We start from the raw sequence: 72089 nt of genomic DNA on the forward strand, positions 1-72089 counted from the left end.
TAACCAAGTGATGGTTAAACAGTTACAACAATACAAAATAACATTTACTACACCTTGGGGAACCTATGTCTATATAAGAATGTCTTTCGGCTTAACGAATGCAGGAGCAACATTTCAAAGAGCTATGGATGTTGCATTTTTTGATATCATAAATGTATTCTTCTTAGTAGATCAGGATTATCTAATAGCTTATTTCAAGAAGAAAAGTGATCACTATGGTCACCTCAAAAAAAAAATTGACAGAGTTGTTGAGTATGGGATATCCCTAACCCCAAAAAATGTGCTTTTGGGGTAACTGAAGGTAAGTTGTTGGGTCACATCATTTCAAAAGATAGTGTGAGAATTGATCCACAGAGGGTGATAGCGATAGACAAAGTCCCTCAGCCCAGAATAGTGAAAGGTATCCAATCTTTCTTTGGGCAGATAAATTTTTTAAGAAGTGTTGTCACTAATTTTGCTTAAATTAGTAGACCTATATCCAAAATGTTAAAGAAAGGTGCAAAAATAGAATGGAACAACGAGCCAATCAAGGCATTCAAGGAGATTAAATAGGCTATTAAAAATGCACCTATTCTTAAAACACCTGATTATGGCAAACCTATGCAGATATTTTCATTTGCATCTTTTCATACTGTTGTTGTTGTATTGTTGCAGAAGAATTTAGAAGGTTTTGAATAGCATATAGCATTTTTTAGTAAGTCTTTGCAAGCTGCAGAACTGAAGTATGATTTAAATGAAAAGCAATCTTATGCACTAGTGAAGTTTGTTAAATCTTTTAGGAGTTAGTTGATGGGAGCAACAATGGTTCCATATGTGCCTAGTGCTGCAATTAAAGATATTTTCACACAACAAGAAGTGTCTGGAAGAAGATGTTGATGGATAAATAGGATCCAAGAATTCAACATTGATATCCAAAAGTTAGTGAGAAGATTAGGATTGGCAAAGTTAATGGCTTAGAGTAATTTGGATGCCAATCAAATAAATATTGTGGAAGAAGAGCATAGGTCTTGTATCTATGATATGGATGATTGCAAATGGTATGATGATATCATATATTATTTGTAGAAAAAATGTCCGAAAGACATGGTTGATAATAAAAGGACATTAAAATTACATGCTATTAAATATGCCATTGTAAATGACAAACTCTGGTGGAGGAATAGTGATGGTGTCATGTTAAAATGTGTGGACCAGGATCAAGCTTAGAAGTTGTTTTAATTAAGTAAAAATAGGTATTTGAAAGGTACCTGAACCTTTTACAAGCCAGGAGAACAAAAAAGCATAAAAAAGTGCCTGATCACTTCAAAAAGTCAAAATGAACCCACCAGATGGGCCAAGCTTAAAACATCATTACATAATTACATAAAACTTAGAACAGACAGCAATAGGAAAGCAAAAGACAACAAAGAGACAGAACCAAGGACAACAACTGGAACTAAATACTATTCAGGATCTCCTCAGCGTGAACAACCATTTGTTTCATGTTGTTTACCAAGGTCTTCATATCCTCCAGATCACGACCTTTGATGTCAACCTTATTCTTTGTGTTGGCTCTGGTCCTCCTTTCATGACCCTTCTTATTCACCTGCTCTTTATCATCTTCCTTCTCTACATTATTCTCATACCTGTTGATAAATATGTTCATGTTGTCCACTAAAGATTTAAGAATTTAGAAATTTTGATCAGTAATCTACTTGACATTGTGCTCCAGCTTGTCAATTCTACTGCCAAAATCTTTTAGTTTGTTGTCCATTTCCTTTCTATCTCCCATCTCATTGACCTTTTTCTCCATGGCTAAGATTTTTCCAACCATACATTCAATAACTTGCGCATTATGCAGAATGACCACTAACTCTTTAACATGCTCCGCCAAGGGCTTGTCACCAACTATAATTCTTGCCATGGCCTGTGTATCTATTTTCAAGCTATTAATATCCTTCACCAGAGTAGTGATGGTCTCACAGAAGGCCTTAATTGATCTTTGTCACCACTATCAATTTGACCCCCTTTTTCTTTGTTATGCAGTCCAGTGGTATTCACGGTCTCCACTATTTCCAAATTATTCTTAACTAGGTTACCCTCCCCTTCTTTGTCCTGACTATCAATCCTCTTATTATCATCATCCTCCTCCTCAGACTCAACTAGAACATAATTGAGATCAAACTTGCTACCCTTTTTAGTGTTCTTTTTCTGAGCCTTCTTTCCAGAGGCTTTCCCTTTCCTCTTTTTAATAGGTTTTTCCTCAAGGGAATCAGTTTCAGAGTCTAACATTTTAGATTCCACAATAATCCTCCTCTTCTTAGCCCTAATCCTCCCTTTTTTGCTAGTTTCTTCTGACTCTCCCTCGGTCTCATAATCAAAGTTGAAACCACTATTCTTACTTTTCGTAGTCTCATCTCTGGCATTTTTGCCTTTAATAGGCTTTTCAATGCACTTCCCCTTTAGCATTTTGTAAACCAGGACCATGAGCCCCTGGTGGAGGGCATGATCACCTTTAGGGTCCTTCTGGATCTCTTTTATAGTATGATCCATTGAATAGGCTAGGTAATAGGGAAGGCTAACCTTTTCACCATGATGGAAATGGTTAAGAAGGACGAAGTGATGCCCATAAGCCCTGGTAAACCTACCGTCTAAGGTAATATATTCAATAGAAGCAAATAAGACAAACCTCCATGGCCTGCAAATTCTCTTCAGGGAGTGGTAGGAGTTGTCAATTTTGATCATCTTTCTTCTCTCACCATCCATAACAAGAAACTTGTCTGCAACCTTATCTGATTTCACTTTGTCCCTGTAAAATTTCATACCCTCAGTAGTCATCCCTGTGGCCTCAGCGATAACCTCTTCATCTACATTCATCATATGTGATCCAATCAAAACTTTTCCATTTTTCCAGTTCTTCATGAAGTAGCTGGTAATTGTGGGGTCCTTCCCATTTAGTCATTCCATGAAAACATTGAGCCCCCCCTGCTGAAGGATACTCCAGACTTCTTCGTTCTTTCTCCATTCAGCGCATGAGGCAGGTTCAAATCTCTTCTTATTTCCTCCCATTTTTCCAGCACCTTCCTTGCAATGCCTTCTCTCATTTTGATAACTTTTCCTCTGGTTTCTGTGGTTATTCTGTAAGAGCACCCATAATCTGCGCCAAATAATGATGATATGACACCTATTTAATAGCTCATTATCTTCAAACAAGCCTTGCATCGAAAAAGGCAGAAAGGTCATTAGAAATAATGATTAAAAGTACCACATTGCCTTGTATAGCTTTGGTCTTGAATGAGTAAGGATTTCATTTCACTTGCAATCTCCTTTTCACCATAATTAGTGATGATGTTTTCTGATTGGCAAGCCAGGTTGGCTGCCCAATCAGCACGAGTTGGCCTCCCTATAAACATGTGTAAAAACACACATTTCAAACTCTTCGCTGATTTTCCTTGTTGCTTTAATAGCATTACTAATCGACCATGACAGTGGGAATTTCATATTTAAACAATTGATAATGTTTAAGGAGTCCCCTTCACACCAAACTTTAGTGCATTTGGCTTCTTTGGCAAGGATAATCCCATGATAAGCCACCATGGCTTCGGCAACATGGTTGGTCTATTTTCCTATAGGAATACATTTTATGATTTTACATATTCCCCATTCATCTCTTAGGACCACTCCACATCCTGCAACCCCCAGGTTTCCCTTAGAGGCCCCATCAAAATTGATTTTCATCCATCCCCTAGGTGGGCTGGTCCATATCACTCCCTCTCTAGGGTTACTCTAGATACTCTCTTGAGCTTTTAATCTCCATTTTTTATAGACAAATTGATCCTCCTTAGTGTTAGGATTATCAATACCACCTATAATATTCATATTTTCCACTATGCTTCTTATTTTTTCAAACACAATGTTAGCCTTAGTGTACTTTTCTCTAAAAATCCTGTCATTTCTCTGTTTCCATATACCCCAGCACATGTGTGGTAAAGCAATTCTCCATAGCAAGGTAGTAGTTCTATTTTTTGAAGGATGATGCCATGACTTGAAAATCTCCTGAATCGAGTTGGGGAAGCTCCAACTGATATTGAATTGATCCAAACAACTTCCCCAAACATCAGCTGAGAAGAGGCAATGAAAGAGCATATGATTTATTGTCTCCTCATTTTGCTTACAGAGTGTACAGAAACTTGGTATACTGATACCTCTTTTTCTTATATTCTCTATTGTTAGAATTTTGTCTTGGAGGGCTATCCAAAAGAAAATGTTGATCTTGGGGGTAAGGCCTTTCATCCATGCTTTAGCCCAACAAGGACTTTCCATGTTGTTGTACTGCTGATGATAAAGAGATGCCACAATAAAAGTACCACTAGCAGTGAGTTTCCAAATTAACTGGTCTTCTTCTTCAATCCTCACCATTGAGTTCATGACTTTGTTCAAACTACCCAAAGACTGATCCACTTCACATAAGTCTTTCCACTATCCATCTTTCCAATAATCCTCCACCTTGGTTCCAACTCTTTCCTTGCATTGGTTCTAATATCTGTTCCACTCAAGGTTTTCATTTAAAGGGGTCTCCATAAGCCAAGGATCCTCCTAGAACTGAATAAGATTCCCTTTCCCCAACTTCCATTTGTACCTTTGATAATTAAGTCTCTAGTCCTAGAGATATTTTTCCAAATATTGGATCCAATTGGGATAATCTCCGCTTTGAGGAAACTTTGAAGATTTGGACATTGGCTTTTATATTTGTTTTCCCATATTTTTTTCCACTCTCCTTGATTTCTATATCCTCTCCAAATCTTCTTAGCCATAAGGTATTCATTTATGTCTCTTATTCTTCTAAGGCCCAGACCGCCTTTATTCCTAGGCTTACAGACCTTCTCCCAAGCAATTATGTTCATTCTCTTCTTCTCCTCGACCCCTATCCATAAAAAGGATCTCTGTATTTTTTCAATGGCCTCAACATACTTAGTAGGAATCCTGAACAGACTGATGGCATAGAGAGGGATACTTTGAAGAGTGGTTTTTAGCATTTGAACCTTACTTGCTTGACTAAGTAGAGCTCCCTTCCATCTAGATAGTTTTTTATGGAATTTATCCACCAAGGCTCCCCAAAAGGTATCCGGAGGATCCTAACCTAAAGGGAGCCCCAAATAGGAGGCAGGCAAGCTACCAATTTGGCCACCCAGAATGTTACTAATTTTAATCCTCCTTCTCTCTGGGGTGTTGATAAAATAAACAAAGCTTTTAGACTAGTTTATAAACTGACCAGTAGCCTCTCCATAGATATCCAAAGCTTTTTTTAGTCTTCTAGCGTCCTTCACAGTGGCTTTTCCCATTATTATAGAATCATCAACAAACTGCTGATGAGAGCATATTTGATCTGCCGAAGAAAGTTTCAAACCACAAAACTCCCTTTTCTCAACCATCTTTCCAATACATCTCCCCAAACATTCCGCCATGATGATAAAGATCACTAGAGATAGGGGGTCCCCTTGCCTGAGACCTCTTGAGGCTTTAAAGAAAGGAGAGGGGGAGCCATTCATTAGCACAAAGAAATTGGCCAAAGAAACAAGTTGCCTGATAAGTCAAACACTCCTAGGATTAAAACCAAAGGCTGAAAGAACATCCATCATAAAATCCCAATCCACTCTATCATAGGCTTTAGAAAGGTCAAGCTTCAGAAAAAAACCTTCATTTTTAGAAAAGGATAGAGAATGGATATTTTCATGAACAAAGATGATAGAGTCCAAAATTTGCCTCCTTGGGACAAAACCACTTTGCTGAGGTAAAATAATGGAAGAAAGCAAGTTGATAATTCTAGAGGTAAGGACCTTAGAGATAATCTTGTACAGAGAGTTGCATAAGCTTATAGGTCTGGAAAGATCCATTGAATCAACCCCCATCTTTTTGGGTATAAGAGCTATAAAAGTACCATTAACTTCTCTCAAAAGTTTTCTAGCACCAAAAAACTCTTTCACAGCTCTTGTAACATCATCTCCAATAATATGCCAGTACATTTGGAAGAAGAACATGGGAAAGCCATCCAGACCTAGGGCTTTGCTGCCCTCAAAGGACTTAGCAACTGTCAGAATTTCATCATGGGAGGGATTGGCAGTTAAACGGTCATTGTGATCTTCCCCCAAAGTGGTAGGTATACTGTCAAGAAGCTCCCTTTGGGCCTATTTATTTAGATTCTGATCCTTAGCACGTAGATTAGAGAAAAAATCCATTGCATTCTTGCTCATGGAATCATCATCTTCAACACATCTGCCATTCACTTTAATCTATACAATTCTATTTATAGCCTTATGTCTAAGTGTGGACATATGGAAGTATTTAGTGTTCCTATCCCCCTCCTTTAACCAGACATTTCTCGATCTTTGTTTCCAGTAGGTTTCCTCTTTAGCTATTATTTCATGATATCTCATTAGAATAGCATCTTCAGTATTGTTAGACATATAGGTATAACCATTGTGTTGTATCTCATCCTGGATCTCCTTGAGCTCTAAGAGGGTTGATGCTTTTGAGGTAAAGATGTTCCCAAAGCAGTCCTTATTCCACTTATTGACATTATCTTTAACATTCTTCAGCTTTTTGACCACTTTATACATGACATTGCCTTCAATACTGACCTGCCACTAGTCCTTAATCTTACTTTCTAGATCTGGGTGTCTAGTCCACATTTTTTCAAATCTATAAGGGAAATGTCTCCTATTTTTTACTTCAGTCATTAGGGTTATAGGGTAATGATCTGATCCTGCCCTTATATGAGATGATAAAGAACATTCATGAAGATTAAACCAGTCTAAGGAAAGTAGAGCTCTATCTAGTCTGACCTGAATCAAATTCTCACCACTTCTTGGATTAGTCCAGGTGTATTTGACTCCTTGCAACTCCAGATCATGAATGGCATTATTGTTTATAAAGTCCATTAGGTCCAATCTGCTATCCAGATTAGCATGACTCCCTCCCTTTTTCTCATTTTCCTTCAAGGGAGTGTTGAAATCTCCCATAATTATCCAACTATCCTCAGCAAATCTTCTTCTCAGCCTAGTGAGATATCTCCACATCTCGCTATGGCCAGTCTTAGTGTTAGGAGCATAAAAATTTGTTAGGACCCATGTAGTGCAATTCTTAATGTTCTTAAATCTAATACATGCTAGGTTGTTGTCCTGAATTAACACCTCTCCTTCTATATTGTTTTTGTTCCAGAATGTAACAATTCCTCCCGAGGCACCTTCTAAACTACCTCTGTTGACTCCTCCATTTTTGAAAATATTCAAACTTTCAACTTTATCTTTCACCATCTTAGTTTCTTGAATCAAAAAAATGTCAGGGTTTTTGTCTCTAATCATATTTCTAACTAAATTATGTTTATGAGGACTATTAAGTCCCCTAATATTCCAGGAGATGATTTTTATGGATTTTTAGAAATACTTGCCTCAAAGATGGTTATTTGGGTACCATCTGCTAAATTCCTACTTGTTTCCAATGTTCTTTTTTTGGCATTTGAGTGCCTTCTTGGAGAAGTGTGTTGCGCTCCCACATCACCAAGCCTGCTTCTGGTGTTTCTAGTCAGTGTACTATTTACTGGGTTATTGTTACTCTTTTTCTTTTGCTTGTTCTTTCTTTTATCCTCTACAACTTCTTCGTCCCCCTGCTTTGATTCATTCTTCCCTAGTGCCTTTTTTATGTCTTCTTCATCTCCCCATTTTTGGATCTTGTTCCTCTGAATTAGCTAGCTTTCCCTTTACTAGGGTGGTTAATGAGATTTCCGATAGCCCTTGGCCCAAAATGGTATTAGGTTGGGCTTCTTGAAACCAGCCTATTTCTTTATCTTGATCTTGAGATTTTGAAACAAGGTTGAAGTTATCTCCTTCCTCTTTATTATCTATGGGATGTTTATCTATTTTCTCTACCTTTGTCTTGTCCTCTTTTTGATCCTCTTGCTGAGTGTTGTCTTTTTTGTTGTGTTCAACACCCTGTTCCAACATCTGAATCTTTGGTTCATTAGCCACTTCACTGGTGATTTCTTCCTCCACCCTTACTATCTGGGACTGCTTCTCTTGATTAGGGTCATTGGAATCCTAAACTTTTAGTGGCTTGTCCACTTTTTTCCAAACCTTAGTTTGGGTATGGGGTTTATCCTCTTTAGATGGACATTTTTTAGCCCGGTGTTCGACTTTTTTACAATGATAACAGGCGAAGGGGATTGTTTCATAAACAATGTTCTGCTTCCACTTCCCCAATTTTGATTCTATCTCTATTTCCTCTGGAAAGTTCATGTCAGGTCCTACTCCAACACAAATCCTTGCATAGATCAGCCTTCTTCTAGAAGCCATGATCTGATCAATGACGATTATCTCCCCAAAGGTGTTGGCAATTCCTGCAAAAATGTCTTCCTCCCAAAATTCCAATGGGAGCCCAGGGAGTTTGACCCACACTGGGACTTGGGCCAAAAAATTATTTCCTTTCACTACATTAGGGTACCACTTCTGGATGTACATGATGTATTTGCCTATTGCCCAAGACCCACTACATAGAATGTTTCTTTTATCCTCATCACAAGAGAAGGTGAAGGATAGACAACCTTTGTTCATTGCTATCGCATCTACCTAACCTTTTAGGTTCCACTTTCTTTTTACAAATCCACAAACTATTTCTATGTTAGGTCTAGATCCAAAGAAATAACCAATCAAAGTGTTTTCCATTCTAGCGATGTTTTGATCAATGATTTGGTCAGGAACAATGATAGCAAACTTGCCCTGAGACACATTTGAGGAGTTTTTAACAGGAGGCAATGAAGACTTACCTTTGGGCTTGACCCCAAACAATGAGGACCACTTACGTGTCTATCCATTGGGTCCCCCTTTAGGGTCCATTGACAAAAGAACCTTTTCCAGATGATCTTTACCTTCCACCGTGTTCTCTAAAACACAAGTCGTTTGCTGCCCTTGGGCTCCTTCCGAGTTGCCGTCTTCTATTTTTGAAGTTTGAACTTGCCCTTTCCCACTCTCTAGTGCTAACTGCTCTTCACGTGGTGTTGATCCTCCCCCTGGGTCCCCCAAGTTCATGGGATCATTGGGGTCCTTACCATCTGAACCTTCTCCTTCTGTAGGAATCTTTGAATCATCTGCCACATGCTGTCCTGATGCCGATCCAGAATTCCTACTTGAATTTGAATCCTGGAACCGCCCACCTTCCATCTCTCTCATGTTCTTACTGCTGATTTCTAAGAACCATGCCCTAAAATGATTTTTAAGCTCAGAAGTTGTTTTTTGAATTGCATAGTGGAGTTTGTTGAGGACATTATATGGCTAAAAGAACTGCACACAAAGTATTAAAAGTTGGGTTTTGGTGGCCAACAATTTTCAAAGATGCACATCAACTAGTCAAGAAATGTGACCCATGCCAAAGATTTTCAGGAAAATTAAAATTTTCAAGAAATCTACCATTAAGACCTGTAAATGTGCAAGCTCCATTTAAGCAATGGGGTATAGATTTTATTGGAGAAATAGCATGCAAATCTAGTAGTGGTCATTCTTGTATTTTAGTGGCCACTGACTATTTCACTAAGTGGGTTGAAGCCATACCCACTAAAAAAGCAACAAGTAAGGTGTTAATTGATTTCCTTACAGATAATATATTGACTAGATTTGGATGTCCAGAGAGGATAGTCTCTAATAATGCAATGAGTTTTAGGTCAGAAGAATATGAAGACTTCTGCAACAAATATGGTATCCATATTTCTTATTCATCACCTTACCACCCACAAGGAAATGGGCAAGCTGAATCCAGCAACAAAATTTTGATGAAGATTATTAAACGAATCCTAGAAAAGAATAAAAAGGCTTGGGATTCAAAGCTAAGACTAGTTGTTTGGGCAGACAAGGTAACAATCAAGAAAAGCAATTGGATGTGTACCTTTCATTTGGTGTATAGTATGAGTGTAAGGTTACCCCAAAATAATCTGATGGAGATGTATAAGTTTATCCAAACTTATAACAATGATATAGATGATGATATGCAATTGAGAATTGAGGCTTTAATGGAATTAGACAAAGCTAGAAGAGAAGCCAGTCCTAGAAATACAAAGTTACAAATGCAAGTTAAAAACCTGTATGTTAAAAGAACTACTGCAAGGATTTTTCAGGTTAATGATTTGGTTCTGATGTGGAACACCAGAATAGCAGACAAGGGAAAACATGGTAAGTTTGATGCAATTTGGCTGGGCCCATATCTGATTCAAAGCAAATGGGGAGAAGATTCTTATATTCTCCAGGATATACATGGTGGTACTCTTGAATTGCCTATTCATGGACAATTCTTGAAGCTCTACTTTTCTTGAAAGTAGTTATTTTCCATGAGCGTTAGTTAGGTTTTGTATATATTAGTGTAGTTTATTTTTAGTTGAAGCTACCCTGTCTAGGTAATTTATTTTTGGTCTACTCTGTAATTGGTTTGCTTCACCCAAAGATCCTGGTTTCTTGTCTCATTCCTGTGAAATGAACATCCCCAACTAGAGCAACTAATAGGACCTAAAATTATATTTTGCCCTCTGTCAACTTATTAGGGTTTAGGGTTTTAGGGGTTATGTCTTTTCTTGATTAAATATTGGTATGAAAGAAAGTCTTCGGTCCTTTTTATATCCAGTCCTTACCATTTTCTCACTTAAGGTCGAGGGTATCACTTTCATTTGCGGGGACATTTCATTTCCTAAGTTTTAAGTGGTGGTTAACCGGTTTATAAAATATGATATTCCTAAGTCATTCACATAGAATTTCCTATGACCAGTTTTCCTTTTAAATATTTGTGCCCATGCTTGTATTTTCCTAAGTCCAAAGAGTCCTAAATACTCTAACTATTTGCTAAAGATAGGATGTTTCCAATGGCTAGCGCTTCCCCATGATCAAAGATACAAGGATTTTAATGACCGCAACATCGCAAGATTATGCCGCGTGTTATTGGGGGAAACCGGCAGGGTTGGCAGTGTAACTAGTTGAAAGCATTATGTTACTAGTTTGTAGGTGATAAAGGTTGTTCTACTAAGAGTCCCATAAATTTTCACGTGCTCAGAATGAATGGAGATGTTTTATCCTGAGGTAAAAGGTTCTCAACTTTTAAATCCTCGAAGAGTTAATGGGCAGTGTGCAAAGCGGTAAAGTTTGAACAGATTTGATGGCTCTCATGTTCCCATGATGGAAGCTGCAAGGAGGTTACAAGCCACGACATCACGATATGAAGACCTACTATGGGGCCACTACTGGAGTTTGATTGAAAGATGATGTGGTGCTAATTAGTCATGATTTTGTGGGTCTATTGATACAGATGGAAAGTCAAGTGTTGAGTCAAGAAGAGATGATCGTTAGATTTTCCAACTTGAAAGATGATCAATGACCAGGTTTAAAACATTTTAAATATGAAGTTATGAGTTGTTGTTTCGTTTGCATGGATATTAATGGTGGATGAGACATTTGCGTTCATTTCTAGGGAATAATTAAAAGACTCTTGAAAAGTTTTCTTCATTCGCAAAAGATTTCATAGCAATCCTTGAGGTTTTCCTACTGGGGAAGGAGGTTGAAATGACTTTGCGACACGAGATTGTCATCTCTAGCAAAAATCAAATCATGGTGGATATTTTTGAACCTGTATAACAAAATGAGGATAACTTTCATCATGAGTTTTGAAGAAGGCAGCTGCATATTTTCATCTTGTGTAAGAAAGTTCAAGGATGATTGTTTTGTATAACAAAATGCAGTTATGTATAGTCATTCTAAGATGGTAGGTGTCTCCTCTGGCCTAAAGCTTGTTTGTTCCCTTCAGAGATATGAGACGGGGTTTAGATTTTTGGTCCCTTGAGTGTTCCGAATTTCTGTTTCCAAATAGCAAAGTCTACATGAAACAAAAAGTTGTACAAGGTTATTTTACAGAGCAAAAATTAGAAAGAGTCTTATGTATGGATTGTATTCTTATAGAGACAGTAGAATTATTAAATAAATATATAATTCAAACCCACTTCTCTCAAGTGTATTGTTCTATCATGTTTTGAATGCATATTATCAAGGATTTTATCATTCATTGCACTATTGTGGTGTTTTTTATTCATGCTTTGGTCTAAGGGGTCAATTAAATGCTTGAATAAAATTGCATAGTGATAGGGATCTTTACAGGGATTTTGATAAGTAGTTTTGGGTAGGGATTACAAATACAATGTATTGCAAGGCAATATTATCTCAGGTTATATGTTGTTACATAAATTCTATCTGAAGTACAGTTTAATGTAGTAGGAATTCATGTACCCAATGGAATAAGGAACTGATCATAGTTAAGTGAATGCTTGGGTATTTATTTACTATTCGGAATCACCACTGATTTGCTATAACTTGTTGAGTATTAGAATATTTTCATTTTACATGAATGTTGCTGTGTGTATTAATCATCTCATTCTCCAAGTTGGTTGAGGATCACTGAGGAATTTTCCATTCCTGAGGATTCTCCCTTATTGTTGAGTCTTTATATCATATTATCTTCTTTGTTTCATGCATATTTATGAGTGTGGCAATAATCACAAATAAGCATGGGGATCACCCTCCCTAGTTCTGCAGAGCCTAAAGTGCAGAAGGATCTCATATCCTTGTTATTGTTGGTCCAAGTCTGAAGAATATCCTAAAAATGGTCATCTAAACCATGGGCCCCTAATCTCGACAACATCACCAATGTCCTAACCAAAGGCAATTAAATCAACCTTGAGCATATTATTAATTCTTTAATCATCAATTATCACATGGCAAATCTATTACTCAATATTAATTAAATATTCATTTAATTAATTGAATCATTTCCAAGAATATCATTTTGATCAATTATCCTATTTTAATTTATTAAATATCCTTGCATATTTAATTAATTAATAAATTTTCCATTTAATCATGCAAAATGAATTAATTTATTACAAAAGAGGAATTAATTACAAAACAAGAGTTAAATTGAAATTAAAATAAAAGAATTGGATTGAAAGAGAAATCAAACTTGAGATATTATTTCTTTTTCTAAATTTAGAACTTGAAATCAGAAAAGCAATTAAATTGAATTATTGAATTATTCTCTAAAATTGGAACTCAAAGCTTTTCAGAAAAAGAAGTTCAGTTGCATTGAAAAGACTCTTTTCTTGAATAAATAAAAGAATTATCTATTTTTATCACAAATGCATGGAATTAATTTATTATTATTTCCAATGCAACTTGGACTTCTAATTTGAATGCATTTCAATTAAACTATAATTGGAATCTATCTCAATGTTAACTAAACCTGATTTCTCAATTATTTTCAATTAATTCTAAATTGAGCTTTTCTCTTGGTAATTCTCTATAAATTCAATCTTCAGCTCTCATTCCAATTTACCCCAGAGATTTTTGAGAACACGCTTGGAGATTATTATCATGCTAATTTCGCTCTGGAGTCATTGAAAATTATTGTGCCTTTTTAGATTATTTGCATCCATTTTACTCATCCATTTTACATCCATTATTGCTTGAATTATTCATCCATCTTGCATCCATATAGTTAATATCATATATATTAAATCCTTCCTCTTGGTGTAGTCTAGTCACTGGTATTGCTTATAACAATCTGAGAGCAATCTTATACTCACATCTTTTAAAAGGCAATTAGTCGCTTTGTTATGGTTTATTACTTATTGATTATTGATTACAAACCATGCATATAATGACTTAATCGAAGTGTTGTACTTGTAGCTTATAGACTACTTTTTCACACACACATCTCTGGCGCCCACCGTGGGGCCGAAGACTACATTTTTTGGCCTCCAAGACTGATTGCTTTTTTATTTTTTTTTATTTTCCAGATTTCAGATTTTTTTTTTTTTTGTCTGTACATCTTGTACGACAATTCCCACAGGCTGAAACGACAAACTACAGGTGTCGTACGAACTAGAATCCTCTCTTGTACAAGCTAGGACCCTCTATCGTATGAGTTTTTATACTGTCGTACGACTTTGTATTTTTTGGTAAAAAATTAAAAAAAGAGGCAAATTTTCATGATTTTTTTATTATTCTGATGACTGACCTTGACTATTTATCTGTCTATCTCATAATTTTTCACAGCCTAATTAGTTTTTGCAGAATGCTGTCAGAGAATATGCTTGTCGCACAAAGACAATATGACTACTGATTCGTTGTCTTTGCAGGTTGCCTAAGGAGAATCTACTAAACATCGTGTATCCTTTAAATTCATTTTTTAGGAACCTAACTTGCTATCTGGTTAAAGAACAAATCTATCTTTTGTGTTTTTAGAAGATTTTGAGAGGTAGGAGAGTTTTCTCTTGTCTTTTTCTAGACAATCAGAAATCCAGACCCTTGAGGCTTTTTCTTTGTTTGAGATTTGTACATATTTAGCAGGTCTACCCTCCCGAGGGATTGAAAAACTCTTAAAAAAATTACGGTCGGTGTCAGAGGAATGACCTAAGTGGGAATGGCTAGATGCCAAGTACTCCAACCCACTATAAAATAAACGTGATTTGATGAAAATCAAGTCAACGGTAGTGCTCAGGAATATCTCTCCTCCGTACCTTCGGGTATATTAAACCTTGGTTTTCAAGGCTGGGAGACCTCTTAATTGATTTTATACCTCAATGCGCCGAACGGATCCCTGACTAGTTCCAATTAAAATTAGAAGCTACCTGGTTCATCTCTGAAAGGGGGATAATCTTTGTGCAAGAGAGATAGTAACTCTCCCAAGATACTTGTCATTTCATGCCCCCATTAGTGTTTGGAGTCAGATAATACAGCATTGAGAATCCATTGCATGAGACTCAACGGCCATATTCTGATTAGCTATTGGGTGTGTACTTGAGTCTACAAGAAAAGGTTTTCTTTCCTCACCAAATTCGTTAGGGTTTGCATGTTGTGATTGGAGTCACTATACATACTACTTGTTTTCTGTGTTTTCATCCCTAAAAAAAAATTGAAATACCAAAATTGGAGAAGACAAGAAACAACTTAGTGATTTGAAACTTTGTCTATGTCCGAAACTAGTCCATCGTAAGTTGAAACTTTGTCTGTGTCAGAAACTAGTCCATCCTAAGTTGAAACTCTGTCTGTGTCAAAAACTTGTCCATCTTAAGTTGAAACTTTGTCCGTGTAAGAAACTAATCCATCTTAAGTCAAAACTCTATCCATGTCAGAAACTTGTCCATCTTAAGTCAAAATTCTGTATTCTAGTCCAAAATCAGTCCATCTCAGAATTGGTCATACTCAGTTTTCATACTCAGCAATTGAAAAAACTCAGAATTTCTAGGCTCTATCTTGTGAACAGTCGTACGAGTCTGATAATTTATCGTGCAACACTTGATCTTGTGTCGTATGAGTCTTTTTATTTGTCATCCTATACCTAATCATGTGTCATACAAGTCATTTTAATCTATCATCTGGTTCCTGTATCCTGTGTCTTATGAAACAGAACTGCTCTGAGTCTTTTGTAGTCCTGCACATACCCATCTGTCATATGGTACGAGACAACAACTCATAGGAAACAAAACTTTTGTTGTCCTATAACTGCTAAATTATCATCCAGTTCAAAAAATCCTATCGTACGAGTCTCTGGTTTTGTCAAAATAGAACAGTCAAATTTGCCTAAAAATAGCTTACAATGAACATTATACTGGTTATCAATTTTCCTAAGCATAAACAGATCAAGACAGTTTACCTCTGCCATTTGCATTGCACTATTTGGTTGATCATCTTTCAGCTAGTTCAATCAACTACCTATCAAATTTTAGTCACTTAGATAACATCTTATATAGGATAGATCATTCCTAAAACTAGACTAAATCTTACACTATGCTTAGAATCAACTTAGATAAACATCTTATATAGGATAGATCATTCTTGAAACTAGACTGAATCTCAGATGTTTCTCCCAAACAATACATTAATCGAACAACTTGCTCTAAAACTGATCTTGACCTCTGCATCACAAATAACATTAGGTCACACTAATCCATAAAAATGTCTACACAAACCGGGAGTTCTCATAAGAAATAAGCCAAAGCCAAAGGAATACCCTTTTCATACACCGACAATCTATTTTACGAAAAGGATCCACTCACTGACATACCGTTGTCATCAAGTGAACCAATTTTTGATGAGCCTAAATCTCCCATTATATATGAGATGGAACACAATGACGGAAACAAGGATGATAATAATATTCCTGAAAATGATAATGATTCCTCATCATCAAGTGAGGCTAACGAAGACACTGAACCTCCAGAAAAAGAAATCCTTGACTATCAAAAGGACAAAGACTTTAGAAAAATGATGAAAGCTATCATGACCCGAGAGAAGGAAGACTATTTCTTAGAACTAGCAAAACAAGGTGCTAAAATTCCTATTGGATATGATGTTCAGACACTCGTTACTAAAAAGAAAGAATCACCTATACTCATGGTACACAAACAATTACTAGCCTTACGAATGGAGGTCACTGAACTGAAGAATAAGGACAAGTCCCCAAAACAATATTCTTTGGAAAAAATATGTCCCTTTCCATTTGACAAGAATCGATACATGCCTCCATTTCCCTCATGAGTGGAGATCCCAAAATTTGATAAGTATGATGGTACCTCAGATCCCCAAGATCATGTCAAAGAGTTTTGTGCTGCCTATATGGAGTTCGTGCACGATCAAATGTACCTCATGCTCCTTTTCTTGAGGAGTTTAGGGGGTCAAGCAATGGAATGGTTCTCAATTCTACCCAAAGGAATAAAAATGTTTGAAGAACTAATCCAACTATTTTTACAACAGTACTCATACAAAATTTGACATCTTGTGACTATGATCAAGCTTTGCAATACTAAACAAAAAACAGGAGAGCCTCTTCTTACTTTTCTCCAACCCTGGAGAAAGATGTTTTCTAGGTATTCTTGACCTATCCTAGACTTTGAGAAAATGGATATATTTGTCAATAACTTGATCCCCGAGATGAAATATAGTATACAAATGCAAGTACGCCCATCATTTAACAAAATGGTAGATAATGTCATTCGAATGGAAGATGTGCTCATAAACAAGGGGGATATCACACCTTGGAAAGAAACACAACCAAGGTCTATCTCTAAAGAGAAGAACAAGTATTGGAAGTTTGGAAAAGACAACAACAAGAATGTTGTTAATGATGGAGTAGTAGACACTGTCAAAGCTAACTCAAAGCCCACAATATTCAACTTGGCTAGTGGTAAACAAGCACTTAAAGCTGCTGAGGCTACAGTAGAAAATCCGCCAAAGAAAACAAAGGAATGGTTCAAAGAAAAGCCTTGGCTTTCCAAACCTAAGCGTGATTTACTCTCGAAGAATCATATGAATCTGCTTTCAAAACTCTACTGGAAAACAACTTGATAACACTACTAGATAACTCCAGACCATATGATCCAAAAGTTAAACCAAGATGGTGGAGAGAAAATGAATATTGTGACTTCCATTGGAATAAACGTCATAACATAAACAATTGCATGAAAATAAAACATGAGATTCAAGATCTCATAGACGCTGGTAAAGTTGTTGTTGGCAATAATCCAACTAATGCAGATCATAAAGCATTTAAAGACCCTTTGCCTATTTACGAACAAGGTGATTCTTCAAAGACCAAAGGAGGTGCCAAGGTAGATTATACTTATGCCAGTCAAGACAACGTTATCAACATGATTGAGCCTTCCCACTCAGAATATTGCAATGTGATTATAGTCCAAGATAAACCAAATGAATCACGCTATGCAAGAGCTCTCACCTATTCTCAAAAGAAAGTCACCCTCCAAGGATCTAGTTCTTCCGACTTGGCTCAAGCAACATCAAACCCATCAACCTTGCCAAACAAACAAAAAGAATCAACCTTGGACAAATTTAAAAGGCTAACTTCATCATCATCTTCTAGATATAGTGTCATTGAACAGTTGAAAAGGACAAATGCTCAAATCTCAATCTTTGAATTGTTAAAACTCTCATCTGCTCACAAAGAGATCCTAGACAAAGCATTGCTCACCACCAACATTCCAAAAGATTTAGACATTGATCAGTTTCAGTCTATGGTGGGTCATCTGACTTCACCTCACTATCTGACCTTCTCTGAAGAAGATGATAACTCACTAAATCATCCACATAACTAGCCATTGCATATTGAAGCCATGATCCACAAACACAGAGTCAAACATGTTTTTATAGATGGAGGCGTGGGGTTGAATATATGTACTTACAGTCTGCTTACACAACTAGGATTCTCTGAAAATGTCATTGATCCTGGCAAGAAAATAATAATAAAAGCCTATGATGAAGAAGAAAGGACTTCTAAAGGTCTAGTGTCATTACCTATCAGAGTTAGACCATTAGAGAGAGATGTCCTTTTCTAGGTTCTTGATATTCCATTGTCATATAATATATTACTGGGCAGGGCATGGATTCATGAAATGAAGGTAGTACCATCAACATACCATCAATGCTTAAATTTTCCTTATAATTGTTAGGATTCCCATAGATACTAAGAGGGGGGGGGGGGGTGAATCAGTATCTAACCGGTTATAAAATTTTCTTAACTTAAAACATGCAAATCATATCAATATTGTACACCGGTAAAAAAGAAATGATGCAATAAACAAAGATAACAGCAACCACATGAAAAACACACCATAACACAGTAGTTTAATGAGGAAACCCGGTGTGGGAAAAACCTTGGTGGGATCTGTGACCCACAATATTCACTTACTGGCCAATAAGAGAATATTACTTCTACAAGAGGGGCCTGCACATGCAGGAAGGCCAAGTGCCTAGAGCTCACTGCTCAATTACAAAATGGGAAGTCTCATTGACTTAAAAAATGGATTATATAAATCCAATGTCTTGTACTACTTCAAAATAGCATCTACTATGCCAGATCTAGTACCGATTTATAGCTCTACTTCATACATAAACCCTTAACCTATAATTCGCATAATAGGTCTGCTTTATTTCGCCTATATATTTTCTTTTATCCCTTACAAAATGTTCTACAATGATCTCTTATATATATGAGTCATTTTACAACTTGCCAAATCGACTTACAATGATTTTACAATAATGAACAAAATAATTTACAAATAAAATTCCTGTCGGCCTATGTGCCAGTATGCTTCCTTTCACTGCCAGTGTCGGTGTTCTGTGTGCCGGTGTAGAGTCTGATCTTGCTAGTGCCGGTGGATTGCCTTGTTAGTTTCATAGGATTGTAAGGTTTCCATCAATGACAAAACCTTCAATCACCTACAATGTCTCATTGGAGTGTGCATTTGCCAACAATCTCCCCCTTTGGCATTGATGGCAACACTCATGAGAAAAATCCAAAAACTATCATCCAAAAAGAATCTACCAGTATTGTCTTACCAAAAATGTGTACCAAAAGAATGTGTACTTCCCCTGAGTTGATGATTCATTTTACTGATTATTTTTCTCATTCCACTACTCTCCCTTTGGCATCAATGACAAAGGTTGTCAAAGTGTCAATTGAGTGTAGTTTCTAGCTTCATCCTTGTAACCGGTTGGTTACAATCTGAAAAAGATCTACCAAAACTAGATTCAAGCTCTCAATGAACTTTCTACTATCTTTTATTGCGGCCTCTGTCCTCTGAACTATATCGGTGAGGTGTTGCATTTGCTCTACCCATGTTTTTTGTCCTTGAATCAAGGCATCAGATATTTCTTTTCTTAAGGAGGTGAGATAGTCCAATTTTGGACTAAGTCTCCATTTAAGATCTTTAGCCTTTCCTTTTATTCTTTCTCTATCTCTTTCCAACTTTAATATTTCTTCCTCAAAACCTGTTATCTTCTGCTAAAAAACTGATAATGAATCAGATGAATTAATGAAATTGTCAGCTAGTTGATTTATTTCTTCTTGTATCTTGCTAATTTTCTTGTCTATATCAACTGTCAAAAAGTTAGTTTTACATGTATCCCTGTACAAAGTTTTGAATTCCTTCAATGTGCTACATAGTTTTGGTAGAAGTGTGTCAAGTTTCCTTGTACACTTCTTTATTTCTTCCTCAAAGAATTTGTGTTTTTCTTTCTCTAATCTCTCCTTGAATGCTTCGTCTTTTATTTGTTCAACTGTCACAGTATTTTCAGTAATATACTTAGACAAAGTGTCAAGTTGACTCAAAGAATCTTTATTATCTACATTACATTTTGGTGCTATCATTTTCAAAATTGGAATGGTGTCATCTATTGCCTTGTATGCTTATGAGCTACAATCAGTTATCTTCTTAATGGAATCCAGAAGAACTTCTGCTACATTATTTGATGAGCCAACAATCTGTATTCCATCAGTGGGAGCAGTTTCCTTGCTTGTGATGACCTCTGGTAGGTCAGTTTGTGTTTCCATTTCTTTAAGCAAAGGTTTGTCTTACTCAGTTGTTGCTGGTGGCACTGACTTTGTGTGAATCTGTTGTTGTGATGGAGCCTTTTGCTCTGTGTGAGCCTATTTCTCAGTGTTGTCATATGTCAGTTTGCCTTCTATACCATCAGTTACCGGTTGTTCATTTGCCATATCTATTTTCCCAGTTGTATCCTTTTCTACCATAATATTGACCTTTTGTGTGTCAATGTCCACTGTATATAACACCTCAGAATTGGGATTGGTGTCCTCTTGTGGTATGTCCATACTTTCACTATTCGGTTGATTATTAGTAGTCACTATCGATGGAGTATTCAGAGGTGATGGGGATAAGTTGTCTTTTACTTTTATGCTAGGTGGTCCATCAACCTTGCCTTTTCCCTTATCCTTATCCTTCTGATATACTTTGATTTGTTTGGGTTTTCTATATTCTTCCTGTTTTTCCTTCTCTACAAGTAATATGTCCCATGCATTGGCAGTTTCTTCTACTACTTCATTTACTCTACCAACCATAAGTGCTACATGCTGGTGTGTAGTCGAAAATACTGACCGGTTAGCCTCTGAGATCATATCATCTATCTCTTTTGGTGAGTTGACAGGATAAACAAGTAATTTTTCAATTTTAATTTTCTTATCAAGCTCTACAACAGCTTGCCTTCTAGCTTCAAGTCTTTTAAATAGTTCTGTCGGTAATTCATCTACAACTTGCATTAGAAATTTCTTGTAAATGTCCAAGTGTAGAATTACACTATTTTCAACTTTCTCCTTGTCGTCAACTAATAATGAATCATATAATTTATTGATGTTTTTTAGGTGTCCATCCTCTGTTATTTCATCTAGTAGTTTGTGAATTGGAGCAATGTTTTGTTGGGTCTTCTTCTTGGGTGTTAACTTCTTCTTCTTTGGAGTTATCTTCTTAGTCGGGGGCCTTACTGCCTGTTGTTTCTATCTGGTTCTTCTAGGAGAAGGTGTAGATACTGGTGAAGGTTCTCTTTTCCTCACAACTCTTTTAAATTCAGCTGGCATATCACTTTCTGAAGAAGTTGCTACCGGTGAAAGGTGAGTTTCTGGCTGTTGTGCTTCTAACTCATCTTCAATGATACCAATTTGTTTAAGTAAATCTTCTTTGATAGCCTTTTCTTGTCTAGATCCTCTTCTTACTATTGCTTCTACCTTCTTTACCCTTTTCTTAGATTGAATTTGATTCTCAATAGTCTCAGCACTGCCTAATACCTCTTCTTCAGGTTCCTTGGGTGCTTTCAGAAGGGCTTTTGCATATGTTTCAATTATGTGGTCATCGGTTTCATAACCCATTTCAATAACCCAAATGGTTCTTGGGACAACTACCTCCATCCAAATCTCATCCTTCTAAATAACAAAGCATATTTCATCCTTATACTTATTTACAATTGCTTGTGAAATTCTGACTCTAGTATTCATCCGGGCCTTCAATGCCTGAAAGTACTCATTTATATTCTTTTCTCTATTTTCACCCATGTTATTTAGTAGATTAGATAATTGTTTGCCTACTGGTATATCAAAACCAAGATTCTTATTACCAATACTGGGCACCTATTTTGTTATGTGTAGCATTAAGCAGACAAGTAGGTTTCTAAATCTAAATGTCCCCTTTTTGTCTTTCTTAATTTTTCCAAGATTATCAATAAGCTTATCTTTCAACCATTCACACACATCTATTTTTGCATTATCCTTGATCATATCATAGGCACTCTTTATGCATAGGCTAGAGACTGAGTTTAACCTATTTGCATGTGTGGTTTTATAGCCTAAAATCATGCTAATGAATCTGACATTGATGTCGGTTACATCATTCACTCTTAAAGATCTCTTGTCAGATGTTGCACCTATTAGGTTCATCACTAGGTTATTTGAGACCTTCTTTGTCTTATCAAGTCTATTACTGGTGGAGGGTAACCCTGTCACAACCTTTACTGCCTCTTTAGTAATTTTATGAACTGATTCTAACCAGAAGAATTCACCATGTACCCTACTTAGAACTATCCTTATAACATCCTTAGGAAAATCCGGAATACTGAGAATTTTGGTGAATCCTAGGGTTTCAACTATTTTGTGTTCAAGTTTCACATTACAGAATCATCACAAATTACAGTCTTATACATTCTCTTGATTTCCTCATCACCTAATTCTTCTATGTGATAATGAATGTACATTCTAGGATCTTCTACAAAAACTACTCCTTTGGGGATTTGAGAAAATGCACCATTATCATCCTTCTTAGAAATTTCAAGAACTAACTAAAATACGGGTCTAGGGCATTTAATCACTTCGACTATAGTAGGATTTGCTATGAATTCAGGAACAGATGAAGAAGCCATGATTATAAATACCTTTATCTACCTTAGGAAAAGTTGCTTGTTGAATTGCTTTGCTTCTTTGCTCGAAATGTCTTTTCTCAAGAATTTTCGCACTCTTTGATTGTTTGAATGCTTGGTGAAATGAAAATGGAGTCAAAACACTGATTTATAATGTTATTTTTTCCAACCACCACATTTAATGCTTGCTGGTTAAGTAATGACTTAACTTGTCTGCTGATATAGAAGTAATTTCAACTTCTCACCATCAACCGAGGGAATAATAGCATGTTTCACATTTGATTGCCAAAATCTCAAATGATTTTTCTTCAATTAGATGAAGAGTATCCTATTGGTGGAGTGTTACTCTCTTCTGCCAGTGGAGTGTTACTCTATTCTACCGGTGGAGGAGTATTCCTATCAACACTTAGTTCTAATTTCTTGATCCACTATTTTGAGAATTCCTGGCTAACTTCTTCAACTTTTTCTTTACCTTTCAAACTAGGACATTTGTTATTTACTAGTGAGGACTTGCTTCTACAAAATTTTGCAATATGTCCAATCTTGTTACAAGCATACCAAGTCACATTATTTTTCTGAATAGCTTTTCCATATCGTATGCTAGTTTGTGTTCTGCATTGATTAGATAAGTGTCCAAATCTTCCACAAACATAACATCTCATAATCATTCTGAAATTTTTTGAATTGTGACCAACTTTGTTGCATTTTGAACATTGACCGGTGGGTGTATTGGTATTCTGATAATTTCTAGATCTACATTGATTTTCTCTATGATCATACTTGTTATAGTTAAAGCATTTGCCATTAAATTTATAAGTAGTAGGTTGCCTTACCGGTTTGCCATGTTCCTGTATGTTTGCAGTACCAGAGCTTTCACCAGCTTCAAAGCCAAGACCATTAGTGTCACCATTAGGTTTCTAATTCTTCAACAAGTTACCAAGTTCTTCTAAGCTTTTCTTGAATTTTTCTTTATGTTGATTTGCAACAGCCACTTCTCCTTCCAAGATACCTTTTTGTCTCATGAGTTCATTTGAGTCATTCTGTGCATGCATCAGATCTGTCTTCAACATATCATTTTCATAACTAAGTCTTATGTTTTCATTTGTAGCATCATTCAGTCTTCTTGTCAACTCTTCTTCATTCTTCTTTCTATCTTCAATTTCTTTACAAAATCTCATAGTCATATCCTGCATCTCATTCTTTGTTGTCATGTTTTCTTGTTTCAGCTTATTCATCAGATCACTAAGAGTTTCCTTTTCATCATTCTCATTTTACATCTTTTCACAAAGTTCTCTTCTCTTGTTTCTTGAAATGGTAAGTTTTTCTTGAAGTGTTTGAATAATATCCTGTGCAGCTTTTAGATCATCTTCAAGTTTGATATTTTTCAATTTTTCTGCATCATATTCTGAGAGAACTGCTTCTAATTGCTTCATCAAGTTTTCCATCTCTACCGGTGTCAAGATCTTCCTCAAGCTATTAGGCTTCTGAAAATAGAGGACCAAGCTCTGATACCAATTGTTAGGATTCCCATAGATACTAAGAGGGGGGGTGAATGAGTATCTAACTGGTTATAATATTTTCTTAACTTAAAAAATGCAAAGCATATCAATACTGTATACCGATAAACAAGAAATGATGCAATAAACATAGATAACTTTAACCACATGAAAAACACACCATAACACAGTAGTTTAATGAGGAAACCCAGTGTGTGAAAAACCTTGGTGGGATTTGTGACCCATCATATTCACTTACTGGCTAATAAGAGAATATTACTACTACAAGAGGGGCTTGCACATGCAGGAAGACCAAGTGCCTAGAGCTCATTGCTCAATTACAAAATGGGAAGTCTCACTAACTTACAAAATGGATTATATAAATCCAATGTCTTGTACTGCTTCAAAATAGCATCTACTATGCTAGATCCAATACCGGTTTATAGCTCTACTTCATACATAAACCCTTAACCTATAATTCGCATAATAGGTCTACCTTATTTTGCCTATATATTTTCTTTTATCCCTTACAAAATGTTCTACAATGATCTCTTATATATATGAGTCATTTTACAACTTGCCAAGTCGGCTTACAATGATTTTACAATAATTAACAAAATAATTTACAAACAAAATTCTTGTCGGCCTCTGTTCCGGTATGCTTCCTTTCACTACCGGTGCCGATGGTCTGTGTGTCAGTGTAAAGTCTGATCTTGCTAATGTCGGTGGATTGCCTTGCTGGTGTCATAGGATTGTAAGGTTCCCATCAATGACAAAACCTTCAATCACCTACAATGTCTCATTGGAGTGTGCATTTGCCAACAATAACAGAGTTGAAGTCAGTATTCTTGCTGATACAAATGTCGTCTGTAATGCATTGACAAAAGGTGCAGATACTTTTGTGCCTCATAATAGGGCAGCCTCTCCAAATGCAGATCCAGAAGCACTAATGAAAGACTTAGAAAAGAGATTGAAGATTACAAATACTGGCTTGGATGGCTACAAGATAGAACTGGTACTTTCATTAGTTTCTCTCCCTCCATCACCAAAATAGTTGGGCAAGCCATCAGAGGCTATGAGAACACAAACTTTAGCTCCAAATACCATATATGATGGTCTCTTTGTAAAGTCTTATACCTCCTTGGTAGATGAAATAGAAGAAGATGTTGTTCTTAACTGGCTCTTTAAGGAAGATAGTCAAAATGAGGAGTTACAACATTGTGAGATTTCCTCAAACCAATATGGTCCTAGCTACAAAATGATTCAACGCATGGGGTACTCAGGTACTGGTCCTCTAGGCAAACAAAAGGAAGGTATTACTGAACCAATTCAGCTACAAATCAAATCTACAAATGATAAGGTTGGACTGGGTTACGATCTAAAAAATACATCAGATCAAAAACATGTTTCTAGGTCTAAGTGGCAGAAAAGAATATCGCCTTTAACATTACAGGAAGTAGACACTCAACAAACAAAAGCAGAGTGTAGAAAAGAGAAAGAGGAATCAACAGTCAAGAAAGAAGAAATAGTCAGTGCTCAAGCTTCGATGGTATCAGCTACAATAATACAAGAAGTTGAGGTCCTTGAGGATATAAAAGATGAAGTAGTAAGAATCAAAGAATTCTTTACACCACTAAAAGTTCCAGTCACATATACTGGCAGGTAACAAGTAGATGATTTGAAAACTGATTCAAACAAGTATGAATGGGGTCCTGACCACCTCTCAGACACATCCACTACAGAAACTCCAAAAGAGTCTAGAAATGTCATAAATGATGTTCAAGAGCTAATGCACATAAAACTAGAGAAAGAAATACAGGAAATTAGACAAAAGAGACAAGCAAATTATAAAAAAGGACTGAAAGCAAGAAGAATATCCGACAACTTCTCATCTATGTACCCCTATCCTAAAATAGAACAAATCAGGTATAGCACTACACAAGAAGAGTTGGAAGCTATAGAACAAGAACTAGTTATTAGTCCAAAAGAAGCTGAATGGAGTAGATGATAGCGAATCACATAAACATACACTTATTAAATCACTTGAAGAAGACTCAGAAACTTCACCTGATGACTCTGATGACAGTCCTATTCAGGACAATATCTACTCAGCCTCAAATTCTGAATCAGCTGATACAAACAATGAAAATCTGTCTACTAATCTTATCATTGTCAAACCATGATATGATGTCTAGTCTAGTGTAGTGAACGATGTTACAAGTATTTCTATCAAATTAGATCAACTAAATATTAACATGAACTTTAATAATCATGATATGACTCTTCTTGGTCTCGAGACACTTACGCAAGGAATTCTTCTGGAACTCAACTTTTTGATCTACCGCTGTGATAACAATACTGTGAACGCTCTTGAACCTATCCAAGATTTATCCTTAGTACATCCCGAATTGATTGATTGTACTTTACAAAACCAGCCCATGAAAATACCTACTTTTGCCAATGACTATACGTGAGCCTATTATCTCAATGCAGTCAAACCTATAGATTCTTCCACCAGTGAACAAAGTGAAAACATGACTGAAGCGGATATCAAGTATCTTAGTCACAAAAACAAGAAAAATAAAAATAAAAAAGTTGATGGTGAAAACCACATTATGGTGGTGTCAGAATACATAAAAGAGAAAATAAAGGATGTGCCTAAAGGTGAAAACATCTCTGAGGTGCCTGAAGGTGAGATACTTGATATACTGCCAAGTCATTTCTAGGAAAGGTCCTCCATATTGATCAAGCCAACTCAGCCAGTGAACATTGGGAGTCAAGAGACACCACACATCATTCATGTAGCTCAATCACTATCAATAGAAGAATTGAAGGAGTTCACTCAACTATTATTAGAAAAGAAAATAAACTTTGCATAGATGTACTCTAATATGCCAGGCTTGGATCTTGGATCCTGATCTCATTATGCAACATCTTTCAATTACACCAGGAGTAAAACCAGTTAAGAAAAAACTTCGTAAGATGCACCCGCATGTAGCACTATTAGTCAAGGCTGAACTAGAAAAACTGCTCAAAGCTGGATTCATTAGAGCTATAGATTATGGCAAATGGATTTCAAACATAGTACCTGTCTTGAACGCGGATAAATCTATCAGAGTTTGCACTGACTTCAAAGATCTTAACAAAGCATGTCCAAAGGATGACTTTCCATTACCAAATATTGATACGATAGTCGACATGACTGCCAGATATGAGATGTACTCACTAATGGATGGATTCTCCAGATACAATCAAATCAAAATAGAACCCGGAGATCAAGAAAAGACAACTTTCACTTGTGCATGGGGAATCTTTTGCTGGAACGCCATGCCATTTGGGCTAAAGAATGCAGGAGCAACCTATCAAAGAGCAGTTACAACTATTTTTCATGACATGATGCATAAGAATATGGAAGATTATGTTGATGACACCTTAGTGAAGACTATGAAAAGATCAATGCATATTCAAGAGTTAGGTCCTATACTCGACAGAATGGAAAAGTTCAAACTCCGGTTAAATCCAAAGAAGTGTGCATTCAGAGTGACATCTGGTAAACTACTTGGCTATATCATTTCAAAGAAGGGAATCGAGGTTGATCCTGAGAAGGTCCAAGCCATAATGGAAATGCCACCTCCGAAGAACATCAGTCAAATGAGAAGTCTACAGGGACGTCTCCAATCCATCAGACGATTCATTTCTCAACTAGCAGACAAAGCTCAACCTTTCACAAAGGTATTGAGAAAAGGAATAATATACAACTAGGATCAATAGTGCGAACAACATCTTCAGTAGATAAAAGAGTACTTGTCAAATCCACTGATACTGATGCCACCGATTTAGGGTAAACCACTAATCTTATATATATCAGCAACTGGGGGTACTTCTGGCACAACAGGATGATAACAAAAAGGAACGAGCTATTTATTACATCAACATGACATTGGTGTCTTATGAAATGAACTACACTATAATAGAAAAAGAATGCTTGGTGTTAGTCTTTGCATCACAAAAATTGAGATACTACATGCTAGCACATTCAGTCAAGCTAGTGGCCAAAATTGATCCACTCAAATATCTTCTCAATAAGGCAACACTTATAGGAAGATTAGCGAAATGGGTTATGATCCTTACAGAGTTTGACATTGAATATGTGGAAAGTAAATCCATAAAAGGACAGGTAATTGTTGATCAACTTGTTGAAGCTCCACTTGAGGACAGTCAACCGCTACACATAGTTTCCAGATGAATCTGTAATGCACCTTACTCAACAACCTTGGAAAATGTTCTTTGATGGGTCCTTTACTCAAAATGGTTCAGGTGTTGGGATATTATTCATCACTCCTCAAAAGTATTCAATCCCAAAGTCTTATAAGATTTTATTCCCTTGCACAAACAACATTGTAGAATATGAAGCTTTGGTGAATGGAATAAAACTAGCTATATGGAAGGTTGAAGAATTGTATATCTATGGAGATTCTCAGCTGGTGGTTAATCAAATCAACGATACATATCAGACTTGAGATGAGAAACAAATGCCTTACAAGAGAATGGTTGATGATCTTAAGAAGTATTTTGCTTTTGTATCATTCCAATAGATTATTAGGTCTATAGACAGAGCAACAGATGCTATGGCTACCTTGGCATCTATACCTGATTTACAGGAGTCCAATTTTCACTTTGATTTCCTGGTGGAAGTGTTATATTACCCCGCTTATGATTCTCCTAAGACCAAAATAGTCTTTTCTATTATTGGACATGACTCATCCTGATATAGCCACATCTATTCCTATCTATGCAACCAAATTATCCCTAGAAATCTTACCCGAAATGAGAAAAGAAACCTAACTCAAAATTCTTCGTGGTATGTTATCATAGCTAACGATTTATTTAGATGAGGTTTGGATGGTACATTGCTTAGATTTCTAGAAACTGAAGAATCTAAACATGCATTATCGGAAGTCCATGAAGGTATTTGTGGATCTCATTCGAATGACTGTACTTTAGCTCAAAAACTACTACAGGCTAGCTACTACTGGCTAGACATGGAAAAAGACACCATCCAATTTGCTAAGACTTGTGAGAAATGTTAGCTTCATGGAAATCTCATACATTCCCCGGCAAGGGACCTCATACCATTTATAATACACCGGCCTTTTTAGCAATGGGCCTTTGATCTCATTGGTCAAATATATCCTACTTCATCCAACGGACATAAATTTATCATAACTGCCACTGAGTATTTCACGAAGTGGGTAGAAGCAGTTCAGCTCATTAAAGAAACTGGTAAACAGGTCGCCTTGTTCATCCTGAACTATATCATCTGCAGGTATGGGATACCTTCATCCATTGTGACTGATAATGGAGGACAATTTAAGAATAAAGATCTAGATGAGCTTTGTGAGAAATTCAAAATAAAGCAAAACTAGTCATCGGTATATTACCCTCAAGATAATGGACAAGCTGAGGCATCTAACAAAAACCTACTAACTATCTTACATAGAACAATGAACAAATCTGGGAAGGATTGGCATCTGCAGCTCAATCCTTCACTATGGGCTTACAGAACAAGTATCAAAACACCTACTGGGGCTACACCTTTCTCTTTGGTGTATGGTTCTGAAGTAGAAATACCATCTCTAAGAGTTTCTTTCCAGGGTCTTGTTATTGATGAAAATCATAGAGTATCTAGATTGCAAGAACTTGAATTGATGGATGAGCATCGACAAGTGGTGTCTGATCATCTCAGAGTGTATCAGAAGAAAATGTCCAGAGAATATAACAAGAAATTTAGACAAAGAGAATTTCAAGTTGGTGACCTAGTTTTGAGAGAAAATCCAAAAAATCAACAGTTTCGCAACAATAAAGGGAAGTTTGAACCCAACTGGCTGGGTCCCTACATTGTTACTGCAATATTTGGCTCTGGTGCTCATCAACTCTCAAACTCAGAAGGAGAATAGCTTTGTGAACTGATTAACACCATCCACTTGAAGAAATTATTCACTTAGCATTCTTTGTGCCACCACCTTGTACAGCTGGAAAAAGTCCTGAAATTTTTTTTTAAAAAAATCAGAAAAATCATAAAATACAAAAAAAAAAAAAATCATCAAAAGAAAAAAAAATAAAAAGAAAGAAAATGCCCTAGTGAAAACCTGGTAAACAGGCACCTTGGTAAAAAAAATTTTGAATCTTTGCCAAGCAGGTGAAAACCTAGCAAACAGGTGCCTCTTGTACTCGAGCGCTCCATCTATCAACGCAATGTTGGCTTTCATGCATCCTTGCTTTCACTTGTACCTATTTTTTAGTCACTTTCGTGACATCCTAGTTCACTGGAACCCTCATGACTTGAAACTGATCAGCATCCTAGTCTTAGGTTACTCGATAGAGCAATTTAAATATCCTAAGTAGTGTCAAACAAGTCATCTTTCTGTTAGTGAAACCTGGTCGTCCACTTTGAGTCAGTCACTTGTCTCCTAACTACCACAAAGTTTGTTTTATCACTGAGTAAACAAGCAAAACAACATAACGGAAAACAATCACTAAACAATTTGAGCTATGAATGAAAATTTTCTTTGTGTGCTATCTTTTATATTGGTTTTCTTTTATTATCCCTCTGAGTAACTCAAGGAAGTCTATTGTGACTAAGAGGAGCAAGGATTGGGGGCATAATATTTTCTTTGTTTTCTGCTTGTAGGAATGATCCCAATGATCTGGAAACATATAAATTAGCTGGGTGTCTATGATAAGAGCCTTCACAACAAGGTGAAATCACCTCACATACCTTGACTCCACTTATTTGTATACCACAGGGAGGTCCATATCATTTCTTTGTCTGTTTTGAGGGAATTTCTTTATGATGCAATTCAGGTCACTGTGAAAACTGTCCAAGGATATGAATGAAAAAAGGGTCATTGTGGACACGATAATTAATACTACACATTGAAAAAGAAAGGAACTCTAACTTGCCTATTGTGTTCATTATGCTCAATGATGAATCTTAAGTGTTTTAAATCTAGTGACTAGGTTTAGGATGCATTTTTCACATCATTTCGCATATCATTTCGCATACCATTTTGCATATCATTTTGCATTTTTGTGAATTTAGAGTGATTTCGGTATTGATAATAATCTCTTTATCTTTTGAATGAGAGCTGAAAGCATCATCATTTCTTATGCTAAGCGGTCTATTTATCATCATTTCTTCGATCAAGTACTTGTGTTTTGAGATGTTAGCTGCATACATAACATTCAATGTAGATTCATACATTTCATTATTTACTCATTTTCATTCATCTTATTGCATAGAAAAATGAAAATATTACATTACTCATATTACTCATTGCTCATTCATCTATTTGCATATGAAAAGAAACAAAAATAGACATCCATATTCATTTGCATTACATACATTCATACTGAAAAGAAATGCATACATATAGAACAAAGCATATAAAAGACATCTCATGAATGAGTCAACACAAGTATGATGAAGTCAAATCAGATCTTGTATATATATATATATAATGTCAAGTCTAAAGGTACAAAATGATGTCAAATGACATATACAAACTCCCATCGGAGCAAGAATCATATAGGCTACAAAAAAATGGGTGTGTCTACAAAATATATATCTGAGCTACAAGAAGAATATCTAGCTCTGAGCCTGTCCCTCATCGCCTGGTGGAGGAGGAGGAGCCTGATGACTGGGATCCTATCGAGGTGGCCGAGCTCCCTCAAAACGTGCCATATACTGAGAATAAGGAATCACTTGCTGTGCTATTGGAACTGCCATGCTATATGCTGTGACATAGTAGGTTGTCCTATTGTTCTGATGCAAAACCTCCTGCTAGAGGGTGTCTCACTCTACTCTCATCACTGCAAGCTGACGATCACGCTCTGCTCTCAGCTCCACCAACTGCTGATCTCTCTCAGCCCTCACCTCTACAAGCTACCGGTCTCGCTCTGCCAGTTGAGTCTGAGCCACTGTCAATTGTGACTGCAGCTCTACAAGACGTGCTCTCATTGACTATCGTGTGTCTGTCCCCTACTCTCTCATAGGCTCTCCACATCCATCTCCACCTCCAGTACCACCCTGCTCCTCCCTCCACTGTCGGACCTATCTCGAAGTTGCTCGCTCCTCCTCAGCTCCACCCAATCTCACTCCTACTCTCCCAAGGGATTCACCCTCACCCCTCTATCATCCACCCTCAGCTAGAACCCTACTGCTACTAGCACCAGGATCACCACATGTCCACCTTGGAGCCTTGGCTCTCTATCCCTATCTCGGACCTTGTCCCTGTACCTGTGTGGGGGCATCATCCTTTATGCGAGGTGCTTGGTCACCTAGATCAGTAAATCTAGGAGAAGGATGCTATTGGAACCACTCTCTGTATTGGGGCAATACCCTTGCATCCTCAACATCATCCATATAATCCCATCTGAGGTGTTGTAGACCAATCAGCTCTTGTATGGCCAAGGCATAAGATAATCAAGGAGACCATCCCTGTCTCTCCTCATCCACGTAATGCGCATACGTTGTAAACTCCTATGAGATCCCCTGAGGCCGGCCATACTGCCTCATCACCCGTGATACAACAAACCGCTCCACAATGGTCTATGATCTCCCAATAAGAGGACACGTGACAAAACGGTCCCTACGGACTAGCCACCAGTAATCCCAAGGCTCCAAACCTCTATAAGGTCTCCACACTACGACTATCAAATTGTCTAACTATCACCACCAAAAATCTGTCTTGCCCAGATGGGGCTGTGTAATATAACCAACATAACTATATATAATTGGTTGCCTGAGCTCTCTACTATCATCTACCACTGGCCGACAAACGAGAAGATTCTCACAAGCCCAAACCTGTAAAATATATACACTTGCGGCCATGCTCCGACCATCTCTATACACGATCTCATGCATCTCACAATACATGTGAGCCAGCAAGCAAGAACCCCAGCCAAGCCTCTGAGGAGACTCCATCAATCTCATCAACATCTTGCCCCAACCACACTAGAAACCCTGCTGCCCTCTATCTGGCATCAAGAAACAACCAATGAATCCTACTAGAACACACGCCAAAGGAAAATCCTCATTGTATCTACTCATCAATATGCCCCAACTAATGGAATGAGTCAAAATGTTAGGATCTCTGAAGACATGCCTCACTGCCTGTAATCATGGAAGGTGTCCTGAATCATAATCCACCTTATCCCCAACAAAAGGGATACAGAGGATCCTATATACATCCTCAGGAGTGATAGTCAACTCTTCCACTAGCAAATGAAAGGTGTTACGCTCTGAATGGAAACACTCTACCAATGTCGTGAGAATTTTGTGATTCACACGGATATCTGGCAAACCAAGAAGATGAGTCAAACCACATAGATCAATATGAGCTTGCTCAACCTCAGATAAATGTCGAACTAACACCATAGTAGGAGGATAAATGCATCTACAGAGCACAGGAGGTAATCGAACCTGCAAAAAAAACCCAACAATGAAGCATCAGAAAACATTCCAAATCAGCCTACAAGAGAACTAAAACATCAAGCAAATCTAGCTAAGTCAAGTGCAAAATCAAATTTTCACGTTTAGACCTTCAAAAATGCTCACTATCTCTTGAACGACAAAACATAGAGAGATAGAATATCGTATGAGTTAGGAATAGCTTTCGCATGACAAAACAATCCCAAACGACAAACTATTGGCTCTCGCACGACAAAATGGTCTTTTAACAGACCTGTCATACGATACAAGGGTGCATCTCGAATGACAATTTAAATGACTTCAAATGATTACCAGTTACTCGTATAACACAAAATCCTGTCTCACATGATAAAATGTGAAACCCGACCCCACACATGCAAAAAACTTGAAAAATGAGCAAAAAAATTCAAAATTGAAAACATAAAGAGGCTTAGGATCAATCACTTACCACTGGCTCATAGTTTCGAGGTCGATTATGACGTCTCTAGTGCTCGAATCGATGCTAACGAGTAGGGACCACCATTTTCTTTGCAAAAGGATTTTTGAACGTTCAAACTTGGAGGGTTAAAATGATTTGAAAATGACACTTTTGTCCCATATATAGGTAAAAACCTAATTTTCCAACTTGCTCCGATGGACATGAAAAATGGACATGAAAATTGTACCCTTAGCTAATTTGACCACTTTGATTCCATTTTCGGGATTGAAATTGAAATTCGAGATCATTTTGCTAGTCAATTTCATAATTTTGGCTACTTAGCGCTCTTTTCATCAAATGCTCATTTTTTCTTCAAATTGCGCTCAATTTCAATGCTGAATATCAATTTCAATTTTACACATCAACTTCACGATCAACTTTGCGCTTAACTCATCAATCAACGCTAAATTTTTCAAATATTCCTCAAAATCAATTTGTGCTCAAATAACTTATTATTGCCAACAATTTCCTATCATGTACCCTCGCTATCTTTTGATTTCATTCCCGAGGGGGCATACTCACGACCTTAAGACTTCACATCTTCAAAGTTGAGATCATTTTTTTTCAAATTTTCATCAAAAGTCAAGCAAAATATTTTCAATTAAAGAAAATCAATTCTTATTGCTAAGGGACATCTCAGCTTCATCGCTTCACATCAAGTTGAGATCTCTCAATTATCTGAGTCGAATCAATCGCTAGGGGCATATCAGTTTCATCGCTTCATATCAAACTGATATTTGTCCTACATCTAAATCAATCTCTTAACGTTAATCAGTTTCATCACATCACATCAAACTGATTATTCATTTAAACTCAATCAAAAGTTTAAAGAGTATCTTTGATCACACTCAATCTAAGTAGGTGTTCAGTATTTGTTTCTTGATCAAGTTGAACAATTTATCTTCATCGTATCTTGATCAATCAAGTTCAAGATCAATTTTTATCATCACTCATTGCATCTAAGTTCAATCAAGTTCTAGATCAGTAAGGTCTTCTTCTTGATCAATCAAGTTCAAGTTGGGTGTCTTTTGTTTTTATCGTTCCTCAGTTCAATCAAGTTCGAGAATAGTATCGCTTTAATCAGACTTCATTAGCTTTGTCACTTCGAATCAAGCTAAACACCTTGTTCTTCATCTAGTTCGTGATCATTCAAGTTCAGAACTTGCATCTCCTAGGCATCACACATTCTTTGAACCAATGCGTTGCTCGCACATTAATCCAAAGAGGAGCAAATTCATTACACTAAAAATGGTCATCTAAACCATGGACCCCTAATCTCGACAACATCACCAAGGTCCTAACCAAAGGCAATAAAATCAACCTTGAGCACATTATTAATTCTTTAATCATCAAATATCACATGGCAAATCAATTACTCAATATTAATTAAATATTTATTTAATTAATTGAATCATTTCCAAGAATATCATTTTGATCAATTATCCTATTTTAATTTATTAAATATCCTTGCATATTTAATTAATTAATAAATTTGCCATTTAATCATGCAAAAGGAATTAATTTATTACAAAAGAGGAATTAATTACAAAACAAGAGTTGAATTGAAATTAAAATAAAAGAATTGACTTGAAAGAGAAATCAAACTTGAAATATTATTTCTTTTTCTAAATTTAGAACTTGAAATCAGAAAAGAAATTAAATTGAATTATTGAATTATTCTCTAAAATTGGAACTCAAAGCTTTTCAGAAAAAGAAGTTCAGTTGCATTGAAATGACTCTTTTCTTGAATAAATAAAAGAATTATCTATTTTTATCACAAATGCATGGAATTAATTTATTATTATTTCCAATGCAACTTGGACTTCTAATTTGAATGCATTTCAATTAAACTATAATTGGAATCTATCTCAATGTTAACTAAACCTGATTTCTCAATTATTTTCAATTAATTCTAAATTGAGCTTTTCTCTTGGTAATTCTCTATAAATTCAATCTTCAGCTCTCATTCCAATTTACCCCAGAGATTTTTGAGAACACGCTTGGAGATTATTATCACGCTAATTTCGCTCTGGAGTCATTGAAGATTATTGTGCCTTTTTAGATTATTTGCATCCATTTTACATCTATTATTGCTTGAATTGATTATTTTCTTGAATTATTCATCCATCTTGCATCCATATAGTCAATATCATATAGATTAAATCCTTCGTCTTGGTGTAGTCTAGTCACTGGTATTGCTTATAACAATCTAAGAGCAATCTTATACTCACATCTTTTAGAAGGCAATTAGTCGCTTTGTTATGGTTTATTACTTATTGATTATTTATTACTAACCATGCATATAATGACTTAATTGAAGTGTTGTGCTTGCAGCTTACAAACCATTTTTTTACACACACAAATACCATCATAATAACAAGTCAAAAGCACAAGGAGATATTCAATGCCAAACATCTCTCAAGTCCATATTGGGTGAATCCTCCTCATTCTTTCTACTAAAACCATCTATCATCTCAACACGTCTCTAATAACAAGAAAATACTAGCATCACCTATGTCTTCAATTATTGATGAGTACTTGTAACCAATAAATGCATTGCAAACTCCAAATGCAATATAGCAACATCATGGAGTAACCAAGCAGATGATCATGTACCCAATACAAAGAGAACCACCAAAATCATTGTCAAAGATCCAAATTGTAGAATCAAGAATATAAAAATGACAACATGATCTAACCATCTCCTCCTAGGAGATTACATGATTCATATGACCATAACAAATAACCATAAAATGTCAAAACTCTAATAACTCAATCAAGATTTGACCATGACATAATAGCAACCACTCTATAAAACAAGGTTAACATGTCAAATGAAATCATAAAACCACACCTCAAACAATAACTCCATGAGTCCTCCAAGATATCCACATCCTCAAATATCATGAATATTGACATCTCCTATCAGTGTACTTGCAAATGTAGGTGAACCTTCTATAACAACAAAATCTAAGGACTTCTCTAATATCTGCACACTAAGAAGATCATTCACCATCCAATGGTGAATAGACATCACTGCCACAAGCTCCCACTAAACTATGATACTGAGCTCTCCATAACATCATGATAACCATCTCCTAAATGAAGATCATCTAGGTCTACACACATACAACTAAAATATCAATATTATCAAATTCAACAATGAACCACAAGCCAAGAAGATACAAAATTGTCAAACAAAGAATTAGGAACCAATACCAAATTGTCACATCATTACTCTCAAAATCTCCCACTAAAAGGGTAACCAAGCTATACATGGCATCATGATAAAAGAATCCTCTACATGATAATTAGCCACATCTCTCACACAATCAAAGAAATCAAAGTTTACATCATGAGCTCCTAAAATCTAAAGTAACCATGATCCTCAAATAATAAGGTACATAACAATAACCAATCAAGAATCCAATCAAATCATTATCGATTAAAGCACCTACAAATCCAATCATGTCATGGAAAAGTCCCTAATCACAAGGAAAATCTATGACACCATGATCACATCTAATGAACAAGCATCTAACTCCCAATGTGTTCAACTTGTAAACATCACATAATCAACACCATCGGTCCTCCATCATGACTATACCTAGTAATAACATTTGTCCTCCTCAACATGCCAACAAAATTAGCAAACCAAGTTGCTAATCTGAAAATGTATCAACAATGAAAGGTCTATGGGAATAGACAACCCATATCCAAGCTATAAATACAATCTTGTAAGTATAGGTTGCTTACAACACTACACAACTTGTAGACCCAACAATACAATATACATACCCAAACCAAATACTGATAACCATGTCAACATGAGATCAATCTAAAATACAACATTGAGTGTATAATGACATCAAATCCAAATCTCCAATATGTAACATGTCATAAACTCGCAATGTCACCATAGTAATAAGAACCTATAAACAAATTAGATCAAAATATCAATAAATAAATCATTGAAAACCTAATACAAACCTTATCCACTATGTAGTGCTATCTACGAGATTTCTATCAACTATTCTAAGTCCAAATCTAACTTTGTATGCTCAAGTTCTGACTTCTCAAAGTCAAAGAGGAACTCACTACTTCTAGAAAATATTTCACTACCCAAACAACAAAATATGGAAAAATTGATCATACCATTGTGTAGTTCTATGAGTCACCTTTCCAACGACTATAACAAGTCAAAAATAAAACACTTGCGGCCCAAGTTATGCTATGTGGAAATAAATTGCCCATTGGGCTACATTTGCAAGTATATCGACCCCAAAAATACCCAATATGCCAATAAAATGATTTTTCAATTTTAAATAATAAAATAATATATAGGGTTATCCCTATCCCGGACTCAACCAAAATTATTAATCATCGCATTTTTTATAAAAATGGGTTAAATTTTGAAATTTTAATTTCAAATTTTTTTGTTAAATAAAAACTTTATATAATATATTTTTTTTAAAAGGCAATTTTTGTTTGTTTGTTTGTATTTTATTTAATGTCCCACATGGTGGGATCCCACTCCCATGAGAAGCAACTTGAGAACTTAGCCCGAGGACTCATTGGTGCCCAAGGGAGCTGACAGCCCTATAGGGGCATCAATTCCTAAAGGGACCATCAGTACCCTCTGCAAATGTCGCATGGGTACAAGGGTAGGGAGGTGGGCCTGTCCGCATCAATCAATTATTTTATTTTTCTATAAACTTTGAAATGCCTCCACCATTTTAATTTTTTCAATTTGATTTAAAAAGTAAACCGATATGAATTTTCATGTAGGGTAATTTTTATTTTATTTTTTGATGAAGCTACTACAGTACAACTGTACGATCATACCACCTATTTTTTTCTTTTGCAACTAGGTCCTTTTCATCAAATAGGATCAAATTTAATATTAAAATTCATCTCCTAGCTTCCCTATATGCAACCATGGGGTCAATTTTGTCCCACAAGGTCAAATGTAAAATTGCAGCCCCAAAACCCTCACCATGAACATCAAAGAAAACCCATTTTGAAACAAACTTGTATTAAACCATATTTGCAAAAATGCCTACAAATCTGCAACCACACAACCTACAACAAACCATCATATCTTGTAGCACCCGCCAACAAATCCCAGGAACTTACACTAACAACTTAGAAATGGAGTAATTTTTTTTTTGTTTACTAATTAAGTTTCTATTATACATACTCTAGGCAACATGATTAAGAATTAGTTCACTTAATTTCATTTTAGTGTTGGGTCTCAAATATTGATTATCTAGTTATGTTTTTGACATAAGCGGAACATGCTTACATAGTCACATATCATCCCTAGGGCATATTGATGTCACTACTTTAATTCAATATTAACTTTATTATTCTTAAACAATGCATTAGATTTAGAACCAACATGACAATGCACATATGCGCCTAACTACCATAATATCCTCACACAAGATTATGCCACATGGGCTTCCCTCTAATCTCTTAATGCATTCTACCTTCCATAATGCTTAGCAACTACATAACTAAATATAAAATAAACCCCTCTATACACTAGCTCCTTCTAGGAACCCCAAACCAAACAATCCTACATATCTACATGCCTTAGCTTACCTAATGCATTGCTACTTCATGCTCTTTCTAGTGCTTGACCATGAATGGAAAGCTTCTATCAAATGCATAACACTTAGGATTGCCTATCCTTAAGCCTAACATGATCATCTAATTAAGACATCACTTAATCTCAATCTTACACATAATGCAATGCATAACCACTAACCTCTCATGCTTATGTCTTAACGTAATAAGTATGAGCTACTACTGAAATACTAAAATACTGAAATATGTAAAAATAAAGCATCCATAATAGTCTCAACATGAAAAATACTGAAATGATAGGATGAGTTGGGGTAGGGCCTCACACCCTCCCCCTACAGGCATGAACTTCCACCTGGAGTTCATCAAAAAGATGGGGGTACTATGATCTCATACATGCTGCATCCTCCCATGAAGCCATAACCTCATCATAGCAATCCTACTGGACCCTAACCTGGTCCAGCTCTTGACCTCAAAGGGCCAGTGTCCAGTGTGCCAAAATGTGAATGGGCTCCAAAGCTAGCTGCCCATCTGACTCCACCTGCAAGGCATCCCAATCTAAAATATGAGACTCATCATAGATATACTTTCTCAAAACTGATACATGAAACACATCATGGATGCATGACAGGCTAGGTGGCAATACTAAATGATAGGCAATTGGTCCTATCCTCTCAAGGATCTCAAATGGTCCTACAAAGCGAGGTGTGAGCTTAGAACCCTTTCCATAATGGATTAGACTCTTATGCAGTCACACTCTCAAAAAGACTCCGTCTCCAACCAAGTAGCTACGATATATCCTCTTCGCATCTGCATACTTCTTCTGTCTATCCTATGCCTCTCTAAGATGATGTCTAATCAAATCCACCTACTACTCCATATCCTGAACTATCTCAAGACCAATAGCAACTCTATCCTCTATGTTGTCCCAACTCAACGGTGTCCTACAAGGCCTGCCGTATAATGCCTGATAGGGTGGCATCCCCAACGAAGTGTGATGCCCATTGTTATAGGCAAACTCCACTAAGGGAAGGTACTCTTCCCATCTGGTCTGGTGATCCATGACGTACATGCAAAGCATATCCTCTAACACCTAGTTAACCCTCTCTGTCTAACCATCTATTTCTGGATGATAGGCTGTACTGAAGTTGAGCTTAGTGCCCATAGATGCCTGTAATGCCTTCCAAAAGGAAGAAGTAAAGAGGGAATCCCTATCAAAAATAATCTTGCATGGAATGCCATGAAGTTTGACAATGTCTTGCAAGAACACCTGTGCTACTGCTGGTGCTATGAAGGTAGTCTGAACTGGTGAAAAGTGGGCCACTTTGGCCAACTTGTCAACTATCACCAAGATGGCATCATGGTGACAAGATGACATAGGAAGACCAATGATGAAATCCATGGATATAGTCTCCCACTTCCACTCTAGATTAACATGAGACTGGAGCAACCCACCTGGATGGCGGTGCTCCACCTTGACTCTCTGACACTTGAGGCATCGGGCTACTAACTCAGCAATGAGCTGCCACATTCATGGCCAATGATATAACTATCTCAAGTCAGCATGCATCTTCTTCACTCTGGGATGTGCTGCATAAGGAGCTCTATGAGCCTCCGTGACAATGAACTCACGCAATCCCCCGAAAGAAGGTACATAGATGGGCCCTCTATGGCATAATAGTCCATCGGACTCCAAGGAATAATCCACATATTTCTCTTCTAGAGTTTCTTGAGATCCTATCACCTGAAAAACCTCTAAATACCATCCATCCTCTGGCAACTACTGCAATATCTGATCTCTCAAATCCGTACCCATAGATATGGTGTATACCTCATGACATCTCCTACTCAAGGCATTTGTAAACCATGTTTTCTTTCCCTTTGATGTAGTGAACGTCAAAATCATACTCCCACAAGAACTCCATCCATATCCTCTGACGTACATTAAGGTTCGGCTGAGTGAATATGTACTGAAGGCTCTGATGGTCTGAATGAAGCACAAAATGATCGCCCAAAAGGAAGTGTCTCCACCTCACAAGTGCATGCACTACTACTGCAAGCTCAAGGTCATGAGTAGGGTAGTTAAGCTCATGAGTCTTAAGTTTCCTAGACTCAAAAGCTATAGCCCTACCATCCCGCATAAGGACTACTCCTAAACCCTCTAGGGAAGCATCTGTGCAAACCATGAAGTTAGCTGAGGGATTTGGTACTACAAGGATAGGTCCACTAGTAAGTCCCTTTTTGAGTTCTTGAAAGGCCCTCTCGCACTTCTTTGTCCACTCAAATTTCTTCCCTTTACGCTGAAGAGAAGTAATAGGGTGTGCAACTCTAGAGAATCCCTTAACAAAGTGGTAGTAATAACCTACTAAGCCCATGAAGCTCTTGACCTCTGTCACACTGGTTGGCATTGGCCAATCCATAATAGCTCTGATCTTTGATGGGTCAACTAAGATCCCATCACCGGAAATAATGTTCCCAAGGTTCTTGACCTCTGAACGAAAGAAAGCACACTTTGACAAACTGCCAAACAACTGATTGTCCCTCAAACACTGCAAAACCTGCCTCAGGTGCTCCTCATGCTCCTTCTCATTCTGAGAATATATCAATATGTCATCAAGGAACATAATCACAAAATAGTCAAGAAATGTTTGGAATACCCCATTCATGAGGCTCATGAAAATGGCTGGAGCATTCGTAAGACTGAATGGAACCACGATGATCTCATAGTGGCCATATCTAGTGCAAAATGCGGTCTTGTGGATATCACTTTCCACTATTCTCAACTGATGGTATCCTGACTTCAGATCAATTTTGGAAAATATTTTGGTACCTTGAAGCTGGTCGAATAAATCATTGATCCCATTGTTCAACTCATGATAATCCATGCATAACCGAAGAGATCCGTCCTTCTTCTTCATGAAGATGACCAGTGCACCCCAAGGGGATACGCTAGGACAAATGTGACCGTTCTCTAGGAGTTCCTCGAGCTGCATCTTGAACTCATTAAGCTCATTTGTGGTCATCCTATAAGGTGATCTTGAAACTGGCTCAGCTCCTGGTACAAGGTCTATATGGAAGTCAATCTCTCTACGGGGTGGCATTCCTGGTAGCTCTAAAGGAAACACATCTAAATATCCCTTAAGGATAGGATGGTCATCAATCAATGTTTCCTTTTTTTCCTCTTCCTCTCTATCACTGATGGTGATGGCGAATAGCTGACATCCCTTTCGCATGCTCCACTTAAGCTGCATTATGGAGATCATACAAAGAGACACAGGTCTTTGAATCCCGATGATTACTATGGGCGAACCTTGATCATCCTCACACTCGATTTCTTTTCGATGGTAATCCATCTTGGCTCTGTGGGCATAAAGCCAATCCATGCCAAGTATGATGCCATAAGATCCAAGTGGTGTAACTCTAAGGTCTACTAAGATGGTGGTATTACCAATCTGAAGCCCTAACCTCTGATTCCACTAACACTCTAGCTCCTGAAGCTAACTCCACTTCCCAACTGACACCTTGTCTAGTTGCCACTAGACCGCAATGCTCCACAAACAATGGAGATATAAAGGAGTTAGTAGCTCTTGAATCAAATAATATAGATACACTGTTACCTCTGATCATACCTACAGCCTCAATGACCGTGGCCTAGTGCTCTGCCTGATGGTTGTCAACTGCTACAAAGACTCTATGGGACCTGCCCATATCTCCAACTGTAGGCTCTGATGCTACCATCCTTTGATTCCCTGCCATCTGACCCTGAGGACACTCTCTCGCCATGTGCCCCATGGCTCTACATGTGAAACAAGCATCGCGTGCCTGAAACTGGATGCCTTGAGGCCTAGAAAAAGACTATCCCCCTATCCTGCTAGAACCACTGTACCCACCCCTGGAGGACTGCTGAGTCCTCGCCGGAGGTGTGTAAGGAACCTGAGATCACCGATCTTGCCTCTAACCCTGAGACTACCACTGCTTGGGCTTTGCACCCTGCTAACTCTGTGGAGGCCTCTGCCTCTGGTTCTACTGTGACTATTGCGAAGGAGGGGGTTTGGAGAACCCTGATGTGTTTCTGTTATTACCCTTCCAACAGGGTTTCTGAAATCCGTAAGTTTGGGGTATAGGTTTTGGTTCTGGAACTGATCCCTTGTATCCTGTGGCCTGACCTAAATCTCCTCTACTATCAAAGCCTTCTCCATGGCAATCTGAAGGCTCTCTAGAGCGGACATCCTCACTGGTCCTACTATGCCAGCATTTAGCCCTCTGATAAAATGGTTGATGAGAAGCTTCTCATCTTTTAGGTAGTCCACGTATGGCAAGAGCTCAAAGAACTTTCTCTTGTACTGGGTCACTAAGAGACCCTTCTGCAAGAGGTCATGGAACTCGTCTATCCTACGCTGTCTATAATGCTCTGACAAGTACCTCTCCCTGAACCTCTCTGTAAAAATCTCCCATGTGAGAGTATCAGCTACTAAACCACACTTGTATTCCTCCTATCTCCACCATGTGGAGTTCGTTGCTCTCAATAGGTGGACTGCTACATGTGCCTTTAGATTGCTCTCGTAAGAGCACAATGCAAAGCACCTATCTAGGCTCAAAAGCCAAGCCCCAGCTTCTACCCTATCAGTAGATCCCCCAAAAGATGGTGGCTGGAGGTGCATAACCTCTCTGATTAGATCCCCTAGATCCTGACGTGATCTCTCATAATACATTGGCTCTGCCATTGGCGGTGGTCCTGGTAGGTGAACGGACTCGGGCTCATGCCCAACCTGACTCTCTACGAGATTAGGAGGTGGACTCCTACTTCATTCCCTATCTGTCGATCTATGGCTCCCTGAGTTTTGATTTTCAACATGATGATCCTCTACTGGAAGCCTTTCCTAGACTATCCGTATTAGGTTCTGGAGTGCTTCTAAGATGTCTCGGTTTGGGTGAACTGGTCGTTCAGGAGGAGCCTCTAGGTTCCTTTCTGGAACTGATTCCTCCCTATTGACCTCTTCGCGTAATATACTTTCACGCCTAGGACCTCTACCACATTTGCGAGCTTGTCACGTAGTTGGAGGCATCCTTATGAGAAAATAAAATAAAATGAAATAAATAAATAATTTTTTCAGAGAAATATTTAATTAATTAAAAATAAATATCATAGAAAATTAATTTAATATAATAAATTAAATAATTAAAGCGAAACGTAATTGAGAAAGGTTCCTAGTGTTGGAAACCTTGCTCTGATACCAAAATGTCATGCCCAAACTTTTGGGCACGAATGGGAGATTTTTATTTTTTTAAATTCACAACTTAATAACATTAAATTTACAAATATGAAATGCGCCAGCAAGTTTGTCTTAACTATGTGTGAGTTAACTCTAACCACTAACTCAAGTAAGCAATAATAATTTATAATTAAATTGCAGAATACTAAAAGATTTATTTTATTACCTCAACAATTTTAATCAATAACTTAATTGAATCAAAATTCTCTAAAATAATTAATGAAGATAATATTATTCTCTAATCATTAATTGCTTTTAGGAACTAAATGAATTAGTCCTAGCACTTAGTTTATAATGTCTAAAATTTATTTTAACAATAATTAAAATGTGGTTAAACTATATCGACTAAAGGGTCAATTAAATTCATAGCAAAATTTGTCCTATAAAGTTAAATCTCAAAAACCTATATTTAGGTGGACTAAAAATATTCCCTATAGTCAAATAACTTACCAACATAATAAATTTCCTAAAGGATTAACTCCAATCTAATTTAAAATTTAAGACTTTATATTTAAATGTTTACTTAACATATATTAAATATGAATGTTAAATAAACTAATTAAATTAAAGTCAAATTTATACATCCATAATTTATAACTATACATATACATATATATATACATAGATATATATGTATATGTATATGTACATATATGTATATATATATATATATATAATCCTTTAAACACCTATATAGTTATATGTTAGGATATTCCCCCCCATTTTTTTATACATACATTATTATCAAATTACTAATGAAAACCCTAATTAAAATATATATATTTAAGAAAATGCCCCTATCTTTTTTTTAATCTCTTCTTTATTCTTTCGTACTACCTTAACCCTAACCAGGCTAGGGTTTTTTTTTTTTTTGTTTCTTTGTTTTGGTGTAGGGCCAAGGTTTCTCGCATGGAGGAGCGGAAACTTTGGAGGAGGCGGCGATGGGTTCTCCTCGGCTGTCACTGTGTGTACACACAGCGGCGGCGGTGTCGGGCGCTGCCCACTATGTGTCCACACAGTGGCGGGCCGCGGGCGTCGCCCACTGTGTGCCCACATAGTCGCGGGCTGCGTACTATGTGTCCACAAAGTGGGTTCACCCCCCTCGAAACCCCTTTTTTTATTCTTTTTTTTTTTTAATTTTATTTTATGTTAATAAATATTTTTTGTTTGTTTATTTAAAATATATATATATATATATATTAGTTGCATACAAAATCCAGGGCAACTTTTCTATGCAAATATATGTCGATATTTTATTTGAAAACATTTTTAACAGATTAGTTAAAGTCTTTAGATTGAAATCAATGTATATATATATATTTTTTATTTTTATTTATTTTTAAATGCCTTGCAGTTAAAAATCGGAGATAGTTTATTTAATCTTTAGATTAAATTTCTGCAAATAATTAGAATCGACAGAATTAAACAAGTTTAAACAGCAACTATATAACTCTAGAAATTATTGAAATAAATCCTAGAGATAGCCATGATGATTTTTAAATTTATTATCTGCGAATAAATAAAATGACAAATTTAAATAATCTATATTTGCACTTACATGAATAGATCTAAATGTTTTATTTCTAGCCTACTACATACATGCGAATCTATTTCGTTCTTTTCCAAATTTCTTTTTTTAAAATGCATAAAGGGATAAAATAAATTTCTTGCTTTTCAAAATATCATATACACAACAAATATTATTATTTGAACTATAGGAACTAAATCCAGAAATACTCATTTCTTTTCTGCAGTATAGCGTAATTAAATATTGCATTTCTTTAAAGCATATTTAAAAGACACTATAGTCAACTTTACAAATGGATCTCTCATTTCTATTAAATGAGGACCTTAAAAAAAATAGATACATTTCTTTTCAAAATAGGTACAACATATAGTTTCCCTTTACAATGCTGCAACTTAAAGTATAAAATATTCCACTTCCAAATCTTTTTCTACAAACAAATAAATCCAACAACTTCTACTTGTCCTTTTCTTTTCTTCCAACAACCTGCAAATAAATCATAGGCTATGACCATGGAGTGCTCACCTCTCAGCCTAGGCTTACTAGAAGCCACCCCCGAGCTTGGAGAACCAAGCCCTAGACAAGTTACAGACATGCAAACACAACAAGCAAGGGAAAAACATATAGCAAACACTTTCCCAACCAAGGCTACACTTCATCACAACATGTGATGATTTCACATGGGTGGTAGTGGACGAAGTACCCTGAGGAGACTGGAAGAATGGTAGAACATAATACCACCTCATGGCAAACAATTTTATTTCATAAGATCCTTAACCCCACATTCCTTATTCCCCCCAAGGCATTCATGCCATACTTTCTCCCCTTATGACCCCCAAATGCACAAACAAGACCATGCAGCAAGGGTCACAAATACACCCCTTGAGTTCGCTCTCATAAAGAGAGTCTCTCACTCGAGGGTTGTCAAAATTCTACCACCCGCAAGACCATTCTACTCTCCCAAGAGTAGAAGGTCTTGGTTACTCCCAAAACACAGAAAATGCACACAAGCAAATAAAAGATATGTCACAAAGTAATTTTCACAAGAGAAAATACAAGAAAACCATTTTTACATACAAACTAACTTTCCAATGCAAACATGCAACATGGAAGAAACACAAGGAGAAGATAAACCAACCTTCAATCTGCCCAATGGTATACTAGAACTAGTTTGAGGATGAGCAGCCCAAATCCACAAATCTTCCTTCCACACTTAGCCAAAATTTTGAATCCAAAAAAATAAACTTTTCAAAATCCATAGTCTCCAAAAATGGAGAGTGGGTGATTACCCACAAAATCTCTCATTCTTGCCTAAGAAGACCTTAGTGAGAGTTCTCACAAGTTTCTAAATATTGAAAAAGGAAAAAGTAAGAAAAAGATCAAAAAAAGGATCTCTCATCAAAAGGGAAGGTTATCTAACCTAGATGGCACCTTCTAATTTTGAATTTTTGCACATATTAGAAAATCCACTTTTTGGGATGACTAAACAGTCACATGGGGGTAGACACATGCCTAAAAAACACTCCTAACTCATAGGTATACCTTATGGGCTTTAGGAAACACCTTTAAACTACCCCTAGGAGTCCATTTGACCCTTTATAAACCCATCTGAAGTTTATTTTCAGGTCAAACTTGAGTTGACCACTCCAAAGACTCTCTACCCAAGGAAATTTTAGAACCACATTCAAATGTTTGAAAAAGCTATAGTTAAACAACTCCCTTCAAGAGATAAGTCAAAATTCAAGACATAATTCAACACATGTGTCAAGTGACACAATAAAATACATTTCAAAATTACACATGGAAATTGTCTCTTGTTGGATTTAAATAAATCAATAATAAAATTTAACACACATGCATCATTCACTATTACAAATAAAATACGATACATACGGGGTGTTTTCTCTCCAAATAGACAACCCCTGGCTTTACTAACATACATAGGTCTAGGTTTGGTTCTCCATAATATTTCCATGGTCACATGGATAATTTTCCTATGCATCTCAATTACACATTAGTACTTCCAAATAACCTCATATAATATTTAAACACATGAATAAGAATACACATCAACACTCTGCATACAATTGATATTAAACAAAATCAATATATCTTGTATCAAAATAAATCCACATAAGCAATTATCATAATCCTCATAATTTTGATCCATACATAAACATGCATCCTATTTCTATCTTCATAGTAAAGTCCTGCAATTCCCATAATGACATACATCATCACAAAGTAATCCTATTCTAGAATCATATAGAGTTCTATATCTATAATGCATAGAAATGAAGCGTCAATATATATCAATGTTATCCAAATCATGAAATCATATAAGTTCCAAATCCATAATGCATAAAAATAAAGCATCCATAATAGTCTCAACATTAAAAATACTGAAATGCTAGGATGAGTCGGGGTAGGGCCTCACATTTATGAACATTGACATTGTCCACACATTGATTGTTTTATTTCTGCCACCTTACTAATGCATACTTAACCATTTATGTTCCTTAATGTAATTAGTCTTTTAAGTTTTGTCATGATTTTCAGCCTCATGGCTGATTTAGTTTCTATGATGCTAACTAATGTCTCTATTATATGTCATGTTTTCTTACTCTATCATTAATGGTTTGACAAGGTCTTTGTTAATAGTCACTACACAATTTTAATGGGATTATAAAAAAGATCTAACATCTAATTGTGTAGCATCCACATTCACATGAAATTACATCTTTTTCATATACTAGTTCCTTTCCATTGATTTAAGCACAACATAATGAAAGTAAGTAAATCATATTTTATTCATTACAATATGAATATGATCACATCTCCATTACATAACATATTAATACCACATAAATTGTATGCATTGTTGATCCAAGACTATTCTAATCATGAGCATTTAAGATACAACTTACTAAGTTTAAGTTGCAACATAAGCATGGCAAATTCATTTCAAAGGTTTATGTCTTCTCATTATGTTTACGATAATTTTCAAATAAGGAATACTACCTACATAGATATGTTTCATTTCCAACTATTACATAACAATTCCATATGATGGTTCTATCGATTTCCCAAATCTAATGTGTTATCATGGATACATAAAATATTACTATTACATCATTCGTATAATCATGAGATTTACTCAATCTTTTCAAGTGATTCTTACACTATTACATAACAAGTACATTTCAATAATCATGAAGTTTCCAATATATAAATTTGCTCCAAGAAATCCATAGCCATCACGAAGAAAGGTCCAAGTCCACGCATGAAGAAGAACATCAACAAGCAGGGAAAAACCCCAATGGAAAAAACCTCCAACCACCTGAACAATGTGGAACCTACACGGAACCACCACCCGAGCTAGGAGATGTCGCTAGGTCCCAAAACACACACTAAACCTAGGTTGACACTTAAGACAAAGGGGAATAACACCAAGAAAGACTTCCATACACACAAACCATACACTAATGCAATAATAACCAAAGAAACTCCCAGAGGCTGACACATCATCAAGACATAAATGTGAATTCAAAAGCATAAGGGAAACACATGTACAAGGGAGTGTCATCACATACCATACCAAAAACAAGGCTCTAGCCTAAGGGCATGCAGAGCCATATCAACCTTTGAGATACCAAGGGAGATTGGCTTACTATCTCCATGGTCTTCTCATGCTCAACCTAAAAGATCCTCCCTAGGACTGAGTCATGAAGCACTATCAATTATTATCTTTTCAATTTTCTAACTGTCCATTCTCATTCATTAATTAGTTATCACTTGATTAAAAAAAGGTAAACTCCCTTATGCCCAAGAGGTCTAGACTTCATGCATCCTTACAAGGAACCTCATGATATTCCATCTCTCATGACCTCGGGTGTCGCAAAGGAACCCACTCTCTTTACATGGACCCATAAACAACATTTCAAGAGCCTCTAAGCTGATTAAGTAAATCTGAAATGAAACATCATATATTACCAAACCATGCATAGACACATACTCATGAAAGTTAACATCATCATATAAGAGAAATGAGCCTCTTGACCAATGAAATACATAAACCATGTCATAATGTTGTTGCAACCAAATAAATATTGTATACACCTAAAAATGGTCTGAAGATAATTAATTAAATAATCAATTATTTAATTAATCTCTCCTTCGTAGTTTAGTTGAATTCACTAAGCAATTTGATTAAATTTCCTCTTTTCATCTACTTATTAATAAATATAAGGATTTATTAAATAGGTTCATTTCACCCCTTTAATTAATTAATTCAAATTAATTAATTTCCCCCATCAAATCATTTCTTCTAATCCCCTAATTAATTAAAACAAATCAAATCATGAGTTGTTGAGATTAATTATCCTTTTCATATTATTTGAATTTTTAAATTCAAATTCTCCTAACTTCTACCACTCCTAAACCTAACCATTCCTAAACCTAACCCATTCTACCTACCACCATGTCCCCTTTCATCTAACATCTTCTAGAACCTTGTGACACTTGTCACTAAGTGTTGTCTTTCATCCTACTCCTTCTAGAAGCCTCTTGACACTTGTCACCATAGAGATGACAAATGTTCCCTTTAATCCAACTCCCTTTTCCAATCTCCTCCAATTTAACCATTGATATCTTCAGATCAATCTCAGCCATTGATTCTTACCAACTCACCCCTAACCTTGGAAAATCCTATAAATAGACCTCATTTTGGAGCTCAAAGGGTCCCAATTCAATTTCATGTACCAATTTCATATCAATATTGCATATCATGATTTCATCCCATCTAATTTTCATCTTATGCATTGTTATTATAGGCATCTAGCTTATAGTTTATCAGTTTTTAGCAATGTTATCATGCTCAATTTTAGCTTAAATATTAGCTTAATCATGCTAGATCAATCATTCATGTAGCTTAATCATGCTATTCTTGCTAGATCATTCATTTTCAGCATTCAAATCCTCCATCTAAGTGTAGTCAAGTCACTGGAATATGCATAGCAAGATCTGAGAGCATTTTTCATACTCACATTTACTAGGAGGCAATAAGTTGATTAGCTATGGTTTTGTCTTTCATTGTTTCCATTTACTAACCATTGCTTGTAATGATTTATTGAGTTCATTGTGTTTATAGGTACAGGTACACTTCACAGAGCACGACAAATATAAACCCAACAAGGTCTTCACACTTGTTGTCCTTAAAATCAGCAGCATAAGTTGATAGTTCTGATACTTAATGTTAAGTACAGATGCCAAGCTCACAAGATGAGAGGGGGGGGGGTGAATCATACAAACTTAATCTTCCATAAAAACAATAGATTCAACCTCGGTAACATATAGTTCAGCAATATAACCAAAACTGCTAAACATGCAAACTCATAAGCATATAAACATCATAACACTCATAACACCAGATTTAACGTGGAAACCCAAATAGGGAAAAACCATTGTGGGATTTCAGACCCACTAAGAAATATACTCTTCTAGAGTATGCTCGGTTAAAAGCAAATCCTGTTAAAGATTACAAACACATTGCTAGATGTGACCTAGTTAAGGGATTTTCCTCAGATCTGTTAGGATCTTCACCTTGTTAGAAGTGACCTTGTTAAAGGATTTCAAACACTCAATCAGAATGTCACCTCACTAGAGAGTTTTACAAATAAGACTGTTAAGTCCACTCGGTTAAGAGATTTTCTGTCACTTCACAAAATAACAGTAATAAAAATCTATCTGCAACTTTAGATCTAAAATGCTAAAGCAGATTCTTATTTGCTCAGTACAATAGGACTTATCTTGTCCATCTGTTGGGCTCTATACTCTATTATTCAAAATAGGTCTTCAAGCTTTAGTGCTTGGTAATCACTATGTAGCATCCATGTGCATACACTTGCCCGCATGCATTGTTTATCAACAATTCCTTATTTATAAACAATTCACCAACCGCTTAATCTCCTTGGTCACATTTCCCATGATCAATCATAGCCATCAGATCTTCAAACTTTGACCAGGTTCAATGTATCCTTCGATCTGAAAATGTTTTACCCCGCCTTGGAACCTACATACATTTCTTGGAACTTGTACTAGAGTATTGCGGTTCAATCTGAGCTGTAGATCTTCCTGCCGATTTTCCTTTACCATAGATTCTTTAACAAACTTCATGCACGACATACCAATCATTTAATCAATTCTAGCTCATCAGCTTCCTTCATTAAATAATGTTTTTATTCATTCAATGCATTTTGTTACTACTCGGTTGCAACTCAGTAAATACTAAACTTCACTCGGTAAACATTCTACCTTCATTAACCGATAGCGATAACCTTAGGGTTTACTGTCTAGGTTCCTTAGGGTTTACCGACTAGGTTCTTTTCTTGGTAACATAGTATAGTATTAACCTTACAATCAACAACATATGTAGGATATCAAAATAGTCTAAACATCATGATCTCATCATTGTCTAACTTGGTAATAGTTGACCATTGAATAACTTATTCCTCCCCTTATTCATCACATTCTTTCTGTGTCTTTTACCGACATCTTTATACTCATCAAATCATACTTCTTAAGATATGACAACATCATACTGAATTAGAAATTCAATTTCTTGACATCAATGACAAAATAATAATATTAAGACAGTAAACATCCTTAATCAGTTATATCCATAATCATCAACAACCTTCTCAATATCCTTATTAAAATGCCAACGATCTCTCCTTGTCTATTATAATGCCAACAATCTCCCCCTTTGGCATTGATGGCGAAACCAATTGATTTGACCTATTCGATTCAGATTGTTGTGAGATTCTGAAATGCTGAAATGCTCTCCCCCTATTATCAAACTTCTCCCCCATACATTAGTCTTCTCCTCTTTTCTTCAGTCTTCTCCCCCTTTGACAACAATGCCAAAAAGTAAAGAACTAAAACATAATTTCTTCCTATATGAAGTGATTTCCTATTGTTATGTGTCAACTTAGTCTCGATCAGAGCATTTTGTCTTCAATTCCTATTCCCTATATTTGTTTCCTGCACACCTTTAGAAAACATCCTAAAGTGTGTAAATAAGCATCAATCCACACATAATATTTTGTAGATTCATCGAATTGATGCTTTCACCGAACTCGGTCAGTGAATGGAAGATAGGGGTAGGACCCCTAACTTACTTCTGAGATACTCAAAAGTGTCCCTTGGTAGTGGCTTGGTAAAGATATCTGCTATTTGTTCCTTTGTGCTAACATACTCCAACACCACTTTCTTCTCTTGATCTTCTTCTCTAAGATAATGATATTTGATAGAGATGTGCTTTGTCTTAGAGTGCATAATAGGATTCTTTGAAATGTTAATGGCACTAGTATTGTAACAGCATATAGTTACTAGCTTGGTAACTTTCTCATTTATACCTTCCAATAGTTGTTTGATCCATGCTATGTTGGTACAATTCAATGTTGCAACAACATATTCAGCTCCTGCTGTTGATTGTGAAACACATCCTTGTTTCTTGCTAAGCCAACTCAGTAGTCTTTCTCCTAAAAAGAAAGCTCCTCCACTTGTGCTTTTTCTGTCATCAATGTTGCCTGCCCAATCAGCATCAGTATAAACTTTTAAATCAAAGTCATTTCATTTCTGATATACTAAGCCATAATCTTCAATGCCTTTCAAGTATCTAAAAATTCTCTTGATTGCTATCATGTGTGTTTCCTTGGGATCTGCAGAGAATCTTGCAACTATACCTACTGCATGTGCTATATCTGGCCTACTATGAACAACATATTGTAGCTTTCCAATCATGGATCAGTAAAGTGTCTCATCAACAGATGCAGATTCATCATTCTTTGATAGTTTACAGTTGGTAGTCATAGGAGTACTTACCGGTTTTGAATCCTCCATTCCAAATTTCTTCAAGATTTCCTTTATGTACTTGGATTGAGTAATGAAAATCTCATTTTTCATTTGTAGTATCTGTAAACCTATAAAATACTTTATCTCACCGATTAATGACATCTCAAATTCTTTTCTCATTTCATTTCCAAAGTTCTTGCATAGAGAGTCATTTCCACAAAAGATAATATCATCAACAAATATGGCTGAGATCAGTATTCCATTTTCATCATTCTTCATGTACATGTTACTATTTTCACTTGTTCTTATAAAACCAATCTTGATTAAATAAGAGTGCAATCTTTCATACCATGCTCTAGGTGCTTGTTTCAGACCATATAAAGCTTTGTTCAATTTACATACCTGATCTTTATTCTTGTCTTCAACAAATCCTTCAGGTTGTTCAATAAAAACTTCTTCTAATATACCATTTAGAAATGCAGATTTGACATCCATTTGATATACCTTGAAATTCTTGTAAGCAGCATATGCCAACAATGTTCTTACTCCTTCAAGTCTTGCCACTGGTGCAAAAGTCTCACCATAATCAATTCCTTCTTCTTGGGCATAACCTTTGCAAACTAATCTTTCTTTATTTCGAACGACCTCACCTTTTTCATTCAGCTTGTTTCTAAAAATCCACTTTGTATCGATTACATTTTTGTCCTTCAGTCCTGGGACTAGTGTCCATGTGTCATTCTTCTTGATTTGATCAATCTCTTTTGTCATAGCTTTTATCCAATCTTCACTATTGAATGCCTCTTTCACTATTCTCGGTTCAAATTCAGATACTAGACATGTGTTTTGTCTCAGTTTGTTCCTTCTCATCAGTGGATCATCCTTATCTCCTATAATTTGACTTGATGCATGATGTCTTCTGACATACTTGGCTAATACAGGCTCGGTAGGCTCTGTATGATCTTCTTGATCACTCAGTAACTGGATATTCTCTTCATTTTCTTCTGCAATTTTCTCGATAGGACTTGTTGGTTGAACATAGACAAAATCATCATAATCTTTGGTTCTTTGGAGTTTCCTTCATCATTTCTTTCTGCAAATTCATCAATTTTCACATTTGCACTTTCTACTATTTTGTTAGATGATTTGATCAGACATTTAAATGCTTTACTTCTAGAAGAACAACCAAGAAATGTTCCTTCTTCACTTTTCTGATTAAACTTGCCATTTCTATCATCTTTGTGTACATAGCATTTACTTCCAAATATTTTGAAATAACTTACATTAGGTTTCTTGTCATACCAGATCTCATATGGTGTCTTCAAAGTTCCTTTTTTTAGTTGCACTCGGTTCAGAGTGTAAACTGTTGTGCTTATTTCTTCTCTCCAAAATGTTTGTGGCACTTTCTTTTCAATCATCAGGGTTCTGGCACAATCGACAATAGATCTATTTCTTCTCTCAGCTATCCCATTTTGTTGTGGAGTTCTCGGTGCAGAGACTTGTCTTTTTATACCATGATCATTGCAGAATAAGTTGAACTCATCAGATGTGAACTCTCCTCCTCTATCTGATCTAAGACATTTCAGTTGTCTTCCTATTTCATTTTCAACTCTTGCCTTGTACCATTTAAACATTTGAAAAGCTTCTGATTTTTCTTTTAAAAACATAACTGACATCATCCTTGAGTAATCATCCACAAATAATATGAAATATTTATCACCATAATAACTTTGAACTTTCATAGGACCACAAAGATCAGTGTGCACAAGATCTAAAATTCCCTTAGAAGTGTAGGACTTACTTGTAAAGCTTGATCTTGTCATCTTACCCATCTGGCATCCTCAGCACATAGCATTCTTAGGTTTTTCCATACTCGGTAGACCTCTTACTTAATGCTTCTTGCTTATTTTTATCAGATTATCAAAATTTACATGACAAAACCTTTTATGCCATAACCAAGTATCATCTATCTTTGCATACAGACACTTGTTCTGAGTTGAGTCAAGGTGAAATGTGTTACCTTTTGTTTGTGTCCTGGTAGCCGCTAACTTTCCATGCTTCTCACAAACTTTGACAATTCCTTTCTAAAATTCTATTCGATATCCTATATTGTTTAGCTGTGCTACACTCAACAAACTGTATTTCAAACCTTCAACCCAATAAACATCATTACATCTTGCATTGTCAAGAAGTGTTATAGATCCTTTACCTTTTACTGGACATGGTGCATCATTACCAAATCTTACATAGCCTCCATCATAATCTTCTAACAAAACAAACTTGTGTTTATCACTTGTCATGTGATGTGAGCATCCACTATCTATGATCCAAGAATCATTAGTATTTATGTGAGATATTAGGGATTTTTCTTCATACCTTTCTTCATCTGATCCATCTTTGATAGCCACATAAACTACTTCCTCTGTATCAGTTTCATCTGATTTATCATCATTGGATTCCTCATCGGCTATTAAGCATGACTTTCTATATCTTCTTCTGAAGTCTCGATGTCCTCTATAATGATTATCTTTCTATCTGTCATCTCGGTAATCTCTCTTTTCAGTAGAATCTTTGTCAGGATAGTTAGAAGCCATATGTCCTATCTTATCACAATTGAAACATTTCAAAGGTAGTTTTCCTTTATACTTATCTTTGCCTCTCGGTAACCTTCTGGCTAATAGTGCTTCAAACTCTTCTTGCTTTCTGATTTCCTCATATAGTTTGTGTACTTCTTTCATATTCTTATGAAATCTTTGACTTGCTCCACTATGATCCCCTTTAGAATACTTACTCATTCTATCATTGTAATCATTAGATTTACCAATATGAAAAGAACTGAATTTAGATTCAACTTTATTTACCAAAGACTCACTGCTATCAAAGTTACTTAACTCAAATGCATGTAGCTTACCAATAGTAGCATAAGCATATTGGCATATTGGGTATAGACCTCAATTCATTGATTGCATAGACTCGGATTGCATAAGCTGGTAGAAGGGTTCTTAAAAAATTACTTGTTATATCCTTTTCTTCAATAGTTCCACCTGCTCCTTTGATTTGATTGACAATCTCCTTTAGTCTTGTACTGTACTGGGTTATGTTTTCACCTTCATTCATCCTCATAGATTCAAGTTGTCCTCTTATACTATCCACTTTTTCTCTTTGAACATGTTCATCACCACCATACACAGATATGAGCTTGTCCCACATTGCCTTTGCATCATTGCACCCTTCTAGGTCATTAAACTCTAAGTCGGTCAATGCAGATGTTATTTCAATCATTGCTTGGATATGTTCTTGCTTTGCTTTTATCTCTTCCATTGTCAATGGATAGGTGCTCAATGTAATGAAATCATTCTCCAGATAATATACAACATATTCTCCAACTCCTGATAGGTGCAGCTTCATCCTTTTCTGCCATGTAAAGAAACTTGACTTGTTCAGCTTTAGTGCACCCCTCTTATACATCTTTGGATCTTTTCCTCAAGTACCTTTAAAATTTTCCTTCCAGAGTCCAAAGCTCTGATACCAATTGATAGTTCTGATACTTAATGTTAAGTACAGATGCCAAGCTAACAAGATGAGATGGGGGGGTGAATCATACAAACTTAATCTTCCATAAAAACAATAGATTCAACCTCGGTAACATATAATTCAGCAATATAACCAAAACTACTAAACATGCAAACTCATAAGCATATAAACATCATAACACTCATAACACCAGATTTAAAATGGAAACCCAAATAGGAAAAAACCACTGTGGGATTTCAGACCCACTAAGAAATATACTCTTCTAGAGTATGCTCGGTTAAAAGCAAATCCTGTTAAAGATTACAAACACATTGCTAGATGTGACCCGGTTAAGGGATTTCCCTCAGATCTATTAGGATCTTCACCTTGTTAGAAGTGACCTTGTTAAAGGATTTCAAACACTCAATCAGAATGTCACCTCGCTAGAGGGTTTTACAAATAAGACTATTAAGTCCACTTGGTTAAGAGATTTTCTGTCACTTCACAAAATAACAGTAATAAAAATCTATCTGCAACTTTACATCTAAAATGCTAAAGAAAATTCTTATTTGCTCAATACAATAGGACTTATCTTGTCCATCTGCTGGGCTCTATACTCTATTATTCAAAACAGGTCTTCAAGCTTCAGTGCTTGGTAATCACTATGTAGCATCCATGTGCATACACTTGCCCGCATGTATTTTTTATCAACAGTTCCTTATTTATAAACAATTCGCCAACCGCTTAATCTCTTTGATCACATTTCCCATGATCAATCATAGCCATCAAATCTTCAAACTTTGACTAGGTTCAATGTATCCTTCGATATGAAAACATTTTACCCTACCTTGGAACTTGCATACATTTCTTGGAACTTGTGCTAGGGTATTGTGGTTCAATCTGAGTTGTAGATCTTCCTGCCAATTTTCCTTTACCATAGATTCTTTAACAAACTTCATGCATGACATACCAATCATTTAATCAATTCCAGCTCATCAGCTTCCTTCATTAAATAATGCTTTTATTCATTCAATGCATTCTATTATTACTTGGTTGCAACTCAGTAAATACTAAACTTCACTCAGCAGACATTCTGCCTTCATTAACCGATAGTGATAACCTTAGGGTTTACCGACTAGGTTCTTTGCTCAGTAACATAGTATAGTATTAACCTTACAATCAACAACATATGTCGGATATCAAAACAATCTAAACATCATGATCTCATCATTGTCTAACTCGGTAATAGTTGCCCATTGAATAACTTATTCATCACATTCTTTCTGTGCCTTTTACCGACATCTTTATACTCATCAAATCATACTTCTTAAGATATGGCAACATCATACTGAATTAGAAAATCAATTTCTTGACATCAATGACAAAATAATAATATTAAGACAGTAAACATCCTTAATCAGTTATATCCATAATCATCAACAACCTTCTCAATATCCTTATTGAAATGCCAACAATCTCTCCTTATCTGTTATAATGCCAACATAAGTAAACCAACTCCCATGGAAAAACATAATGAGACATATCCAAATAACAATACAAGTCTTGCATCCAAATAATGGCGTCAAAATTAAAACTAAAATCAATCTAAAATACAACACAAGCAAGACAGCCTCTGGTACCAAAATGCAGCATAACACAATACGTAAAATGACATCCATAATAGAAGACTAAATAAGTTGGGGCAGCGTTTACATTACGCTTGGCCCACGTTGTAACTCGTGGGCTTCACCCAAATCACAGCTGAACTTTACATTTAAACATTTAAAATTTATACACCCAACAATACATAAACTCACATAGCAATTTGAGCACATACACACAGAGAATTTGAATTACTACAGACATATTTTCCCAAAACTACCTAGCACACTAATTACAAATGGTGAATGTATCAAACCCATCGAGTGGGTGTTTAATTCAACACACCACATTTGAATATGGGTGAATCCAAATAGCAGGTGGCATCCTATGAAGTGGGCAGAATTAGACAATTTTCCTAGCACCATGAAATCATGGTGTTATTGTGTTGTGCACCCACCACAACATGGGTGGTATAGAGTAACCACCACATCATTGGTGGTGCTCCTGCACCCACCATGCCATGGGTGGTGCTAAGCAATCACCACATCATGGTGGTGTTGCTGCACCCACCATGTCATGGGTGGTGCTATGCACCACCATGACATTGGTGGTGCAGTGCGCCCACCATGCCGTGGGTGGTGTTATGTACCACCACGACATGGGTGGTGTTGTTGCACCCACCATGTCTTGAGTGGTTCTATGCACCACCACGACATGGGTGGTGCAACAACACCCACCATGTCATGGATGGTGTTGGCACCCAATCCACAATGTGGGTATTATAAACAACAAAAATAATAAAGAAACAAGGGGGCGGTATAACACAGGCCATCAACCCAACCAATGTGGGTGCTGGAAAAATATCATGCCCCCAAACATAATAATATTAACTCTTTTTTTTTAACAGTAGAACATCTACTAGGATTGCAAGAAAAAATTAAATGAGGTTTTGACAAATAAATTTCTTAGACAAAGATATAATACCAGATTCAAGGAAAATAATGATGGTCTAAAATTTCTACAGTAATAGATTCCAGACAACAAGTATTCACACAATTTACATTACATTTACATAACAATATAATTTCCATTTCTTTGTTTCTCTACAAATCACATTACAAGAAATGAAGTACACATTCTCTTCAAACAGTGCCAAACACATAGAATACACACAAGATTTTAAATCTGAAACATAAGGAAAAGAGGGGAAAAATAGGAACCAACCTCTTCCCTGAGTGATGGAAGAAAACCTTTGATGGAGAGCTTGTCCACTACCTCCAGCAACAGCACAATCCCAATTCCAGATCAAAACTCCAAACCACAAATTGCAAATCCAAAATCCCCAAAATTAACCAAGTGCAGAAGAAAAATGAGTGCCGAAGAAAACAAAAATGCTTTCACGACAAGCATAAAAAGCCAAAGGAAAAACAATGAAACCCTAGCCATCAAAACAACCAATGGGAATATTTCATTTAAAAATATTTCCCTCTTCAACTTAGTAACATAATAAACTTTTTTTTTTATTGTTTTTGATGAGATATTTCGAAAGTTAAAAACAAAAAGTGGCGAGCACTTAATATATTAATATTTATAAAACCTAGTTTGAGAGCTCATCGGAGAAAGAACTAGGAAGAAAACTTTGAATCCTAGCTCGAATACAAATGCAAAAATCCAAACCTACGCTATGAAGGGTCTATCACCCAATTTTACAAAATAAGCTTCATCAAAATATACATTTTTTTGGGAAGCCTATATTTGCTATGTATAATTTGATATAATATATCAAAATATCAAAAATATCAAAAAAGAAGCCAAAATTAGCATGCCATATCGGCTGACATCGAATTCCCTTTTACATCGAATCAAGAAAATATTCTTGGTACCAAAAAACAAAAAATAAAAACTATCTTTTTACTCTTCCATGGTGGAATTATCCAGGGTTTGATTTTCGAGGGCATTGAGGTCTAAAGTGTCATCCTCCCATCGCATTGGCTCTGCTTCCTCTTGTGGGTGGCGAATGACCTCCCATACATTTATCTCTATGGGTTGTCAAGACCTTTCTTCCCTCCTTGAAGTCAATGCAATATTCTCCCACTGCTCTGCCACTTCGGACTATGAAAACCTATTTGTCCAACCCAAAGCCATGTCATGAAAAGGTGCATTAAGGTCTGGCACCCTTTCTGAAGTCCATCCCCTTTCATCTGGTTGCAATATTGGCAGTCTGGAGTCAATGTTTTCTAGCTCCAAAATCACCATAAGAGCCCTAACTTTAATCCTCTATGCACAATGTGCTTGTCCAATTGTCTACCAGGTTGTTGTAGGCCATTCTTCACATGGCGGAAATTTTGGCTTTCGAGGGCATGCTTTATTCGGTCATAGAGAACCATGTATGTATGACTAGTTTGGATGAAATGTCATGGAAATAGACCCCCTAGGAGAGCCGAGCCCTGCCATAGAATATAGTTGGCCAAAGCTTTATAGAACTTGGCAGATTCAAGCACATCATACCTTACCAACTTAAAAAACACTATTCCAAGCAGAGGAATCAATTCCAAAAGATCAAAAGGATTGGACAAAAAAGAACTGAGAATTTGATAGGGAAATAAAATTCTTTTGGCTTGAGAGGACAATATCTCCTCACCAATGAAGTCTTTAACTACTCTCCTTAGTTGCGGGTTTTGTAGATGAAATAGTTGGTCAAGGTCCCCATCATCAATATGGCCATGGAATGCCACAAAGAGCTCTTCAATATGCACTACCACTCGGTCGTTCCATCACATGTACTCCCAATGCAATTGCCTGCAACCTTCACAAGAAAAATTCTCCATTTTGCCACTCACTGAATTGCTAAAACTTTCAAACACTTCGGTTGATAATTGTGAACTAATGCAGTCAAGTTTCCTTTTATAAACAAAAAATAGCTTGCCACGCAAAAATAGAAGGATTGCATTAAGGCAATCTTTGTGTTGCAATAATTAGTCGGACTATTAAAAAACACACTCAAAATTTCTTGCATAAACATCTAACATTAGTGTAGCCAAGGGAGTGTGTGAGAAGCCAAAAATATCCTTTCCCCGTGTGAGCTAACATCATCAACCTCTCTGAATACTTGCACTGTCCTATCCTTCATACAATCTGCATGCTTCATTTTAAGTGCATACATGCGAGTGTCCTATCATTCATACAATCTGCAGGCTTCATTTTAAGTGCATACATGCAAGTACTCATTGAGGTATAATTTGGCATTAAAGTGCTATAATTTGTGAGAGTTGAGAAATACAACACCACATGAGCCTAAAGATCTCTGCAAGCTGAATAATTTGTTACAAGGAGAAGTAAGGAAGAAAATAACAGAAAAGAAAAACACAAAAAATATGCTCAAAAGAATGAGAGCTTGATATTCACAAAATGTGCAATGTGATAAAAAAAGAATCGATACAAAGGAAAATAATCCAACCTCTAATAGGTCAAGAAACCCTAAAAAGGAAAACCTAGGCTTGCACATAATAATTAATAAAAGAATTAATTATTATGCACCTAAAGTTAGCTTAAGTGTAAAAGAGATAAATGGAACTTAAATAATTAAACAAATATTGTTTAATTAATCAAGTAAATACCCGAATACACTAACACCCCCTTTAAGCTAGACTTAGGGAGAAGCTAAAACCTAGAATAGCTACTGAAAGCAAGAAAGATGGGTCCTGGCAACAAGGCCTGATCAGGTACCCAAATACAACCAAATCTCTATGAACTAGAGAAATAGAGAAAACCAAGTGAGAAGAAAACTCTACTCCAAACAAAGATGGAAAAAGCAAGAAGAAGGACTGAAAAAGCCTCCAAACAAGAATGTTCCAAAAAGATAGGAACAAGAGAAGATCAGAAGAATCACTGAAGCATGAAGAACCTACAAACACTGTCGAAGAATAACTATTGATCTGAAGAACCTCCACCGAAAGAGAACATGACCAGGTAGAGAAAACTATAATCTGTATGACTGCCCTCAAATGACACTACTCGAATCAAAAGGCTAACAAAGGCAAACAATTGAAATCAAAGATACAGATGGCATGAGAAACCAAAGCCTGAAGACCTGATCAATTGAACCATGGAAGCATTAGAACCAAAAGGACAAACCTCCCCATAATGATGAAATGGGAGAAGGATAGGCACACTGAAAAGAATGGCCAACAAGAACTGCATGATGAAGAGCTAGGAACATCGAAGGCACAGAGAAAGTACATAGTGTCGTGGAAGGAATACTCACTTGACACATAACATGAGGTGAATTTTATGGAAGGAACACTCACTGGACAAAGGTAGATGGCAAACAAGGCAAACATCAACCCCCTCATGGCACTTTATAAGTAGTGCATGTACAATAAGGCACAAGATGTGCAAGATCCCAAGTAAAAAATGCATGATGGCACTTTATCTCAGTGTGTTTGCATAAAAGAAGCTACAATGATAATAAGACTAGAAACAAAAAGAAGAGCCCAAACCGAGACATCCTATTCAGAGAAGAGATCCTAGGACTTGAAACAACCAAGATATCCATAGAGTGCTAAAAAGAAAACAACTGAAGAAAATATTCCTAGAGCAGAATCTAGGAAGAAAACTCATATGGCTGGAAATTACACAGGACAAGCTTTCCAATGATATAAAGTTTTCAAAAAATGGAGTTCGGATGCTCATTATATGGCTCCCGGAGTGCAAAAAAGAGACCCCATTTTGACTGGAAAGAAAACATAGTCAAACAAAAAAATTGGAAAAAAAATTCCAACATCATGAGGTCCGGCTCAAAACTAGCTTTCTGACGCTTATTCATTTTCCAAAAAATGAACCCCCCCTTAAAAAGACAAGAGGGTGGAGGTCTGGTGGCAAGAGCCTAGCAGAGGTGGCCCATGGGCGATGCTCTGGTGGTGGGTAGGTGGTGCTATAGTGGCCAGATGGAGGTGTTGCAGTTGTCAGTGGAGGAGTCGTAGCGGTCGGTAGGCATGGACAACACAGGGAGGTCGCGGATGGAGCAGCGGCCAAGTACGGGTGCAGTGTGGGCAGCACAGGGAGAGGGCGGTGCTAGTGGTGGCCACAGGCGGAGGCTGGTAGGTTGTGTGCGGTAGGCATGGGTGGGAAGGCTGGCGGTGGGGGTCGGCGGGGCCGCAGGGCTAGGAAGGCAAACGTAGGGAGCACTGGAAAGAGCCGCAGGCAGGGGCCGGAGGGTGGGGCCGGTGGGGGTCAGAGGATGCCAGTGGTGGCCAAAGGCCGACAGCTGGTGAGGCCCACTCTGATAGTGGTGGTGCTCTTGCAGTATGGCAGGGGCCCCCATAGTAGCCTACATACCGTGGGGAAACCCCCCAAAACAAATTTTTTGTGATTTTTCAAAAAAAACTTTTTTCACCTTTGTCAATAACTTTTTAATTTTTTATTTTTTTAATTTTTTTTTTTAAAAACAAAAAATTGGCCTGCATGCCATAAAAAGGCAAAAAAAAATTGAATTTTTTTTCTCAAACTACGTGCCAAGGTCGTATAGCTTGGTACTGAAGAAAAAATACTCCCAGAGGCTTAGGAGCCAAAAATGGTCAAGTTTTATATGACTATAGGGTTTTTTGGGCCTTCTGAGCATGATGGTGAGGTCCTCTTAGGCCCAAAGTGCTCAAAAGAAAGGCCTATCCCTAAGTGCATAAAAAAAACTTTCTAAAACCCCAGATCTGCTCTTAATGCAAAAATTCTCAAAACAAGAACAGATAGCTGCAGATGAAGCTCTGATACCATGTGAGAGTTGAGAAATACAACACCACGGGAGCCTAAAGATCTCTGCAAGCTGAATAACCTGTTACAAGGAGAAGCAAGGAAGCAAATAATAGAAAATAAAAACATAGAAAATATGCTCAAAAGAATGAGAGCTCAATATTCACAAAATGTGTAATGTGATAAAAAAAGAATCGATAAAAAGGAAAAGAATCAAACCTCTAATAGGTCAAGAAACCCTAAAAAGGAAAACCTAGGCTTGCACATAATAATTAATTATTATGCACCTAAAGTTAGCTTAAGTGTAAAAGAGATAAAGGTAACTTAAATAATTAAACAAATATTATTTAATTAATCAAGTAAATACCCGAATACTCTAACATAATTTCCTTTTGTACTAATTCAAGCAATTCAGGGTATGAAGACAGTTTGATGGGAGAGTTAACAAACTCAACTGAAATGCCATCACAACCCATGTTTGCTAATTTATCAGCTACATAATTGCCTTTCCTTAATGTATGACTAACAATGTAATCTGAAAATGACTCAAGTAAATCCCAGATACGCTTTAAAACATACGATAAGTGCCATGTCTTAGACGTTTTCGATGTAATTGCATTGATGATAACTAATGAATCCCCTTCTAAGTGTATGTTGGAGAGACCGCATTTCCTTGCTAACACTAGGTCGGCTAGTAAAGCATTTGCCTCTGCCAAATTGTTGGTACCTGAGGAGATGGGAGATGCTTGGAAAGAACACATTTTCCCATGATGATCTCGAATGCAAACTCCAATTCTCAACTTCCCTGAATTTCCACGGGAAGAGCCATCAAAGTTGATCTTAAAGAAATTAGGTGCAGGGGGTAATCATTTTATGGAAGACTGATCTTTAACATGAGCCGATGACCAATTCAGAGGAATCCCAATTGGTATAATAATGCCATTCCATGATTTTACAATTACCTTATCCCACTTGGTAAATGAATGATTGTCCTTGGAATTAGAGAGAGAAGAATTTATGATTTCTGCAATTGAATTTTCCAACTTGGCAAGAACTCGATCCAGGGAGGAGGATTCTTTTCTGAAAATTCTTTTATTTTTGTCCCACCAGATGGCCCAAATGGTGAGAGCATGGGCACATTTCTAAATTCCTAAGAAATTTGAAGATGAAATAGAAGAGGCCAAGAGTTAAACATATCTCAAAGTGATTTCAGGAAGGGCATAAGAACTTTGAGTTTATTCATGATGAAGAACCAACATTGAGAGGCAAAAGTGCAGTGTAAAAATAAGTGATCCACTGATTCTTCTTCTAAGCCATAAAGCACACAATTGAAAACTTTTGAGATGCCCAATTTTACTAGTCTATCTGCTGTTAAGATTCATTTGTTCAATGTTAACCATGCAAAACAACCTACTTTTGGCAAAACAATATCATTCCAACAAAATGAGTATGCCTGACTACTCACCTTACTCCTACATCCCCGTTGTGTGGCTTTGTAGCCTTATTTAATTGAATATTGCCCTGATTTAGAAGCTGCCCAGATTATCACATCTTCCCTATTAGACATGAAAACTATTCTATTCAAGAAGATATCTACCAAGGAAGAGGATTACTGATTGGATATAGGAAGAAGAGTCGGGTCTTTCCATATTGTTTTACCTGAAAAAATTTCTACAAATGACACAGTCACTCAATTTTATACTCCAGTGAGCTATAGCTATATTCATAATATCTTCCTTACTATCCATTTGAGAAATTGGATTTTGCCCACACTATGAGTCTATCCAAAAGTTTACATTGAAACCATTATTGACTTCCAATGTAATATACTTAGTTACTAGACTTCTTGAATCAATCATAAAATTCCATATAGCTGACCCTTTTGGAGGATCCAAAATTGTCAAAACTTTGGATGGTTGGTTGTTGTCCAAATATTTGGCTTGCATGATCTCACATCATTTTGAAGCAGGATTAGTATACAATTTCCAAATCAGTTTTTCTCCAAAAGCCTTGTGATGTTTTAAGTTATGAGGACCTACTCCTCCTTGAGACATTTTTAATGACATATTTTCCAGAGAGACTAAGGGGATTTTCCTTTCATTTGTCATATTACTATTCCATAGAAAATATCTTACAAGTTTCTCTAACTGTTGAATGACAGATGAAGGTGCTTCAAGAAGAGACATGTAGTAGTTCAATATTGCTATTAGCATTGTCTTTATAAGAAGAATTATACCAGATATGATAGCCACCTTACTTTCCATGCTGAGATTCATGCCTTGATTCTTCCAATAATAGCATACCAATAAGAAGATTTGTTTGTCCCCATAAAGAATGGAATACCAAGGTAAGAAGATGGCAATTGATCCATTGGGAAGTCCAAAATCTTGGATATTTTTAGTGACAAAATTGGATTTGTATTGAAAATGAAAAGCTTAGACTTAGCAGCATTAATTTTTTGACCCGAAGCTGATGAATAGACTTCCAAAGTTTGCTTAATATTCCTAGATTCTTTTAGAGAAGACTAAACAAATAACAATGTGTCATCAGCAAAAAGAGAGTGAGTAACTGCAATTGAAGTACCTGGAAGACTAGCTCCATGCCAAATCCCATTTGATGACTCAAGATCAATGCTTCTACTAAAGGCATCTACCATAAGAATAAAAAGGAAGGGTGATAAAGGGTCACCTTGTCTTACTCCCTGTGTACCCTGAAAAAACCCTGAGGGATGTCCATTTACTAGTGTATATGGTGAAAATGGAAACAACAATAATAACAATATTGAAAGACTAAATAGATTCAACCACAAAACCCTATCCTAACAACAACAAAGATCCACCATAACATATAAAGATTACCTAAGACAATGCAAATCAAATGAAATCACAAAGATTATACCATCACATGTCCAATAGGGTTTGGATCTCCATTGATCTTGCTTGATATATTTGCTCTCAGATTTTATGTGCACAAGAGCTCAACAAAGAACGAAATGTGGTTGCAAGTAGGATCGCATATGCCAAGTAGTCAAATTGATCCAGTAGTTAGGGTTAGATAATGAAGGAAGCATCTCCTTATATAGAAGACACTATATGAAATGGAGGGATAAGATTGAGAGGTGTAAAAGGAGGTCGGATATGATTAGAGGGTAGGTAAAAGAAATAATAAAATCATGAAAGGGGTAGGTAGTGTATGAATTAAGAGATGAATGACATGTGTCATGGGTAGAAAAGGTTAATGAATTAATTAAATAAATAAAGATTTATTTAATTAATAGAAGAAGTGGGATCAATTAAATAAATAATATATTTATTTAATTTAGAAAAAGAAAAATTTAAATAAATAAATGTATTTATTTAAATGAGAAATAAGGCTAGAAGAGGATAAATGAATTAATTAAATAAATAAAGATTTATTTAATTAATAGATGAATTAGGCTTAGGTAATTAAATAAATAAAATATTTATTTAATTAGACATGACAATTTTAGGTGTCTACATTTTGCCCCTCTTTGAGACAATGCGGCTTGTCACATTGTTTCAAAGAAGATAATATGAATTGATACAGAGTTTCCCCAAGATGGGAATGATATGCCCCCTCAAGAGATTGGATGAAAATGTCTAGAAAGATTGCAGACAGTCTCTCGATAAGAAAGACGGGATAGAATGGACTGACCAGATAGAGTGACAGAGTCACGAGATAAAGAAGACTGACTCAGGAAATGAGGGCTAGGGCAGTCTATAAGATAGACCATGAGGGAAATACATCCTCATTGTCATCTACACCTCCACGAGATCAAAGTGCAGAGTGAAATAGAGTAGCAGCAGTCAGCAGCGATGGCTTTGGTTTACAGATTCGACCGTGTTTGCCGATATCAGAGGCCAGTAGAGGCAGGAGAGTCGGTAAGTACCACAAAACCTCCTCGTACTTTGATGCATTTGTTGTTGTCATTAATGCATGCTAGATAGGGTAATAAATGTGCTTAGAATAGGGTCCAAAAAAATGTCAAAAACGTCCAAGCGCATCTGCGCTCGCTAGGAATGTCTGTGTTTGTGCCAGGTGCGTCTGTGCTGGAAAAGGCATTTGTGAAGAATGTGGTCACGTCTATGCTGTGCAGACGCGTCTATGATAGGTAGGCATGTTTCTATCTTTCAGGCGCGTCTATGTAGAGCATAGGCACGTCTATGTGTTTCAGGCATGTTTATGCAGTCTCTAAGCACGTTTATGTCATGAAGGCATGTTTATGTCATGAAGGCACGTTTATGTCTTCAAGGTCAAATCAGCAGTTCTGTGATGAACATACGCTGTTGATTGGATAAGCTACTGAGAGGATACACTCAACCAGGTCCCCTAGGGAAAACTAGGATAGCAAATAGGGCTAGGATTGACAATTCTGTGATAGAACATACATTGCCAATTAGGAAACTACTCAAGAGGATTCACTCAAGCATAGGCCCTAGGATAAGATAGATCAAGGCACTTTGTGATGAAAAGTGAGTACCAAGATATAGTACTTTGTGATGAATAGGGAGTACTAAAATATGAGCAGCACTTTGTGATGAAGAGTGAGTACAAAACACGTAGTACTTTGTGATGAACAAGGAGTACCACTAGGATAGAAGCAACACTTTGTGATGAATAGTGAGTGTTACTAGGATAGAGTACCATATGTACTTAGATAAAAAGTAGCATTTTGTGATAAACAGTGAATGCCACTATGACTAACATGATTGATTTGCTTGACTGCAGGAGTATTTGCCTATGCTGGAGTCACGGGAGAGATTCCCATTGACTCAGAGGTTGCGACCTGAGCTGACTTTTGAGGACAGAGCTGCTATTGAGGCTATGGGTCTGAGACATATTTAGTATGTGCTTGAGTTTCAGGCGAACATGAGATTGCTGACTGCACTGGCGGAGAGGTGGCACTCCGAGACTTGCACATTTCATTTGCTGATGGGTGAGATGATAGTCACCCTGGAGGATGTATACTAGATTCTGAGGATATCGATCGATGGGGAGATGATTCCCTATGATCGAGATGGAGACAGGGAGGCCCTGAGATGAGTGTTTTGGGACCTAGGACTGGAGATGAGGGCAGGGCATGTGGCATGGGATACCATGGCACAGACAGGATTGGCACTACCAGTAGTAATAGGAGGAGCAATCAGTGGGTTCTTGTTTCCAGATAGAGTGGCATGAGGGTTGGCCGTGGGCTGGGGGAGCACATTGGAGACACTGGTGACACAACACACCAAATATGCCTGGGGACCGTGTGTGCTAGCACACCTATATTATGAGCTACATCATTTTGTGTACCATGGATCAGTGGGATTGGGTTGCGGGGTCACATTGTTACAGGTGTGGGCCTATGAGCATCTACCAGTGACACGACTGATACATTTCAGGGGCAGAGGTCATAGGCACAGTTTCGTGCATTTGTATGATATGATCACCTCACAGCCATGGATTGGCAGGTTGGAGTACTGGTAGTGGGCTATAGATGAGATTGATACGGTTATATGGAGGTCATATCTGGGATGTGAGCAGTGGGAGGATGATGCGGTAGAGCTACCCTACACCTTCTGGAGTAGGTATCTGATTGGGTAGATGCCCTATGTACTGGAGAGGTAGCTAGTTGATAGGGTGGGTAGGTAGTTTGGCAAGATCTAGCAGATGCCATGGGGTTTAGGCATGTATGCGCAGACGGTCAAGGATCAGATGTAGTTTGGGCTATTGCTATCATATGATCAGGTTGTTACACAGCTAGTAGAGATGATGCCCCTACCCTGGGATATATGGTTAGAGATCGAGGATGCCGACATGGATGCAGAGTATACAGCATATTGGGCCGAGCATCCATTCCCATGCCTGATAGATCCAGGAGAGCTGCTAGATGGAGATGGTGGTGGGGATGGTGATGATGATGGAGATGATGTGGGGAGAGGCCGACGGAGGAGGCGGGGTGCAGTTGGAGAGAGGAGGGTGGCACTGTAGAGGGAGGGTGGAGAGGACAGACAGGTCCGGATTATGAGGGGTCACAGTGGATTACCGCTACACGTGCCAGTAGCACAGGTTCCCAAATAGGTGTAGGGACAGGGACAGAGGTAGGTACAGGTACAGGTATAGCCACCAGTACAAGCATAGGCATAGGGACAGGCACCCGTATAGGGGGAGCCATAGGCAGAGGTATAGGGGGGCTGAGGTGGAGGAGGATGAGCTGACCGAGCTGAGGGAGATCTACCAGGGACAGGTAGATGAGATTCAAGACCTGGAGAGGGAGAGGGATAGAGTCAGGAGGCAGCTCAGAGATACTAAGCAGGAGCGGGACCAGGCCATTCAGAGCTACATAGAGGTTGAGATAGCACTGAGGGCTGGGAGGCAGGCGACAGAGGATACAGGGGATGGATATGCCTATGTCCTACGGGTAGGGGAGGAGATAGGCTACTGGCAGGATCTCTATTATGGTGCAATGCTAGCTAATCAGCGGGCGAGGAGCTTCCATAGACCATCACGGATAGCGACAACTATGGGAGGGAGCCAGAGGAGACAGGTATCTAGTGGTGGGGTTATGGGTCCTCCACCACCACTAGATAGAGGGGACAGGAGGGATGATCCTGGGGTGGGTCCTTCTAGGGCTCAGACTCCGTCAAGGCTAGGTGGCTCCGAGGGAGGGAATTCATCATAGCCGTAGAGGGCTCCCTATGTATCAGTATTGTACCATTTTTGTATGATGATGTAGACACCTTCAGGTGATTGTA

Source organism: Cryptomeria japonica, chromosome 4 (genome assembly GCF_030272615.1).
Source record: "Cryptomeria japonica chromosome 4, Sugi_1.0, whole genome shotgun sequence".
Classification (NCBI taxonomy): domain Eukaryota; kingdom Viridiplantae; phylum Streptophyta; class Pinopsida; order Cupressales; family Cupressaceae; genus Cryptomeria; species Cryptomeria japonica.